Raw genomic sequence first — 72,089 nt, forward strand, 5'->3', positions numbered from 1 at the left:
GTTCACTTGTTTAAGTGCTTCAAATAATTGATTGAAAAAAAACAAATCTTAAACTTTAGAATGATAAAGGGCGAGTTGCTCAAAACACATTTTCCGATAAACCTGGTGATACATTTCCTCTGATTTAACTGAATGCAAATTACACAGATGATACGTATAGATTATAACTGCTAAGGTAATTTGAAACAGAACTGGATTTAAGCCATACGAAATGCACAAATACAAGAACAATATAGTTTTGTATGTCTGCAATTCAACATCAACCGCATAAAAATGTACCGCTAGAAAATTAGAATATAATATTAACAATTAAGCCTATTTCATCGCAGTTGAGTATTTTTCCCCCCCAGCAAATTTCGTTCCATCATCAGCCTAGTCCAATCCGAATAAGGGGAGCTAAAATTGCTAGTCGCCAACCACTCTGTATCTGCTGCGTAGATATCCGCCCAACACAGCGCAGCAGTTATTAAGTAGCGGACCTGGAATATAAGCTGAAATCACAAACTATCATTAGTTACTTTCAGACTCATTGCAAGGAATCTCCCATGAAATGTGAAAACCACTGTCTGAACGGAGAATATTAAATCCTAAATCACTTTTGCAATTCTTGCGAACTGACATTGCCCCCAGAGGTCTCCACTTCATTGCATTAAAAAAAAACGCTGACGCCTATTCAGGTAAAGTTGTGGCGGTCCTGCTTGGAATTCCGCCATGGCGGCTGGTGGAATTTGGATTGAAAAGAGATGGGTGTAGTCCTAAATGAATATTGCTTATCGGTATTTACTATGGAGAAAGGCATGGATGTTCAGAAACTTGGTGAAATAAATGGCGATGCCACAAGGGTGTAAAAATACGAGAGAACGATGAGCTGGAATCGTTAAAGTTCACCGATATAGATAAATTCCCGATACCAGAAGAAGTGCATTCCAGGACGTCCTGAGAGGATTGGGACGGGATCTGAATCATGGACAGCCACGGATGAGGTGCCTGAAGATTGTAGGGTGCAAATGTTATTCCTTTGATTGAAAAGCAGCACAGGCAAAAACCTGAAAACTAAAAAAAGGCGAGCCTCACATCTATACTGGATAAGTTGATAGAAAGTATTCTGAGTAACAGGATCTATAGACAGTTAGAGAGGCAAGGCCCATTAAAGACAGCCAGCAAGGCTTTGTCAGTGGAATATCATGTGCCACAAACTTGACTGAGTTTGCTTTTGTAGGCGTAACCAAAAAGGTAAATGAGGACACTGCAATTGATTTTGTCTACATGAACATTAACAAGGCATTTGACAAGATACCACATGGCAGATTATTACATGAGGTTAACTCTCATGGGATGCAGTTTGAGGTAGGAACATGGATACAAAGTTGGCTTGATGACAGAAGACGTACAGTGGTTGTACAGGGTTGTTTTTCAACCTGGAGGCCTGAGACCAGCAGTGTGCTTTATAGAATATTGTTGTATCCACTGTTATTTGTCAAATATATTAATGATTTGGATTCAAATATACGAGGCGTGCTTCGTAAATTTGTAGATGACAGAAAGGTTGGTCGCATAGTTGCCAGTGACGAAGGTTATCTAGGATTGCAAAGGCATATTGATCGATTGCACCCGTGGGGTGACGAATGGCAAATGAAGCTCAATGCAGATAAATGCAAGGTGATGCATTTTGGTCCAACGAATCGGGGAAGGACTTACTCAGGGACCGAAAGAGAATTACTGGAAAATGTCAGCACATCCGGCAGGATATGGTAGGAGAGAAACGTGCTGACGCTTCGAGTCCAGATGATGCTTTATCAAAGCTTTGACAAAGGGTCATCTAGACTCGAAACTTCAGATATTTTCTCCTCCTGAGATGTTCAAGTATTTTCACATTTTGTTTCGAATTCAAACTCCGCTTCAATTTGTTTTTACTGAGGATTTACTCAGTTATTTGTGGGCGTTGGCGAGAGTTGTGGAGCAAAGAAATCTCGGAGTGCCGGTCCAAAGCTCCTTGAATGTGCCGACACATGTGGACAGATAAATGTGGAAGGCGTTCGTCATATTTGTTTTCATTGGTCAGAATGTTGAATACAGGAGTTGAGACGTCTTGCTCAAGTTGCACACGACAATGCTAAGGCCATACTTAGAATATTGCGCGCTGCTCTGGTCACACAAATATAGAAAGGATAGCATTATACTGGAAAGAGTGCAAAACAGATTTACAAAGTTGCTAAAGGGACTTGAGGGCTTGATTTATAAGGGGAGGGCGGATAGATTGGGACGTATTTCCACTGGCGCATATGAGGTTTCGGGGTGATCTTATAGAGGTCGATTAAATAATGAGGTACATAGATCAGCCAGATCGTCATTATCCTTTTCGCAAACGTAGGAAAATCTAGAACTGGAGGGTATAAGTCTAAGGTGAGAGACAAGGAATACAATAGGGTCCAGAGGGGCATTGATTTCACACAGAGGGTGGCGAGTGTCTGGATCAAGCTGCCAGATGTAGTAGTAGAACCATTTATAATTTTGTATTTTTTCTTAAAAGCTGTTTGAACTTTACATGGGTAAGATGGGAAACGACCCACTTACGTCACTGTAAATCCTTGTAAATGGCAGAATCATCGCCCAGGCATTGTCCTTTGAGCCATTATCGGCGACATTATGTGAAATATAGATCGTAAAAGCAGAGTAGCAGGTTTGCTCACAAATTACGACGTTAGCACTTAATATATATATTGTTTTTCCTTCTGAAATGGTGATCATGTTCTTGATTCTGTTTCACTTTTTGTGTGATTAAGACATCATTGTATTTGAACGCTATAAAACGCTTTCATTTTTTTGTGCAGTTTTCCTACTCATTACAAATCAAAGATTAACACCGTCAACTATTAGGAGGCAAGTAAATCAACTCGAAACATTTCATTGATTCCGAAATGTCACGTGACCTATTATTTTTCGGATGAAATAATATCTGTTATCAAGCTTATTTAGTGTGCATCAACAAAGCAAGCATTTTGACTTTAAAATTTGCGCCACATTTTCGCTATTTTCTAAATGTGTATGCCTAAATATCTAACTTTTATTACTCGCTATGCAGACCTCCGGAAATCCCACCATCAAATTTTGCATCATTAGTGAATTTTTCTACATTTCCTACAAGGATGAAAATGTTGATGGTGAGACACTTTTTACCGACAACGTCTTTATTATGTTGGCTTTCAGGCGAAATACGTAATAACATGAAGGCGACGAAAATGCCGACAAGTTGCATGAAACGCTATTGTTTATATGTGTTTTTCTACCGAGAAAGACACTTCCACCTGCATAACAGTTGAATTGCTCAACTTAACAGCTTTTAAATCCGCTTCCTTTTTTATGTAAAAGCGAAAACAATTACATTGACGTTGATATTTGACGACAATGCTTAATGTCCTGAATGACATTCTAGAAAGCAGATCCAGTTATTTACTATTTTTGTGCCAGAGGGAAGACAGGCCAAACAAAAATTCACTGTTTGTTTCAATAATACGTCACCAAAGTCAATCATATTAACAGTGACACTAATATAATGTGCGAAATTTAAATATCTAGAACCCAAAAGTACACAAAATAAGTTCATATTGTAAAGCCGGTATCGGTAAACACTGCCAATGATATGGTTCATTTGTTTTCTCCCAGATGGCATCCTGAGTCTGTGTTCTGATTTTTTTTTTGATATGAAACATGTCTAGTTTCTCACCTTTTTTTTCAAAGCTTTTTTGCATTCTGAGAACTCTTAAATCAGTGAACGGACACTTCAAACCCATTGAATTTAAAGAAGGGCAAAAGATGTTTACCTGGCAAATTTATATTTCAAAAAAAACAAGAAAAAGGATGAGACATACACAGTCAACGTATCACTAAAGTTGTGAGTCAACATTGTGAAAACTATCAACAAACCAATCAGTATGACTTATAGTTAAAATGTTGCCTCAGGATATTCATGTTAAGGAGCCTCGGCGTGTAGTTAAGAATGTGAGCGAAGGAGAGTACTTTCTAACTGCAATTCACCTATTTGGACCTACACGACTTATAAAAAGATTCTGATGGGAGTTACGTGCACACCCCCTCGCAGTGGTCAAGATGTGGGGCAGAAAATTAAACAGGAGATGAAAGAATAATATATAAAGTCAATATTGCAATAATCATGTGGAACTTCAATATGCAGATGGACTGGAAAAATTGGGTAGGTAGCAATTGCCAAGAAAAGTAATGTTTGGAATGTCTAAGAAATGTATTATTTTTGGTGCAGCTTGTGACAGAGCCCACTAGGGAACGGACAAGTCTGGATTTGGTGGTGTGTGATGAGGCAGATTTGATGAGGAAACTTAAGCTGAGGGAACCCTAAGGGGCTGTAACAACATTATGATATAATTTACTCTGTAGCTTGAAAGGTAGATGCTGAAATAAGATGTCACGGTATTACAGTGCAATAAAGAGAAATTCAAAAAAAAAGGAGGAGCTGACCAGAGTTGTTTGGAAAGGGAGCCCAACAGGAAATACATTGAAACCGCAATGGCAGGATTTTTCGGGTGTTTTTAGGGAGACACAACAAATAATGATCCCAATCATGAGGAAATTTCCTAAGGGAAGTATGAGGCATCAATGACAGACGAGGGAAGTCTGGAAGAGAATAAAATCAAAAGAAAAAACACGGAAAATGGCGAGGATTACGGGGAAACAAGGTATTGGAAGACTTTAAATATGGGCAGAGGACAGCTAACAAAATAAATTGGGGGGGGGGGGCGTGAATCATGAGTGTAAGCTAGCTCGTAACAAAGAAGATGAAGAGTTTTTTTTTCAATATATAAAAGGTAAGAGAGAGGAAACAATTGACATTGAGCCGTTGGACAATGAGGTTGGAAAAACAAATAATAGAGAACAAAGAAGTGCGAAAATCAGTGATTTGTTCTTTGCATCAGTCTTCACGGTGGAAGATACAAGTGGGATGCCAGAGCATAACGAGATTCTGGGGAAACTGGAACGTCTGGAAGTGGATATATCACCTGGACCGGATGTACTACAGCCATAATTCTAAAAGAGATAGTTGAAGAAATCGTGGCGGCATTGTGTGTGATCTTTAAGGAATTACTGGAGGCAGGGAGGGTCTCAGATAACTGGGAAGTAGCTAGTGCAACACTGCTGATTAAAAAAACGGAAGGCAGGCAACAAATGGGACGCTTCCAGCTGGTTTGTCTGGCTTCAGTCATTTGCAAAATTTTAGAGTCCATTACTAAAGGTGAGTTCACGGAGGACATGGGAGTGCATGATAAAATACAATTGAGTCAGCATGGCGTCGTCAACAAGAGGTCACATCTGACAAATCAGTTAGAGTTAATTGAGAAGGTAACAAGGGTGTTAGATACAGGAGAACCAATGGACATGATTTATTTAGATTTCCAAAAAGACATTTGACAAGGTGCCACATAGGAGTCTGTGAAATAAGTTAAGAGCCTATGGTGTCCGAGGGAAGATCCTGGCATGAATAGAGAATTGACTAACTGGCAGAAGACAGAGAGTGGGGATGAAGGGATCTTTTTCAGGATGGCAGCCATTGACTAGTGGTGTGACTCAAGTGTCCGCTGTGGGATCACAACGTTTCACGACATATAATAACACACTGGACGACGGAACTGAAGACACTGTTGATACGCTTACAGACCATACAATAACATATAGAGTGACCGGTGGTATTGAGGGAACAGGGGAACTGCAAAATGATTTAGACAACTGATGAGGCGGGGCAAAGAATTGACAGAGCGATTATAATGTGGAAAATTGTGAGCTCATGCACTTTGCAAGGAACAATGGAGGCATAGATTATTTTCCAAACGGAGAAATGCTTAGGAAATCAGAAACACAAATAGCATAAGAACATAAGAAATAGGAGCAGGAGTAGGCCATCTAGCCCTTCGAGCCTGCCCCGTCATTCAATAAGGTCATGGCTGATCTGAAGTAGATCAGTTCCACTACCCTGCTTTCTCTCCATAACCTTTAATTCCCCTGCCTATCAAAAACGTATCTACCCGTGACTTAAATTCATCTGGCGCAGCAGCCTCCACCGCTTCAATGGGCAGATAATTCCAGAGATTCCCCACCCTTTGAGGGAAGAAGGTCCTTCTCAACTCCGATCTAAACTGCCCCCAAGGTTAACACGAATGTTTAGTTGGCAGTAAGGAAGGCAGACACAACGTTATCGTTCCTGTCGAAAGTCTGAGAACATAAGAACAGATATTAATCGTGAGGCTATATATGGCTCTCGTAAGACACCATTTGGAGAATTGTGAGCAATTTTGAGTCCGGTATCTAAGGAAGGATGTGCTGGCCTTGGAAAAAGTTCCAGAGAGGGTTCACAAGAATGATTCCTGGAATGAGGAGTTTATTGTACGAGGAACGTTTGAAAACTCTGGGCTTGTACCCGTTAGAGTTCAGAAGGATGGCATGGATTTTATTGAAACTTACAGGATGTTGCAGGGCTTGAATAGAGTGGAGTTGGAGATGTTTCCACTAGTAGGAAAACATAGAAATACAAGGCACAATTTCAGATTAAAAGAACAACACTTTAAAACAGACATGAGGAGATTTTTTTTGTCTCTTCAGCCAGAGAATGATCAATCAGTGGAACTCATTGGCATAGAAGGCTGTGGAGGCCAGGCCATTCAGTGACTTTAAGACAAAGATAGTTAGGTTCTTGATTAATAAGGGGATCAGGTGTTACACGGAAACAAATTAGGAGAACGGGGATGAGGAAAATAACAGCCATGATTGACTGGCGAAACAACTCGATGAGTCTAATCCTGCTCCTATGTGGATGGCCTTAACTCAAATGACCAGAATTCTATGAATTATTAGGAATTATTTTGTACTTTGACATGAAGACATGAGCCTAATGGTTGGCGGAAATTACAATTCTGGTTATGCCGTAATTAGTTTATATGTCTGACATTCCCAAATTCGGTCCACAAAATTTGCAACTCATATTCATAAATGCCGAGTGCAAAACAACACAATTATATTCTGGATGTTCTCGTTTCCGGAGTGCATACAAATAACAGTGTGTTACCGAAAAGAAACAGATCATGTGTTGGGTATTACAAAGATTCAGGAAATCTCAGAAGTTTGGAGATTTTAGTGCCAGAGCAGAATGCAGTATGAGGGGACAGTGCATTCCCCAAATCTATTTTTAACCGCGCCGTTAACGACAAACCACACATTTGGTAAATCGGCCTAACAACAAGGGTGACCTCAGTGCATTTGATCCATGGAAAGTAAAATTGCTCATTCGTCACTCACAAATCATGCATCAGTATCATGATGTCCTCTATTAACAAAGCGGCCAATCTCCTGTGAAAATCAAGTAAAAGAACTAGGCTCGATTGCCCAATGTCGTAAAGCACTCATAATCACTTACTCTCTTCCTTCAACATGATCTTTTCTTCTGTAAAAGAGCATGAAAATATTTGAACGTCACCCACTACCAGAAAAAGCGTTTCGAGATCGATTAAGCTTTTCATGTCCATCAATTAAATATTTGCAATCTGTCCCGCAAATATTGTCCCATTATGTTTTCCTTAGATTCAACGAGCTGCACCGTTTCATTTTTCCAACTTTCTTTCCAGAATAATGGTTTGACTTTATATGTTCCCCAATCCTAATCTTTTTCTTCTGTGCCCTGGCAGGTTTTAAAAATTAGGACTTGAGACCAGCCATTCTGTCATCTTGTGGAGATGTTGGCGCTGGACTGGGGTAATCACGGTAAGAAGCCCCACAACACCAGGTTAAAGGTTTATTTGGTAGCAAAATCCAGTAGCTTTCGGAGCGCTGCCCTTTCGTCAGATGAGTGTGGGATTTCTATTTACAAACTGCGCATATAAAGATGCAAACTCAATTTACGAAAAAATGATTGGAATGCGAGTCTTTAAAGGCAACCGACTCTGAAATGTACAGACAATGTGATTGGAGAGAACGCTAAACACATGTTAAAGCGACGTGTATTGTCGCCAGACAGGGCAATTAGTGAGATTTTGCAAGCCCTGGCCAATCGTGCGGATGAAAGGTAGTATGACACTGCTGTTATATTGGAGTCCGACACTTTAGGTACTTTCAAGCGGATATTGAAAAGGCACATGGATCACACCAGAATGAATGAGAGTGGGATTGCTTGATCTTGGTTTCGGACATACCTCGGTACAACATGGAGGGCCAAAGGGTCTGTACTGTGTTGTATTCTACTGTTCTATGTTCTATACCCACATTATCGTCTCCCATACCACACACTGACATAACATGCTCATTTATAAATCACCTTTCTCTTTCAGCTCCAAATGCATATTGCCACAGTGACCTTTAATGTATTGTGTCCTTGTCTGGTAAGCCTTTTTTGCCAATAAAATTTTTAAAACCATTGGTGTCTTCCTGTATTTGGCCAGGGAGGGTTTTCACTTTCTCTTCATGATCTTCGATTTTTATCATTTTCCGGTCAGGGCTGCTCTTAATATACTCCCGTTGGGCATGCACAATTTTGACTTCCCTATCTATCCAAAGAAAATTTCCCAGTGTCAATCCATGCGTATCCCTTTACGTCTAAACCTCGTCGGACTATTTGATACGAACACTTATTTTTTTTACACGGAAATGTTCGCCTTGTACTGTCTTATTGTCCTTTTGGTTAGATAGGTTTCCGTATCTTTATTCATATATTTTCCAGTTTATATCATGCGATGTTTATGTCGGATTTTTGTCTTTGTTAATGGGGATGACGTTTTTTTTTGCCAGAAGCTTGATGCTGATCAACATTATGAATTCCTCTTTAGATATATATCCGAAAACCTCACCAGCACTGGCGAAAAATTATGAGTCGCTTCATCGTCAACCAGTTGAAAACTTAGTAGGTTCCCTTCGTGTGAACAGTTGCGTGTCAGGTGCCCTCGTTGTCCAACGTGGATCTACTAATGCACGAAACAACTGAAAGTCATGAACTGCGAGCTTCCTTTTGAAACAATTATTTTGAGACTTAAGTTCCTGCCTCCAAACCCTAATTTCTACAGCACATATGTAAACGGTGGGATGTGTGTTACTTGCCAGCAGACATTCTTGTGGGTAATAGGATTTTTAATATCTTTTCACTATTTTGCTCATTAATGTGTTCATCTGCTGAAGCATCATATGAAGGCAACAATGTTTGATGTATACTAACATGCGATTTCAGTATTGTTGTCTGTCGCAAGAAGCAATAGCAGGTCAGCGACCTCAAGCGAGATTCCAATTTCCAACTTTGCCCCTTACTTCGAGCAATTTCAGCCAGGAACTTGCTGCAAACTTATGCATACAACCCCCTGCATTTTTGCTTAATTATGTTAATATTTGTTCAGGATTGCTGTGGTGCATACTCTAATCATTGTTCATTGGACCATCTATCAATGATGACAAATACGTTACGTAAACGACCATGTTTGGTTCATAATTGCATCATTCCTATGAATTTCACTTGGATCATCATGACAACATAAATAAGATTTCGTCAACTGAACGCATGAACACAAAGCAGCAGTTCTTCTCTTGCTTTTGAGAACAATGTCAATCTTCACCGTTTACAAAATGTGCAATTCTTAGCCAAAAAAAAAAGCATTGTCAATTAACGCTATTTTCTGCTCTAGCTTACACTATATCTTAAATATGTTGTGGTCCGTCATTTCAAACATTATACTTTTAGAAGTGACCGTCATTGTCATCTATACTATTAACGCCACAGACATACCTCCAGCAGTTAAGTGCCACGACTATTGGATGAACGTTTCATTTTGCCACGTTTCTGCGTCATTGATGAAATAAACTACTATTCCTGATACTTTCAGAAATTAATGATTTTTTTTTCAAAAAGAAAACACCGGTTGGCTTTGAATTCATCTCTTTTTCTATAAAACATAAATTAAATAATTGAGACGCTCCAACAAAAAATTCTGGAAGACAGCAATTTTCACATCTCAGCTGACATTTTCACAGCTAGGCAAATATAGGTCAAGCCAGCATTTACTTGCATCGACAAATAAACGGGTGCTATTGCATGGTCTGCTTGTGCTTACATGTGAAAAAAAACATAGCTGATTGTCTGCCGTGGTGCAACATGCTCAGCCAAGATCATCGTACTTTCTACTGGATTATCCCCAATCTGAAAACATTGACTGATTGACTGGAAATCAAATAGGCATTTCTCCATTTTCTCCATTGTCTTCATTCAGCGATTACGCAGCCCGTGTAATTCCACGCCCTCCACGGCCGCGCTTCCCCCACCCCCCACCCCCCAACGGGATCACTGAATATAATCAACACCGAGAAATATTGATTTTTGATCGACATGTAGACAACGATCAAAGTCGAGGTTAATTGATTTAATGGAATTGATGCAACAATCATTACATGAGCGATAATATTGAACGCCGCAAGACCGTAGGAGCCGAATGGTATGACAATATTCAGAATTTCTCGTATACGCAAATGAAAAGTACTCACCTAAATCTTTGAAGTCCTTTTCGCATTCGATGCGCTCTGGAGTGCGAAGAAGTACATCTCCGTATATCCCCTTGAAACATGATTTTCTCAGAGTTCCCATGCAGGAGATGCATTCAAGCATATCGTAATTTGACATTCAATCTCACTGTAAGTGATACCCAGATAAGGCAGAAAGATTTACAAATAATTAAAACAAATGCAGTGACAAAACTAGCAGCATCCAGTTATGTGTCTTTGAGAACCGTTTTGTGAGCTAACAAGAACGTTTGGATGCACTGTTGTTTTTAATGAATATTGATGCTTTGTCCGAAATCAATTTATTGGTAGGCATCACAGCAAAATGCATTTGGATGAAGATACTTTGAAAAAAAAATTGGGAGAGGAGAGATTTATCAACTGCACGTTCTGTTGGAAAGAATGTTTGGAAGAACTACTCACATTTAACTGATCTGGTTTATTATGGACGAGATGAACTTGTGCCCACACGTATTGTCACGAGTCAGTTTGTTTGGACAGTGACATTTAAGTGAAACCATGAGCACGTATATTTGAACTCTGCGGCATTTTAGACTGCAAGGCAGGGCGGCCAAGGCAGGATTAAACTTCCTGATTTCACGATTTGATAAAGTGCCGTTATTATGGGAGTTGGATTCGACTGGCCAAATTATTTGACAGGTATTATTGCTGATTTAAGTATCCTGAAGATGGTTGATTTAAAGTTACATCACGGCGGGAATATTGATAAAATACGGAACTATAAATGGTTTATTTCCGTATATGTTGGATTCATCCGCGTGGTTTTCCTGCACGATAACTATAAACCTTTGATGAATATCTGGCGGCTGCTGGTTCAAATAAAGGAACGGTTTCAATAAAGAGACACTGGCTGACTGAGTCTTCTGTTGTCAGTAGTTCAAGAAGTACTGGTCACTTCAGGACTCGAGCAAAACTACGGTGCAATGTTTAGGCAACAATTTGAAAGGCAGACACAATCGAACGAAAATGTTTATTTGGGCAAAACTTCGGCAAGTAAATAAATAGAGTAAAGACCAACATTATCACAACGCCAAAAAAATTGATTTATTTCAGGGAGAACGATCAATGTTTGAGTTGTAAATATGCATATGCTGAAGCTTTGAAGTCGTGAATATCGGCAACACAAATCTCGTAATGCAGGCAAGACATGGCATGTACTAATCTTCGCATCAGTTAAAAAAAAATGAAGGCGTGTAGGATAGAGGAGTTCAAAATAATGATCCGACAAAGAACGCGTGACTTTTATTGCAACGTTTCAGTGCGTCGTAACAGTTGTGCAAATACGCTGCAATAACATATTGTCCATTAATTGCATTACACAAAACAATAAAACAGTTCACCCGTTTAGTTTTGTGCGCATAATCTGATTCTAAATTCTCGTTTGTGCAATTCAAGGCAAAATAAATAGTTGTTTTCTAATGAATTATGATAAATGAAACGATTTGCTGAACAAGGAATTGCTATCTAATTCCTGAATGCATCCTGAATGTCTGAGGAAATTATGCTTTCAATTCAGCTCACAATTGTTGTGGCAACCATTCGATATCAAGGAGATCATACTGCGATGCAGGAATAAATCAAACATTTTGAATGTCAGGACAATGCACACACCAGCTTCAGTGCCGCCTAATATTACGTCAATGTGAATACAATCAGCTGACATTTTGACATCGATTGCTGCTCAAAACAAACAGAATTCTGATTGGTTACCTTCTTCCTTTGATTTCAATTTCTCTTCTGTCAAATCACATTCAATAATTTAATGCATAAGTCCGTCATTGTGGAGAAATTATCACTTTAATATTGTATTCTATTGTAATACTCTACTTGTTAATTCACCCATAAGCTCTATTCCATGTTCATGTGCATTGTTTGTCCATATTACCATTCTGCAATTTGCACACTATGAAGTGTATCGTCGTCTTGAAAGAACATGGTGCAGAATTGATACTGATGCAGCACGGATAATTTGGACATAATTGTCAAGGATGTGCTTGAACCAACTCAGTATGCAGTGTGAACTGTTGTTCCGAATTAATTCTTCACGAGAGTTGAAATATTTGATCGACGAGGTAGCATAAAATGATTTTTACTGAGATGTAAAGACAAAAAAAGTAAATTTAGGGTCATGTGGCTGTATCAAATGGTTAAGCCAACATTAGTGCATTCAAGACATATTGTGTAGTTTAACAACTCTATGCAAGACACAATGCAGTATATTGGAGTACAGACAACTTCGTTAAAGTGAAAAAAAAACTTTTTTTTTTGGAAAACGCATCGTCCGACGTCATAAACTTGGGTGATGTAACTGAGTACAGATTTTGCACGATTTTTCTGAGACTTGGAGAGTTTGACAATCTTGAACTTGGAAAGTAATGTTATTTTGTCTCTACATGAAATATGAATGCATCATATACGACACGTTGCCCATTTCTTTTTATTTGTTGTCTCATATTTTTAGCTGCAATAACTTAACTCCTGTTCAGTGGTGCAAAAGTAGAACTCACCCAAGTCTTTCAATGTTTTTTTGCAAGCGATGAGCTCTGAAATGGGGGAATGGAATCTATTAACGTTTTAATATTAAGCAGAATTAACTATGGAATTATGACTTTATTCAAGAGTAATGTAAGAAAACACTGAAACTTCGCTTGGCTTTTTTTTGGAAGAAGTACAGATTTGAAACATTGATGCTGATCACGTGCCATTTGTTTCCTGTGAATTTGGCTAAATGCGCAAGCAGACTATTTGTATGTGTTCGTTGTATTGGTGCTCATTTCCATAATTTAAAATATACATATATAAATAAATCCCGGCAATTATGTATGATAATTGAGGCTATAATGACGAGTACCAAATGGGTACCCTATTTATGGCTTATTCCCAGAATACCTTGGTAAAAGTTTTTTTTTCCCAATTCACCTAGCCGTTATCCTGACAGTCATTCAACATTCCAAATTTTGCGGTACGTACGTGTCGCCGTTTCAGATTGAGACTGCTCAATTACAAACCTGCGTATACCAATACCATTCAGCCTAAAATAAGCAAGTACATTCAGATGTCAGCATACCAGTGGACTATTCCATGACAGGCAATTGTGTATTCAATTCCAGGCCCTGAATATTGACAACAGTAATTTGTTCTTATTGGCTGAGTAAAAAAAAACACACTCTGATAGTAATCGCCGACGAAAAGGACAAGTACGTTATGCAGATTTCCATTTCAATTTTATTCAGTAAGAAGATAGTCATTGTATGTTATATGCGTGTCACTTTCCATTCATTTGTGTTTCTGCGTCCATCAGTATTTTTCATATTTTTCTGTAAGGAATCCCCATATTTCTGTATTTTGAGTGCCTAGATTCCAGCAGCTCGAATTTTCATTGATCTGACTTCCGACCGCGTGCATCACTGCCTCCGACGCCTTGTCTCACAGGTGGGACCTCGAAACCCCTCTACTTGATAGACATGCAAAGCTTCAGAACCCCTGCCACATTATATCCCCTTGGCCCCCGCCCCCTCCCACATTGTTCTTTTCTCCGGCCGTCCAAACCCTCATCAAGGTAAATGGAATAATACTTCGGTTTGCTACGAAAAGGATAGCTTGCAGTGTCAGACGAGAAGACACCAGTGTTACAGTAAAACAGTCTTCATGTAGGGAGCCGAAGTACAGACAGGGGTAGACATGATTAGTTACATTCTGTACTGTAGACATTGCATTGTTTATTCATTCCTTGACATGGTCCTCGCTGGCTGGCCAGCTTTCATTCCCCATCTCTAGTCGCCCATGAGAAGGTGGTGGTGATGTGGCTTCTTGAATCACTGCAGTCCATGTGTTGTGGGCTGACCTCACAATACCGTCAGGGAGGGCATTCAGTTTCCTTGCGCGAGATGCATTCAATTAATCAATGGGAATTGTGTTTGCATATCGTCTTCCCCTGCACAAGAATATGCGACCTCGCTTAACAGCCTGATAATTCAAATTGTTTTTTTTTTGTCTATGTTTCTATATTGGTGTTCATAGGGTTTTTTTTAGGCAATGTTTTGCTAAACTTAAGCTAAATACAGAGACTTGTGAATCTCAGTGTACTGATTTTAAGGTCTGCCTTTTTTCAGCAAACGATGTACTGTAGAATAATGCATTGCAACCCAACACTCCAGATGTTGAATGTGGGCAGCACAATATCACAGTGAAATACAATATACCGCGAGTTCACTTTTACATCTCATAATCATATTATATCCTCCCTTTCCGATTGGCAGAATCTACTAAATACCTTCCTTCTGTTGCACAACAACACAGGGCGCCGAACAGTGAATTCAGGAATGCTTCCCACCGACTAGGCCCCACGTGACACTCCTCCGTCCGTGAGAAAATACGTATGTCGGCCTTGCACTTGTGTTATTAACTTGAACCTGTAAAATTCCATTAATTACATGGCCATTGAGAGCCATTGTGTTCCTATCGACTGCTGTTAAATAGGTCACATTAAGTCACACTGTAGTCCCACGGAATGCAAGACTAGTCTGCAGACTCACCCTATGAAACCGTGCTCTATCTTCAGCCGCTGCCTGAATTTTCGCATGATGAATTCTCGGAGAAAAGTGGGTCTATTTCATCAGTTCAAAATACTAGTGCTAATGGACAATACTTGTTACTAAACAACGACGTTTCTTACTGCGACAGTCCTTGTCAGCTCCCCCCATAGTATAAGGTAATTCACTCTTAATTCAGCATTGCTCGTGTTCTTAAACGCATAATCATGGGTTTTGCTGGCCTAAGTTAGACCCCGCCCTTCTCCCGTACGTGAATTGGACGGCATTTCTAAATGTCTGCTCAAAAGATGGGCAGAACGTTAATTAAGTGAATGCCCAAATGATTGATTACCTCAACTGATTTTGTATCAATGGAATTATACATAATCGGATGAAGCTAGGTGATTCCTGTTCGAACTTAAAGTCGAATAGATCATTTTTCTGCTTTGAGCAAGGGGCTTTTACAACTGATTTTAATAATATTACATGAAATTGACATGTTCTATTTCCAGAGTGTATTTTGATGACATTTCTCTACGTTTTGATGCTGGTCATGCCATGAGTCGTTGGTGTAGCATCATCTTTTTTTCAATCAAATAGATTCTGTTGCATGGACAGAATGAAAGCTGACAATTAGTGGCACGTAAATTAGTTCCAAAATGTATACGTTCGCAGCTTTCACGCGAAGACAAATGTTTTCAGTTACACTTCTTCAGTTGTCTTGCAGCTAAAATCTGTAATTCCTCGCTGATGTTCAGATAAGTTGTGTGCAACTTTTGGCTCACGCCATTCGTTTTTGTAATTAAATTAAAAAGTCGGCTTCACTAAGCTCACCTCATTTCATAACTTGTTATCAATTTTGCAGTGCTTTACTTAAACAAACTGTCCAGGGGTATGTGAGAACAAGTACTATCCATTGTTTACTAACGCGGCTCCGCGGTGATTTTATTGGCATCCTCCAGATCTGGGAGGAGGTAGAACAAAATACTCTAGCTGTCAATGTGTTCCTGACTGCAAATTCACGAGCAGGGCACTCTTGGACATTAGGAAAATCGCGACCAATGATGTACAAGGTCACCAAAGTTATTGTTCAATTTATCTCTCAGTGCTTCATAAATTCCCACTTTGTGCCTGATGCAACACTATGCTTCCTTCATTCAGTTCAAATTCAGTCAATTTTTTGCTAGTTAGGCATTTGCACGATAGCCTTCTTTCTCCTCAAGACAAACTAGAAGGTGAAATAGAAAATTCAAAACAGCTATCCAACACAATCAATACAACTTTTGTTTTCGAATTCCTGAAGATTCATGAAATTCTTCGCCTTTCACAATGGTCAGTATTCACAACAGTTTTATTAATCCTATCATCCACTTACAAATAATTAATAACTCTACATAGAACCTAGCATGTGTAGAGTTGGACTTAAATTTCTATTGTGCTGTGTGTTTAGTTTCAGTTTCATTGCACGATTGCAAATAGTAAATGAAGATAAATCAGATTGCGGAATGAAATTTTATTGTTTTTAAATTATTTGCTGGCCTGGACTTGAACGGTCGTGAACTCGTTCATTAGAAAACGTCATACCCTTTTGCGTTGCCTTCAACTTTTCTTCTGTAAGGCACAACATGCAGATTTGAGATTCAAAATTAAAGTTTCTCTGTAAGATCACCTTTTGGAAAACAGTAATTCTCTGATCATAAGACCATAAGCTATCGAAGCAGGATGTGGGCATTTGGTGCATTTACTGGTTGGCATACTATCGTGGCTAATAAGGTTTTCAATCCCATTCTCCCTCTTTTCCTTGCCATCTTTGACCCCATTACCAAACAGAAACTATTCTATCTTTGCCTTAAATATGCTTGGATATCTGAACATATACTCTTCTGGGTTAATGAATTCAATAGACCCACCACACTGCAGACATTATTATTCATATCCGTTACACAATGTTGTCCTTGAATCTGAGGGTCTGCCTGGTACGTCCTACTGATGGAAGGAATTTCCCCACATCAACACTGTTCAGGTCTTTTAATATTCGGTAAGTTGCAATGCGATCCTATCATTGTTGTAAGATCATCTAGTACAGATCCAGAGTCCTCAAACACTCATCATACATCGAACTTTAGATGCCTGGAATCATTGTCGTGAACTTCATTCTTATCATTTCCAAGGCCATCGCATTCGTTCTTAGGTACGGGGCCCAAAATTGTCCTTAATACTTCAAGTGTGGTCTGCCCAGAGCCTTATAAATCCTTAGCAGTACATTCAAGTGTGTTTTTTTTCTATTCCTTTCGAAATGAATGCCATGATTGAATTTGCCTTCTGAACTAGCAGCTCAGCCTGAAAGTTAATGATAAGAAAATACTGATAAATGATTCACAAATCACTTTGCCCTGTTGGCGTTTGAATGCTTTCCCGATTTAGTAACCAGTCTACGCCTTCATTCTTCATAACGAAGTCTGTAACCTCACAATTTGCCACGTTGTATTTATTCTGCAACTTCTTTGCTCACGCAGCTTACCTGTCCAAATTCGTTTGCGCTTTCTTTACTTTGACAATTCTGCAACTCCCTCCCCCTATTTTGATATCATCTGCAAACCTATTCAAACTGCCAATAAAGTGTAAATCTGTGTCGCCGAAACTAACACGTGCTGGCATCCATTAGACTTCGGCAGCCATTCTGAAAAAAATGCATTTTGTTGGAGATGGCACAGCAAACATGCGCTGTGAATCATTATTCGAGATTCTGCTCTCATTTCGCACCACGGCATAACAAACCCCAACGTAAGTCCTCCAGATCCGCAGTGCATTAGCGCTTCACCCCATCTCCAAGTAATTATTTCCGAAGGTGCCTCCAACGCAGCAGGAAATGCAAAGTTTCCCCTTTAGTACCAGAGTACGCGTCGAAGGGAAACCAGTTGGGATTGAAATCAAATGGGCCATCTCAAAATGGTATTCAGAATTATTGACCGTAATTCTCAAGTCACTCACGCTAGTACCTTTCTCCGGTCCTGCCAGCAGCGCACCTCCACTCGCGAATTTCCCACCGGCTCCTTCACTTCAGTGGGAAATCCAATTAAAAATGTGGGACCAGTGAATCCCGCCAAGAGCAGAAAATTTCAAGATCCATTCCTTAAAGAATTTTGGATAAGGTGAATTGTCGGACTTGCTGCGGTCACAGCACAGTCAAGGAAGCCGAGGGGCAGAGTACCAACGAGATAATTGGTGGATGACGACACAACTGCAGACAGCCGCTACAGTTAACAGTGAATTGCTTACTCGGAAAATAGGCCTCAAAAATGTTGTTCTCATAAAATCTGCTTCGAGAATTGTCAGGGTATATTTCACTATGTACCCAGAAGTTAATTGCATATGTCCCTTTAAGGTTCTTTGCATCTCTTGAGTTCTGCTTCAACGGAAACTATGCCGTTAGCCCACTTAACTAAGGCGAGATCAATACTATACACCTCCATCTTCACATAGTTGAAATAAATTCAATTGCGAAGAAATTGCATCGAAAATCCTACTTTCAATTTCAGACAAGTTTTATCCTGCCATTCCAACGTTGCACTGCGGCGAAATATTTACGACAAATCACGTTTCTTTTTTTCTGAATGGCTCCAGAAGCAGAGAATGATAGGGCCCACTACAAAAAGTGGACTTAATTACATCTTGCCTGCGTTATTCTTTCATCGCTATCCCTGTACATTCAAATCTTAGCAGATTATTTGATCCTAACTGTTTTTTTTTTCACATGGAAATTTCGCCTTGTACTGCACTACCGTATTTTCGGAACGACAGGTTTCTGGATCTATGTTCCGATCTTTTCGGTTATGCCAGAAGTTTAATGCTGGTGAACCTTAGGTGTTTCACACTTGATGTAAATAATTAAAGGCTTCACCGGCACAGGAGATTTTTTTTAAAAAAACTGGTTTCATCGACAATGAGTTCAAAAATAATTAGGTACACATTATGTCAACAGTTGCTATCGCGCGCCCCCGTTGTTCAACGTGAATATACCAATATTCAATTTAACTGAAAGCCATTTAGCTACATTCTTTCATTCGAATAAATGCGTTTTCAGCGTCCTTAACTGTTGGAAAAAGAAATAACAGATGATCTATCTACAGTTGAGATTCCAAATTTCTAATTTTACTTCATCCTTCAAACAGCTTCGGCCACAAACCTAATGGTTTAAAGCACGAAACCCCAAGCATCCCTGTTCAATTCTGTTGATATTTACTCCGAATTTCTTTGGTTTTCGCGAGACTCTTCCATCCTTCATGCAAAAGCAAACACCAACCATTTTCAAAATCAAACTTATTTATTTGTCCTACAAATGTAGGCTGGCTAACCTTTACTATTTAACCTCCACTCAGTTCTAGAAGTCAGTTAGTAAAAAGCACACGAATCAACAAGGCTGACCCCTGTTATACAATTTACAATCCATCAGGTAGATGTGATTTCAAATAAGACTTAAACACACATCATCTGATTCAATCAAAAACAAGTAGTTACAAGAAGTGTTGTATCAGAAAGAACGTCTTATTTAAATACACATTTATTACTTAAAACCCCCACCCATCAGAACAAAAGCAGAATGTCTTTAGGATACGTCATTTGTTAGCGCAAATAAAAACAGTATCACATGCTGAACTAGAGTCGCACCCCAGCGGAGCTCAGCAAGCTGGATCCTGTGGTTAACCTGTTTTGTCAGTTTGCTCCCATGACCTGTTTTTCTGCCGTTCATTCAAACCCAATAGTTCACTTTACCATCGACAGTGCGCATTAACTCTTTAATATCTCATCCCATCATTTTATCTTTCCATGATAATTAACTCATTAATTGTTTAAGAAAAATAAGAACATTAAAAAAACATAAGAAATAGGAGCAGGAGTAGGTCATCTATCCACTCTAGCCTGCACCGCCATTCACTAAGATCATGGCTGATCTGACATGGATGAGTTCCACTTACCCGCCTGCTCCCTTAACCGTTAATTGCCTTATCGATCAGAAATCTATCTACCCGTGACTTAAACGTTCACAGGGGGCCGTTGGAAGAACGGACAAATAATTACACAGACATTTGAGATGCAATAAAATGATCAGCACAACCAAGACAATGATTCCTAGGTGCACTAGCATTCCTCCCCAGTCTCCAAATAAGTTACCAGAAAGCCACAAACAAGGGGGGTGTAAATATTGAATTTCTGTTTTTTTTTCTGATCTTATCTGCTGTCTCTCTAATGTGATTGGCTAGGCTTGTTATATTTTCAGAGGAATCGTGGATACAGTTACAACACTCTATACCCACCAGAATGCATGCACCTCCCGATTCAGACTGTAAATAGTCCAAAGCCACCGGTTTTGAAGGGGTACCATTCAGATGACACTCACCTCTGCTGATACCTCACATATAGCCATGCCCATACTTTCCAGGCCGTCCGCTTTGCTATTGGATATTTTCTCAAGACCTGAGGCCATATCGGTCAGTTCTCAGGGATCATTGGCTTACAGTGGAGGGAAAGGCTACCGTCCAAAATTGAAGGGTTTCTGTGATAGACGGTTTTGGTCTCAAAAGGTGTATCTTGGGGTGAGGTGTAGGGAGTCAGAATGTCTGTTATAGGGAATTGCATCCGCTAGATAGCAAGATCTGACCAATCTCAAGGGAGCCATGGATAGGCGTTGTTTCCACAGATAAAATAGGTACCGTTATATGCAATCATGTCCCTCAGTAGTTCGGCATCCATCCTTAGTTGGGCAATACCGTTAGAAAATATAATTTTTAGCCTATCCCTTTGGTGGCCCTCAGTGACATTGAAATTCAGGGCCCAACTACTGTGGCCTATCTGCTTAGTTTAATTTCTAAGGAACCTACTCATCCATTCTGCTAATTCATGACAGCAAAGTAGAGTGAGGCGTCTGATCTATTATATTTGGGTTTTGTTTTAGAAACATCGGCAAGTCAGATAAGTCAGGAGGCACCTCAAGTTCCTTTTCTTTCTTTGTTTGGTCTGTTTTTCTAATTTTTTTTTCATATCTCTATATTCCTTTTCTAAACTCTCTTGGTCAACTGAATTTCTTGCCTGTTTCTTGTAATTTTTCACATTCCCATTTCAAAATTTCCCAGGATTTGGGATTGCCCTCATTATTACATTCACTTATCCCACTTCGATGTGCATTGCCCTCCCAACTGGCCAGTTTTGACTTCGCAGTTAATCAGCTTTCTTTCTCCAAAGGGACATTAATACTTTCCTTTTACTTCCCGCATTTCGTTTCCAAATAGTCTCTTCGGATTTAATACAGCTCCCCATATCCCAGGTTCCCCTTAACAGCCAATTTCCGTTTCTTTTTTTTATTCAGGCAATCCACCAGTCATTTTAACGTTTTCTCATCAACCGGGTGCTGAAGACAGAAGGTGTTTCAAGGACTTCCGTTCCCTGATTTATCATACTTCGAGTTAGTTTAAATGAAAGGTTACTTCAGAGAACTGAAACCTCAATTGTTACCGACCTACGGACTCAACCCTAAGGTTAACGGGGGACTTGAACATCTGTTATCTTAACAAATAAACCTGGGGTCTCGAATCACCGAGTCACACGGACGACTCGAAATGCCCACTGTGTTAACAAACAAACCTGAAGACACGAACCACCGGCTCACTCAGGGGACTCGAACCCGGTTAAAGACTAGTCAGTGTTCAAGGATGTAAGTCATCCGCAGGTTCTGTCCATACCGGACCTTGGGTGATGAGAGATCGACTGAGTGTTAGTTCAGTGAGAGAGACCAAGATTAAACTTATCCTGTAGGCTGGACGTCTGACGTTACTGACACGCAGACGATTGCTTATTTACTCCATCCTGGAGTACATCTGTATATATTGGAACCCTGCTCGCAGCACCAAGTTTTAATTTTGCTTTTTCGTGAGAATCTTCCGTCTTTGATACAGAGACAAACACCAAACGTTGTCAGAATTAAAGTTCTTTATTTGTCCTATATATGCAGGCAAGCTAACCTTTACGACTTAACCTCCATTGAATGCTGAAAATCAGTCAGTAAAACAACCACGAAGCAACAAATCTGACCCATTTTATACACTTTACAATCCTATCATGTAGGTGTGATTTCAAACAAGACTTGAACGCACGTCATCTGATTCAATCAAACATGTCTAGACTCACACATCAGCCGATTCAATCAAAAACGAGTAGTTAGAGCAATTGCTGCATCCGAAAGCGCATCCTATTAAAATACAAACTTCCAACTTACAAGCCCCACCCATCAGAACATAGCTATAATGTCTTTAGGATACGCCATTTGTTAGCGCAAAAGACAACATTACCACGTACTCAGCGAGACTCACACCCCAGCCGTGCTCAGCAAGCTGGAACCTCTGGTTAACCTGTTTTGTCAGTTTGCTCCTGTGAGCTATTTCTCTGCCGTTCTTGCTAGCCCAATAGTTCACCTTGCCCTCTAAAGCGGACATTAACGCTTTTATATCTCAAATGCCCTCATCATTGCTCGTCGGAGCATAAATCAGTGATGATAAGCAAGTCAAAGAAGCTAACATGTTTCGTTCTTAATTGCATAGTTGCTATAATTTACTCTTCGATTATCACGGCAAAATAGATGTGATATGGCAGACTGAAAACATGTACACAAATCGATAGTTTTTTTGCCCCTTGCCATTGACATCAATTCCACGCGTTGCAGTTCACAAGATGCACAATTCTTAGCCTTAAATTCTATATCAACAATTAACAGTATCTCCTGCTCAGGCTGACGCTATGTCTCAAAGATATTGTCGTAATTTATTTCAAAAAACAATACTTTTGAAGTGACCGTCATTGCCAACTACAACGCTATGACCACAGGTATACCTTCAGCAGTTAAGTGCCGCGACAATTGGGTGAACATTTCTTTTTACCACGTTTATGCGTCTCTGACGAAATCAAATGCAATTCCTGATACATTAGAGAATTAACGGAAGGTTTTGCTTTCAAAATGTAATATCGGTTGGTTTTGACATGAGATCTTGTTCTATAAATCAAAAAAAAGAGACGCTACAATAAACATATCTCGAAGAGCGCAATTTTCAACATTTTTTTTGTAAATAGCCGCCACTTTCTCAGATGGACGAATATAGGTCAATCGAGCGTTTACTTGCATCGTAAAATAATCGCCTTTAAAACTTGTTTACCCTTAAAGGGGTACGATCACATGTTCTGCTTGTGCCGCAGACATCTTGGGGGAAAGATGGCTACGTATTGATTGCAGTGCATCACGTGTAGCCACAATCTTCGTGCATTTTATTAGATAATTCCCAATATGAAAGCATCAGTTAGTAATCAGACATATATTTCTCCTTTGTGTCCCCTCAGTGATTGTGTCATCTGTGACATTCTATTCCCCGGTGAAAGTGGAAGCTGGGTCACTGAATATAATCAACACAGATATATTTACACTTTTGATCGACATATTGGGCAAGAAACAAAATAGGTCTCTAAGGGATTTTATGGAATTGAGACATAATTTCTTGACCGAAAATATTGAACGTTAGAAGATGCTGTAGGAGCCGAATGGTGTATCACTATTCAGGATTATCGTGCAGGGCTATTCAAATAAAAGATTCTCACCTAAATCTTTCAAATTGTTTTTGCATTCGATGTGCTCTGGAGAGTGAAAAAGTACACCTCTGATGTGTACACTTGAAACATAATTTTCTTAACGTTTCCATGCAGGAGATGTATTCAAGTAAATTGCAATTGGACTTTCAATCTTACTGTCAGTGCAACTCAAGTCAAGTGGTACGATTTTAAAACGACTAAGCATAAAGTCGTAGAGAGAACTAACAACATAATGTTTAACCTCTTCAGACAAATGTTCATGAGCCAATAAGTAGCAATTTAAACATTTGAGATGGGGTAATTGATTTAAACGAGTGATTATGATTGTAAAGCAGGTATAGTGATATTTTGAATGGACTGTTCATTTTAATCAAATTATTTGCGTTGTCCGAAAGCAATTTACTGTTAGACATCACAATTAAAAATGCATTAGGATGAAGACATTTTTCGAGAGGGGTTTTCAAATGTTGGAAAGAGGCAAGGTTTCTCAATTTTAGGTTCTCTTGGAAAGAATGTTTAGAATACCTCATCACATTTAACTAATCTGGTTTATTCACTTTATGGACGAGATGGACTAAAGCCCAGACGTGTTGTCACGAGTCAGTTTGGTTAAACAGTTGCTTAAAGAGAACCCATGAGAACGTTTATTTGAATTATGCGTCTTTTTGTATTGGCCAGGCAACCAGGTGTGTGGTCAGCTAAGGCAGGAGTTAAGTTCATGTTTCACGATCTGATAGAGTACCATTATCCTGGGGGTGCAATGAGACTGGCCAAAAAAATTGACAAGTGTTATTGCTGATTTGTAATTCCTGGCGATGGTTGATTTAAAGTTCCTGGACGGCGGGAGCGATTGGTAAGAAACACAGCTCTCAAGTGTTATTGCACTGTTTGTATACGTTCGATTCATCAGCGCGGGTTTGCTGCACTGCGTAACCCTTAACGAACTACTTAACCCTTTGATGAGCACCTAGCGGCTGCTGGTTTAAATAAAGGAATGCGTTCAATAAAGAGACACTGGCTACGTGATTATTCTATTGTCAATTGTTTAGACAGTAGTGGTCACCTCAGTATAATACCAAAACTACCTTGCAATGTATCGGCAACAAATTGAAAGATGGATACAATTGAGAAAAAAAAATGCTCTTATGGCCAAGATCACCAGCAAATACGTAAGTATCGACGAGGGGCTAATATTAGCATAAGCGGAAAATCAAAACGGATTTGTTTCAGGGCGAACGATCGGCGGCTGAGTTGTAAGCATTCACATGTTGAAGCTTACAAGTCCTAAATATTAGCAGTACAAGTCCATAATGAAGTCAAGTCACTGCATGTATTAATGTTCCAATCAATTAAATAAAAAAAACAAAGAGACCCGGTTAGGGTAGTTGCGTTTGACACAATGGTTCGATACAGAATGTGTGGCTGTTGTTTTCAGTGCTTCCTAACAGTTGAGATAATAAGTTCCAATACTATATTGTCCATTAATTGCATTACATAAAACAACAAACCTCTGTACCCGCCTTGTTGTGCGGTCATGATCTGATTCCATGTTTCTTGTTTGTGCAATCCAAGGCAAGTAAAGAGTTGTTCGCTATGAATTATGAGAAATCAAATGATTATGCTGAACAAGGAATCAGTATCTAATTCCAGAATGCATCCTCAATGTCTGAGGAAATTATAGTTTCAATTCAGATCATAGTTGTTGTGGCAACCATTGAGAATCAAGCAGATCATACTGCGATGCAGAAACAAATCAGATTTTTTTTTTAATTTCAGTACAGTGCCCATATCAATATCAGTGGAGTCTAGTATTAAGTTAGTAAGCATGCTGGCAGTCCACATATTGGCATTTATTGTCGCTGAAAACGAAAAGTATCACAATAAATTACCTTCTTCCTTCGATTTCAATTTCTCTTCTGTGTAAACGCATCCATTAATTCAATGCACACTTCCATTATTGGAGAGCAATTATAACTTCAACGCTAATTTTGGTGTGATTCTCTGCTTGCCAATTCATCCATAAGTTATATTCCAATTCCATGTGCGTTGTTTTTCCATGTTAACATTTTGCATATTTCACGTGATTCAGTGCGTAGCCGGCTTGGAGAGACATAGTGCAGAATTGCTACTAATGCAGCAAGGGCATTTTTGAACATAGTAGCCGAGAATTCGCTTGAATCCAAATCAGTATGCAGTGTGAATTTTGATCCTAATTAATTCTTCATGAAAATTGAAATATGTGATCCGCCAGGTAGCATTAAATGATTTTCACTGCGATGCAAATATATAAAAAAAATAGACGTATTTGTCTGTTTCGAATAGTTAGGCTAACATAAGTACATTCAATACACACTGTATAGTTCAGCATTTGTAAGCAATATGCATTACACAGTATGGAGAACAGACAACATCGATAAACTGATTTCTTTCGGAAAACCCGTCGTCTGACGTCATATTGATGAGTGATGTAACTGAGTACAGATTTTCCACCTTCTACCTCAGACTTGGAGAGTTTAGAGTTGTTGAACATGAACGTTAATGATACGTTGTATTAGAAATGCATCATGTGCAGCACGTTGCTATTTTCTTTTCATTATTATCGCACATTTTCAGTTATAATAACTTCCATTTCAATCGAGCAATGTAGGCCTTACCCAAATCTTTCAACTGTTGTTTGCATGAGTTTTGCTCTGGAATGAGATAATGGGAACTATTACTGCTTTAATATTAAGCGAACCAACTTTGGAAATATGAATTATTTCAAGAGTAACTTCACACTACGCTTGGAATAGCTGTTCAATGTTTGTTTATAAGTAACACAGATTTGAAACATTGATGCTGATCACGTGCCTTTATTTCCCCTGTCGATTCGGCTAAAAGCGCAAACGGATTACTTGTATATGTTGGTTGAATTGTTGGCAATTTTCATAATTAAAAGAAAAGTAACACATCCCTGTCATTGTTTATGGTAATTGAGGCTATAATGATGAGAACCAATTCGATACCCTAAATATGCCCTATTCCCAGAGTTTGTTGTTAAAACTCTTTCCAATTCATCCCACCGATCGCCTGGTCGTCATTCAACATCCCAAATTGTGCGGTAGGATCGTGTCCACTTTCAGATCTATAGTGTTGAATAAAAAGCCTACAAATACAAATGCTAGTCCAGGAGAGACATTTATATACACAATTTCCCACCATGAATATTGACAACAGTGACTTGTTGTTATTCGCATGAGAAAATTGTAACATTCCGACATTTCTTGCCAACGAAGAGGCAAAGTGGATCAGACAGAACTTTATTTCATTTTTATTTCGCAAGCAGATAATCATTGTGTCAAATATGCGTTTCAATTTCGACTAATTTGTGTTTCTGCCGACATCAACTTGTTCTATAAGTAGTCCCCATATTTTTGCACCTTGAGTGCCCACATTGCAGTTCCTCAAATTTCCTCTGATTTGACTTCCGATCCGTGCAGCCCTACCTACGACACCGAACCTCACAAGTTTGACCCCGAAACCCCTTCACTTGATAGGCATGCTAAACGACACACCGGTACAAAAACTCCACCTCCAACCTCACCCCCCTCCACCACCCCACCCCCCCGCCGCCCGACACACGCACACACACACACACACACACACACACACACACACACACACACACACACTTTCATCATCCGTTTTCCGACAATCCAACCCCTCACCAATGTAAACGGAATGATTCTTCGTTTTGCTCCGAAAAGGAAAACATGTGCAGTGTCAAAGGGAAGGCAGGAATCTTGCATTGAAGCAGTCTTTAGACAAGCATTCAAGGTAGAGACAGGTGCAGAAATGATTTGCCCCATTCTGCACTATGAGCATCACGTTGTTTATTCATTTATGGGGCATGGTCTTCGATGGCTGTCCAGCATTTGTTCCCCACTGCTAGTTGCCTTTGAGTGGGTGGCGACGAAATGGCTTCTTGACTCGCTGCAGTCCATCTGTTGCGTGTTGACCCAAATACCTCCCGGGAGTGAATTCCCGGATTGTGACCAACTTTTATTTTATTCTTTTACATTTTTTTTTGTTGTACTAGCTATATTTACGACATCAACAGGAATTCTGCTTGCATGTGATTTTCCTTGCCACAAGAAGAAACAACCTCGCTTAACAGCCACAGAATTCGAATTGCCCTTTATCCATGTTTCTATGTTGGTGCTCATAGGGATTTTTTGAGTCTATATTTTGACAAACTTAACCTAAATACAGAAGCTCATCAAACTCTGTGCACTAATTTTAAGGCGTTTTTTTAGTAAGCAAACGATGCAATTGGAGAATAAACGTTCAAGTCCAGACCAGCAAAAAAAATTAAAAAAAACAAATTAATTCAACACCAACAACTTTGCACTGCTTTACTAAGACAAACTACCCATGGAGTATGTGAAAATCATTGTTTACAATCCAGGATCCGCAGTGGACTTCTTGGCATCGTCCAGCTCCGACAGGAGGTAGAACACAATACTACAGTTGTCAATATTATATTGATTGCAAATTCGCTAGCAGGACACTCTTGTGCATTAGCGCAAGTGCCTCAGTGGCCCATGTGAAATTGCGGCCGATATGGTACACGCTCACCAACGCTATTGCTATATTTATATCTCAGCACTTCATTAATCGCTGTTTGTTTTTTTTCTGCTAGCCACAGCACTATGTTTCCTTCATTCAACCATGAATTCTGTTCAAATGAATTCAACTAGTTGCTAAATAAACATTTGCCCAATCGCCCTCTTTCCTATGAAGACAAATTAGAAGATTAATTGATCAATTGAGAACAGCTTTCTAACACAATCAAAATAACTTTTGTTTTCGAAATACTGAAAATTCATAATTCCCTTCGCCTTTCACAATCGTCATTTTGACAACAGTTTTATTAATCCTGTAATCCACTTAGAATAATTTAATCACTCGATCGCGAACTTGGTACTTGTGGAGTCGGCTTTTTTTTATTGTACTATGTGTTTAGTTTTAACTTGATTGCACTACTGTAAGTGACATGTGAACATGAAGAAATCAGGTGGAAGGATTTTTTTTTTGCTGGCCTGGACTTGAACGTTTGCTTAATCGTTCATTATAAAACGTCATACCCTTTCGCGTTGCCGACAACGTTTCTTCTGTAAAGCATAAAATACGGATTTGTGAATCACAACCAAACTTTCTCGCTAAGACCTTCGTTGACGAAAACAACTATTCCCTGACCATAAAGTATCGAGCAGAATTTGGGAATCTGGTGCATTCACTGGTGGACCACACTATCATGGTTGATAAGCCTCTCAAACCCATTCTCCCACCATTCCCCGTCACCTTTGATCGCATTACCACGCGGGAACTTCGTTATCTTTGTCTTAACAATGCTTAAATACCTGAACTCCATCGCCTTCTGGGGTAATGAATTCCATAGATTCACCACCCTGCAGACATTCCTCTTCATATCGGTTCGAAAGGGCCGTCCCTGAAACTGAGGAAATGCTCTCGGATCCTAGTATGTCCTATTGATTGAATGAATTTCCCCACATCAGCAGTACCCGGCTGTTTAATATTCAGTAAGTTGCAATGCAATTTCATCTTCCTTGTAATCTCATCGAATACAGATTCATGGTCCTCAAACATTCCCCATACGTCAAGCTTTATATGCCTGGGATAATTCTCGTGAACTTCATTCGCACAATCACCAAGTACAGCACATCCGTGCTTAGTCGCAGGGCCCAAATCGTTTCTTGCTATTCCAAGATTGATCTTCTCGTGCTTTTCATAAGATGTATATGACTAAAAAGCTTCACCAGCACAGAACAAAACAAAAACGAGCTGTTTCATCGAAAAAGAACGATATAATCAGGAGGTGCCCTAAGTGTCAACAATTGTCTGTCATGTGCCTCAGTTGTGCAACGTGAATCTACCAACGTTCAATTTAACTGAAAGTCATTGCATTACATTCTTCCTTTTGAGTCAATTCTTTTTAGCCTTAATTACCTCGGAAGATAAACAATAGCACATCAGCTACCTCAACTCGAGATTCCAAATTGTCATTTTTGTCACTTCCTTCAAACGAGCCAGAAAGCTGCCGCATGCAAAATCACAAAGTCCGCCTGCATTCTTGTTCAATTGTGCTAATAGTTATTCAGAATTTGTACGGTGCATTTCCTGATAATTGTTCTTTCGTGCATCTATCAATGATGATAAAAAGTCAAGTGAACTAACATGTTTGGTTCGTAGTTGCATGGTTGCTATAATTTCCATTTCGATTTTCGTGACAAAATTAATGTGATTTAGTCAACAGAAAATATACGCACAAAGCTTTTGCCTTTGACATTAATGCCAGCCTGTGCATTTCAGAAGGTGTGCACCTTTTCGCAATAAATCTATATCAACGTTTAACAATATATTCTGCTCTGTTTTACGCTGTGTCTCAAAGAAGTTGCAGTCATTTATTTCAAAAGTTATACTTTTAGAATGGCCTTCATTATCAGCAACACCATTATTACCACAGATATACTGTCAGCAGTTAAGTGCCACGAAAATTAGATGAACGTTTTGTTTTGCCAAATTTCTGAGCCACTGACTGTACAAAATGTTACAGAATTAACAGAATGCAATACCAGTTGGCTTTGATAAAAGCTCTTGTTCTATAAAACAAAAAAAAATCATTGAGAAGCTAGAACAAAAAATATCTCGAACTGCGCAATTTTCAAAACTGGTTGAAATAGCATTCACTTTCTCAGCTGGAAATATAGAACAACGCAGAGGTTACTTGCATCGTAAAATATTCCCCTTTACAAAATGATAACACTTAAATGGGTGCTAACATATGGTCTGCATGTGCCGCATATATGTTGTTGTTTAATTACATGGAAAAATAAATATATAACTAATGGTCGTCCATGGTGGAACATGCATAGCCGTTATCACCGTACCTTTTTTTATTAGATTATTCCTAACCGAGAAGCATCAGGCAGTCATTTCGCCATTGTCTTCCCTCAACGATTGCGAAGTCGGTGGAACTCTCCTCACCATTGAAAATGGACGTTCTGTCACTGAATCTAATCAACCACCGAGTTCTATTGCTTTTGATTGACATTTCAGTCAAACATCAAAGTACGGCTCAAACTGATTTAATGTAAACGAGAGAACAATCATTTTCATGACCGGAAATATTGAACGCCCGAAGTGCTGTACGAGCCGAATGGTATACCACTATTCGGGGTTTTCGTGCAGGTTTCCGCGCATAAAGAAAAAAACTCACCTAAATCTTTCAAATCCTTTTTGCATTCGATGAGCTCTGGAGTGTGAAAAAGTATACCTCTGAGATATTCACTTAAACATAAAACAATATTTTCTTGAGATTCCCATGATGGAGATGCATTAAAACATGTTGCAATTCGACATTCAATCTCACTGTCATTGCAACCCAAACGTGATGGTTAGATTTTGAAATTACTAAACATATTGGCACTCACAGAAATAGCAGCATCAAGTTAACAACCTTAAGAATATAAGGTTCGTGAGCTAACAAGAAGCAATTTAAACATTGCAATGTGGTAATTGAGTTAAATAATTGAGTTAAATAGTTATGATTGTAAAATACGCACACTAATATTTTGAAACACTGTTGATTTTAATCAATATTGTTTGCTTTGTCTGAAAGGAATTCACTGCCAAAGATCACAATAAAAATATACTAGGATGAAGACATGCTTTGAGAGAAAAAGGCAAGAGGAAAGAGGCAAGATTTATTAATTGTGGGTTCTGTCGGAAAGAACGTTTAGAATACGTCATTACATTTAACGAAACTAGTTTATTCACCGTGCAGACAAGATTGACTTGGGCCCAAACATGTTGTTGAGAGTCAGTTTGGTTAGACAGTGACCTTAAAGTGACATCAGAACGGTTATTTGAACATTCCTGAATTTTAGGCATCAAGGCATCCGGGCGTGTGGTCAGCCAAGACAGGAGTTAGGTTCCGTGTTTCACGATCTGATAAAATACCGTTATCCTGGGAATGGGCTGCGACTGGCCAAAGAACTTTACAGTATAATTGCTAATGTGAGTATCCAGGAAATGGTTGATTTAATGTTACTCAACGGCGGGAACGACTGATCAGAAACAAAGTTTTTTTTTCACTTTTTTTGTATATGTTACATTCAACACAGAAATTTTGCTGCACCATATCGGAGCTGCTTGACCCTTTGATGACTACCTGGTTGCTGTTGTTTCAAACAAAGGAATGTGTTTATTCAAAAGACACTAGCTAAGGGAGTTTTCTATTGTCAGTGGTTTAGACACTAGTGGTCACCTCAGTATTCCGCCAAACTTGCATTGCAATGTTCAGGCAACAAATTGAATGATACAATCGAGAAGAAATTGGTTATGTGACCCAAATCATCAGTAACCAATGAAGTATTGACGAGAGGCTAACATTAGTATAAAACCAAAAACAAAACGGATTTTTTTCAGGGCACACGATCAGTGGTTGAGTTGCAAGCATTTAGATGTTGAACCTTTCAAGTCCTGAATATTGCAGCACAAGTCTCCCATAATGAAGGCAAAACACCGCACGTATTAATGTTCCCACCAGTTAAAACAAAGACAAGGGACGTGGGTTAGATGCAAGAGTTTGAAACAGTGATCTGATAAAGAATGTCTGGCTTTTGTTACAATGTTTCAGGGCTTCCTAACAGATTTGGTAATACGTTGCAACACCATATTGTCCATTGATTGCATTGCGCAAAACAATAAACTGGTATAACCGTTTTTTTTGGAGGGGGGGGGGGGGGATATGATCCGATACCATGTTTCTTGTTTGTGCAATTCAATGCAAAGTATACAGTTGGTTTGCTATGAATTATGACAAATGAAATGATTATGCTGAATAGAGTATCGATATCTAATTCCTGAATGTGTGAGGAAATTATTTTTTCAATTCAGATCATAGTTGTTGTGACAAACATTTAGCATCAAGGGCATCAAGCTACGATTAAAGAAAAGAAAATCAAACTATTCGAATCTCAGTACAACGCCTGCCGTCTAATATTATGTTAATAAGCATGCTGGCAGTCGACATTTCGACATTTTGTGTCGTTCAAAACGAAGAGTATCGTGATAAATTACCTTCTTCTTTCGATTTCAATTTATCTTCTGTGAAAACACATCCGATAATTCAATGCATACTTCCATCATTGTGGAACAATTATCACTTAAATGTTTTCGGTTGCGCTTCTCTGTTTGCCAATTTATCCATAAGTTCTATTCCAATTCCATGTGAGTTGCTTGTCCACATTCTGCAGATTGCGTAAGACTACATCGGCTTGCAGGGATAGAATGCAGAGTTGATACTGATCCAGCGAAGATTTTTTTTTGAACATAATTGTCAAGAATGTGCATGAATCCAATTTAGTGTGTAGTCTAAGTTTTGATCCGAATTATGTCTTCATGAGTGTTGAAGTATATGATCGACCAGGTAGCTTTTTTTTAAGTGAGAGTTGAAGATTTAAAGATACAATTTTGCATTTAACATTTTGTAGCTGTTTCGAATAGTTAGGCCAATATATGTGCATTCAATACACTATCGTTTAGCAACTCTAAGCACTTGCAGTGCATTGGAGTACAGACAACATCGCCAAACTCAAAATATTTTTTTCTTTCGAAAACCCATCATGTGACGTCGTAAAGGTGGATGATGAAACTGAGTACAGATTTTCCACTACCGATATGAAACTTGGAATGTTTACATTTCGTTAACTAGAAAGGTAATGATATTTTGTGTCAGCATAGAATATAAGCTCAACATACGCCACACATTGCATTTTCTTTTATTTGTTGTCACATACTTGCAGCTATAAGAAATTGTTTCCTGTTCAATTGTGCAATGTGGAACTCACCCAAATCTTTCAAATCTTTTTTACATGCCATGAACTCTGGAATGGGATAATGAGAACTATTAATATGTTACTATTAGGCGAGTTAACTTTGGAATTGTGAATTCATTCAAGCATTATAGAATAGCGTAATCAAACTTCGTCTGGAATACCCGCTTAATGGTTGTTTCCATGCAGCACACGTTTGAAACATTGATGCTGACACGTGCCTTTTTTTATCCTGTCGATTCAGCTAAAAGGGCAGACAAAATACTTGCTTGCGTTCGTTGCATTTTTCGTCATTTCCGCAATGTAAAATGGGAAACAAATCCCGTTATTATTTACGGCGAGGCTATAACAATGAGCACCAAATCAATACCCTATTTACGCAGTATTATTTTGGTAATGCCCTTTCCAACTAAGTTCACTGTTAGCTTAATCGTTATTCAGCAGTCCAAATTGTGCAGGAGTAACGTGTCGGCGTTTATGATCTACGCTGCTGAATTACACGCCTGCAAACAGCAAGCCAATGGAACCTAAAATTCGCAAGCAATTCGAATGTCAGCACACGAGTTGGCTGTTTCGTGAGAGACAATTATATATCCAGTTTCCCGACATGCATATCGACAACAGTCATATGCTCTTATTCGCATGGGTAAAATAACATTCTGGCAGTTATTGCCAACGAAAAAGGCAAAATAGATTAGGCAGATCTTCATTCCATTTTTATTTAATAAGCAGGTAATCGTTGTATGGAATATGCGTTTCAATTTCGATTCATTTGTGTTTCTGCCAACATCAAGTTCTTCTGTAAGCAGTCCTCATATTTTTCCATCTTCGATTCCTCGATTTTTCTTTGATATGACTTCCCACCGCGACGCCCTGCAGCATTGCCTCCAACACCATGCCTCATAGGTGGGACACCGAAACTCCTCCCCTTGATTGATATGCGAAACTACACACCCGCACACATACTCCATGTGACGCCCGCTCTCGCCCTCTTCATCAGCTTGTTCTCCAATCATCGACTTCCTCAGCAATGTAATTGGAATGATACTTCATTTTGCTATGCAAAGGAAAACAGGCGCAGTGTCAAAAAGAAAGCATCAATCTTGTCGTACGAAATAGCCTTCATACAGGGAACCAAGACATAGACAGGTATCGACAATATTCGCCACATTCTGTACTGTAAACATTGCGTTGTGTATTAATTTGTGGGACATATTCCTCACAGACTGGCCGGCATTTGTTCTCCAGCTCTCGCCACCACCACCCCCCCCACCCCCCAGAAGGTGCTAATGAAACGGCTACTTGAATCGCTGCAGTCCATGTATTGTGGGATGACGCACAATACTGCGAGGAAGGGAATTCCGGATTTTGCACAAGATGATCCAAGCTCGCTTTATAACCGGATAATTCAAATTGCTTTTTGGCCATGTTTCTATGTTGATAGTCATAGGTTAAGTGTAATGTTTTGCTAAACCTGAGCTAAATGCAGAGGCACATAAAACTAAGTGTGCTGGTTTTATGGCGTGCTTCACGAAGGATACGATCCAATTGGAGAATAATAAATGCAACCCAACACCCCAGGTACTGAATGCGGGCAAGCCAATATCACACTGAAAGACAATATTATTGCGAGGACATTTATGTATCTTATAATCATATATACTCTACGTTTCTGGTGGGCAGAATCTACTGAACATGAATACCTTTCTTCTGTTGCCAAGCAACACTGGATGCTGAACAGTGAGGTCTGAAATATTTCGACCGACTGGAACCCGTGTGACACTCCTCAGTCCGTGAGGAAAACCTTATGTAGGCCTTTCAACTGTGTTATTAGCTTGAAGGTGTGAATTTATATCCATCAAACTGCCATTTTTAGCCATCTTCAACGCAACGACATGCTGATAAATTGGTCCCATTAAGTCAAACTATGGTCCCACGGAACGCAAGTCCGGCCTGATACCTCACCCGATCAAACCCTGCTCTATCTTCAGTCGTTGTTTGCATTCTCGCAGGGTGTGTTCGAGAATAAAACTCGGTCTATTTCATCAGTTCGAAGTAGTTCAGACGTATTTGAAAGAGCGATGTTTTGTGTAGCAACCGCCGTGTTAGCTCTCTACATAGTATAATTTCATTCACAGCAAAATCAATATTATATTAGTGTTCTGAAACCCATGATGTTGCATTTTATTAGCCTAATTGACTTCCCCCGCCCCCGTCATCTGGCTGGCAACTCCACTGTATGCTCAAAAAACGGACAGAACATTGATTTAGTGATTGCTCAAGCGAATGATTATCCCAATTGTTTTCTTCCTCAATGGAATGCATTTATAATCGGATAAGGCTAGGTGATAACATTTCGGAATTTTTATCAATTCATTCTGTTCCCTGCTTTGAACGAATGGTTGCAAAAACTGATTTTCATAAGGTTACATGAAAATTGGCATGTTCCATTTAAGTTGTGCATTTTGATGATGTTTCTGTATGTTTTGATGCCAGTCATGCCAGGCGCTTGCAGATGTGGCACCGTCATTTTTTTTCAGTCGGATAGATTCTGTTGCGTTAGCAGAGTCAAAAGCTAAAACAAAACCGTGACACACACATTAGTTGCAAAATGTACATGGTCATAGCTTTCATTCAAATCCTTGGGTGTTCAGTTACACCTTGTCAGCTAAACTGCAAATAAAGTATTTAAATCTGCGGCAGGTTTCAGGGGAATGGTGTAGAAGCTGCGGGTTCCTTCATTGAACGAATTGCTTTTCTTTATATAATTAAAGTTCGAAATCTGGTTCCCTGATCTCAAGTCATTTCATAACTTATGGTCAATCATGCACTGTTATAGTTAGATAAACTGTCCATGTAGTATTTGGAAATCAATACTATCTATTATTTACTAAACTGGATCTGCAATGATTTTTTTTGGCATCGTCCAGCCCTGGAAGGCGGTAGAACAGAATGCTATAGCTGCCATTGTGTTATTGACAGCATATTGGCGAGTACGACACACTTGCGTATCAGGACAAGCACGTCATTAGCCCATGTGAAATTGCGATCAATAAGGTACACCAAAGTTATTGATGAATTTACGTCTCAACACATCATTAATACCTCTATGTATTTTTGCTCGCTAAGAGTTACACATTTCCCACATTTAACCACAAATTCTGTTGAAATACAGTCAATGTGTTGATCATTAAGCATTTGCATGATTCCCCTGTTTCCCTTCAAGACAAATTAGACGATATGGGGATCAATTAAAAACAGCTATCTCTCACAAAGAAAATCATTTTTATTTTCGAATTCCTGAAAGTTTCACGAAACCCTTTGCCTTTCACAACCGTTATTATTCACAGCACGTTTTCTATTGTAAATGCTGTAATTCACGTAGAACTATTCAAGTACGTTTTCTAAAACGCCCTACTTGTTATGGGTGCTTAGCTTTAACTTCACTGGAACAATGCAAGAAATTTGTGAACCAGAAAAATTCAAACGGCGGAATGAGTTTTTTTTTGCTGGACCTGGACTTAACCGTTTGCTAAGACGTGAATGAAGAAACATTATTCCCTTCAGCGTTACCTTCAACTTTTCTGCTGTAAAGCACAAGATACTAGCTTGGGATTCAAAACGAATGTTTCTCTCCAAGGTCTTCGTGCAGAAAAGTAACTGTTCTCTGACTGTAAGATCATAAGGTGTTGATCTTACAGTCAGACGTTACAGGTTCTGCTCCAATACCTTGTTGCATTTGGTGCATTTACTGTTTGGCCATACTATCATGGCTAATAACATTCTCAACCCCTCTCTCCTTTCTTTTCCCCGTAATCTTTAGCCCCATTACCAAGCAGCAAACAGTCTACAATTGCATAAATGTGCGGGAATACCCGACATCCATTTTCTTCCGAGTTAATGAATTCCATAGTTTAACCACCCAGAAGACATTCCTCCTCATATCGGTTCTAAAGTTTTGTCCTTTATACTGAGGCTCTGTCCTCGATTCTCGAATTTCCTACAAATGGAAGGAATTTCCGCACATCAAATCTATCCAGGAGTTTTAATATTCGTTAAGTTGCAATGCTATCCCGCCATCCTTGTAACTCTAGAGTGCTCAAACACTCCTCATACATCAAGGTTACATCAGCACATACGGGACCCAAAATTGTTCTGAATCCACCAAGTGTCGTTTTCCCAAAGCCTTATATGTCCTTCGCAGTGCATCGAGTCAGATTTTTATGTTACATTCCTCTCAAAATGAATGTCAGCACTGAACTTGCTTTCTAAACTAGGACGTTGCTCAATCTGCAAGTCACCGTTAAGAAAATACTGGAAATTAATTTCCAAGTCACTTTGACTTTCTGATTTCTGAATTTTGTCCAGATTTGGAAGTTTTCATCTTTTCTTCTGTCAAGCAGAATAATTGGCTTTGAGAAAACAGACGTTGTCATTGTCACGAGTGCTCATCTCGGAATGTTTTTCTTACATCGTATATCATATGGATTGGGGACAACACATGTGGAAGTAGATGAAGTCAATGAAACGTCTGCAGGCTAAGTCAAGTGGCCTTAAAAATGTCACGTAAGTTTATATGTTAAGCGCTTGGGAGAGCATTCTTCCATTTCATACACCCGCTTAGATAGAACAGAACATAAATACAACGGGATCATATTTCAAAACGGCAGGGGTAAATAATGTCTTAAGTGTGATTGTCGCTCTCGATGTTCAGAAGGATACATTGATCTTGGAAGAATTGCAGTGCTGAGTCAAAGTTACATTATGATTTTAGTTTTCACCACGAGATTTAAAATCACTTGAGGATGTAACTTTAATAGGATAAGCAATGCAAGTTTTCAATTTAAAATATATGCCAGCTAGTTTTGTTCGAATAAAATAATTCACACTGATATGCCAAACTAAAGCACCACCAATGAATAGAAAGGCGTTTTAACAAAAATGACGACGATTTACGTGAATACTTTAACGGCTCCTTACGTGCATTCTGTTCAGCATTTCAGCAAATAAACTGTTTCGTTCAATATCTTCACACTTTTAGTCACACTGTATTGGGAACAGTGATACGACAGAACAACACATCTTCCCTTTCTGTGTTACTGACCTGCCGCGAGGTAATTTGAATTTTAACAAGGAAAATGAAAAGTAACATGTTGAATAAATAACAATCAACTGTATTCTTTCTATTGGGGTTGTTGCTTGAATTAGATTTTTTCCTCCACTCATGAAACTTTCCTCGTTCTCACCGACATAATGCCATGGAATCAATTCCGTAACGTAAGTGATTGGATTAACAGGAAGACATATCAGTATTATGTTCCGTCATGTGCCAATTTCACATATGGACTCTACATCTCACGCGGATTTCATCTTGGTAGATATTTACACTTGCATATTTTTAATAAATTTTACAATCAGGTACATCACACTTAAATTTGACATTTGGTGCGGACCATTCATGAAGACACATTTACCCAACTCTTCCCTTTCTCCGCACTGTTAACATTTACATTTATAGAAATGCAATGATTGCCAAAAGTGAATCTCAGTTACTAGCCTATTGAATCTGTTTGTATATGAAGTACTTGTTTGTCACAAATCAGGTTAAATTTCAAAACTAGGTTAAAATCAGGTTAAATTTCAAACTAGCACTAAACTAGCACTAAATATAAAAAAGGACAGTGAGAGTTTTATAAATATGTAAAAAGGAGGAGGCTGGCTAGAGTGAATGTTGGACCCTTAGAGGACGAGAGGGGGGATTTAGTGATGGGGGATGAGGGAATGGCTGAGGCCTTAATTTTTTTTTGCCTCGGTCTTCACGGAGGAGGACACAAATAGTTTGCCGGGTTCTAAAGATAGAAGGATGGTAGGGTTTGAGGGCCTGAATGCGATACTGTCACTGGAGAGGTAGTGCTTGATCGACTAGCGGGACTGATGGTGGACAAGTCCCCAGGACTGGATGGAATGCATCCCAGCGTTCTGAAGGAAAAGGCAGAGGTGATAGTAGATGCCTTAGTGATTACGTACCAAACTTCGCTGGATTCTGGGGAAGTGCCGGAAGATTGGAAAACGGCTAATGTTACGCCATTGTTTAAAGAAAGGCAGCAGGAAAAAAGGCAGGGAGTTATGGGCCGGTTAGCTTAACGACTGTTGTTGGAAAAATGCTTACATCCGTCATCAAAGAAGAAATAGCGAGGCACCTTGAGAAGAATTGTTTGATCGAGCAGACGCAGCACGGATTTGTTAAGGGGAAGTCGTATGTGACAAATTTATTGGAATTCTATGAGGATGTGACTAGTGCGGTAGACAGAGGCGAACCGGTGGATGTGGTGTTTCTCGATTTTCAGAAGCTGTTTGATAAGGTGCCGCACAAAAGGTTGCTTCAGAAGGTTAGGGGGCATGGAGTTGGGCGTAATGCGTTATCGTGGATAAAGGATTGGTTGTCTAATAGGAGGCAGAGAGTTGGTGTCAATGGGTGCTATTCTGCTTGGCGGTTAGTGACTGGTGGAGTGCCCCAGGGATCGGTGCTGTGGCCTCAAATATTTACCTACTATATCGATGATCTGGAGTAGGGGGCTGATTGTAGGATGTCGAAATTTGCTGATGACACGAAGATAGGTGGAAAAGCAAATTGTGCGGAGGGTATGTAAAGTCTGCAGAGGGATCTAGATAGGCTGAGCGAGTGGGCGAGGATCTGGCAGATGGAGTACAATGTTAGCAAGTGTGAGGTTATCCACTTTGGCAGGAAGAATATTCGGAGGGATTACTATTTAAAGGGCGAAAAGCTGCAGCATGCTACGGTGCAGAGTGACCTGGGGATCCTTGTGCATGCGTCGCAAAAACCCAGTCTGCAGTTGCAGCAGGTGATCAAGAGGGCGAAGGGGATGCCGGCCTTTATAGCGAGGGGGATAGAATATAAAAACAGGGAGGTCTTGCTGCGACTGTACAGGGCACTGGTGAGGCTGCAGCTGGAGTACTGTGTGCAGTTTTGGTCGCCGCACATGGCAAGGATATTTTGGCCTTGGAGGGAGTGAAGAGGAGGTTCACCAGGCTGATACCGGAGATGAGGGGGTTGGACTATGAAGAGAGGCTGAATAGACTGGGTCTGTTCTTGTTGGTGTTTAGAAGGTTGAGGGGGGATCTTATAGAGACGTATAAGATAATGAAGGTAATGGATAGGGTAGACGAAGAGCGATTCTTCCCGCTCAGAAAGGACAGCAGGACTCGAGGGCACAGCCTCAAGATAAGGGGGGGGGGGGGGCAGTTTAGAACGGAATTGAGGAGGAACTTCTTCACTCAAAGGGTGGTGAATCTTTGGAATTCTCTGCCCGTTGAAGTGATGGAGTGTACCTCGCTAAATATATTTAAGACACAGGTAGATAGGTTTTTGGTAGGCAAGGGAATTAAGGGTTATGGGGAGAAAGCGGGAAAGTGGAACTGAGCAACTTCAGATCAGCCATGATCTTACTGAATGGCGGGGCAGGCTCGAAGGGCTAGATGGCCTACTCCTGCTCCTACTTCTTATGTTCTTATGTTCAAAAGAAGTCCAAGTAATGTGTTTTTCTGAAGAACTTGAAGGAAAACAAGTTTCTTAAACACATGGCATAAATCCTTCTCCATTGAAAAAAATCTCTGCAAATTCTGCGGTATAACACTCCTGAAATATAATCAGTTACATTAGCAACATTCACTTTCCAGCGCATGCTTTGTGCTTACCTTGCTCATTCGAAGCTTTCACGACACTGTCAAGTTCTGTAAGCAATTAGGACACAGCAGTTTGCAGTTATAGATTCATAGATCTTCATAGCATGGAACAAGGCCCTTTGGCCCAAAATGTCCAAGTTGCACCTTTATTTTCCACTAATAAGCTTATCCCATTGCCCAGGTTTGGCCCAGAGCCTCGATAGCCATCTTAGCCATGTAACTGTCTAAACTTTTTCTTTAAAAATAAAATTGTACACAAGTCAACTACTACCTGTGGTAGTTGGTTCCGGATGCTCACCAGCCTCTGTGCGAAAAAGAACGAATGTCCCTCCGGACCCATTTCTCTCTCTCGCCTCTCAATTTAAGCCTATGTCTTCGAGTTTTAGACTCCCCCACCTAATAGAATATATCTTGAGAATCTAGCTGACGTATGTCCCTCATTTGTTTTAGACAGCTATAGCATAACCTCTAAAATCCCTGTGCTACAGAGAAAACAAAAGTTGAACTCGATCCAGTCTCTTCATAGAACTCAAATCATCAATTTCTGGAAACATCCACTTGACTATGTACATATACTGCAACATTTGTATTTTAATAAGATCCTTTCTATATTAAAAAAGGCCCAAACTGTACACAATATCCGAAGTGTGGCCTTATTAAAATATTGCAAAACGTCAACAAGACGTCCCAACTCCTACATTCAATAATCTCACCGATTAAACCAAGCACCCCACATGCCTTTTTCACCACTCAGTCCATCTTAGAATCCAGTTTCAAGGAGCAAGGAACCTGTACCTCTGGATGTCTTTGTTCTGTAGCTCTCCTCAACAATCTATTATAAACGGTGTAAGCCGTGCGCTGATTTAATCGACAAAAATGCATCATCTCGCATTTAACTAAAATAAGCTTCATCTGTTCTTCTTCAGCCTGTGGCCCATTGGATCAATGTCAGGTTGAAATCCTATATACACACCTTCCCCGTCCACGATGCCACAAATCTGGTTTTATTTGCAAATTTACTAACCACGCCTCCTAAATTCTCATCCAAATCATTAATATGAATGTCAAATAAGATTGTACCTCGCACCGAACTCTGAGGCACGCTGTGAGTCACACTGTTAGAATTTGAAGAACAATCCCTTACAGCCGCCAACTGACTTCTGTTATCAAACCATTTTTTTTTCCAGTTGACGACTTCACCTTGGATCCCGTGAGATTTCACCTCATGCAGCAATCTGCCATGCGATACCTTCTCAATGGCCTTGCTAAGGCTCACGTAGACAGCAACAAGTGCACCCCCTTATTCGACCTTCTTGGGTTCCCCTTCAAGTAATTCAATCCGTTTTTTGTGAGACATGATTGTCCACTCGCAAAGCCATGTTAAATGTCCCTAACCAGGCCTTTCCTCTCCAAATAAGTATAGATACTGTCTCTCACGATACCGTCCTCAAACGTAGCCACTACAGATGTAAGGCTCACCGGCCTTTCGTTCCCAGACTTTTAGCTGCAGCTCTTTTAAAGCAAAGGCGTAAAGACAGCATATAGTATCCACCAATATTCAGGCACCTCACCTGCTGTTGTCGACGATTCCAACATCGCTGCTCGGGTATCCGCAATTTCCCCCGAGCCTCGCACTACGTCCCTGGATTGACTTCATCAAGTACCAAACATTTTGCCACATTGTTGTGCTTCAAGACTCCCAGCTCTTCGTTCTCTGTGTATGCTCCTCACGATGCCATTGTTTATTTCCCGAAGTTTCCAAACATCCATGGCTTTCTCAACAGTAATTACTAATGATAATTATTCAGTTAGGACCTCAGCCATCTCTTGATGATTCGGATATACGTGAGCTTGCCGATCCTTAAGAGGCCCAATTCTCTCCCTAGATACATTATTGCCCTTTTATGAATTTGAAGAATATCTTTTGTTTCTCATTTGCCTTATCTGGGAAAACAAAATTCTGCCTCCTTTTCCCACCTTATTTCTCTTTAAAACGACTCCTACACCAACTCTTCAAGAGATCCAACTGATTCCCAGTTGCCTATGTTTGTCATGTGCCTCCTTCATCTTCTTGACCTGGACCTTAATATCCTGAGTCACCCAGCGTTCCCTTCTTCTACCAGCCTTGCCTTTAACTCTGAGATGAATGTGCTTACCCTGAACGCTGGTTAACAAGCTTTGAGAGCCATCAAATTTCCAGGCGTTTCTGTGCCCGCCAACAGACTCCCACAAGTAACTTTTGAAAGTTTATGTCTGATACCATCAAAATTGGCCTTACCCCAATGTAGTATTTTAAAATTTGGGTCTGACCTATCGTTCTCCACAGCTATCGTAAAGCTAATGCAATTATGGCTACTGGTTCCAAAGGAATGCCTCACTAACACTTTGTCACTTGCCCTTTCTTATTTTCCAAATGAGGTCAAGTTTTGCCCCCTCCCTGGTGGGGCCAAGCACATACTGGGTGACAGATTCCTCGTCAATACATTCAACAGTGGTTTCTCCATCCAATCCTCTAATACTATAGCTTTCCCACGCAATGTTATAGAAGGTAACATCCACTTCTACTACTATGCCATTTCCCTTGGGGCTATGAGTAATCTGCTTACATATTTTCTCCTCTGTCCCACACTGACGATTTCGGAGGTAATTGTTACAACCCAGAAAGTTAATTTCCCACTCCTTATTTCTCAGTTTTATCCAAATGGACTCAGTTGGAGAGCCTACGTATATAGCCCCTCTCAGTACCGGCGTGAAGTTTTCCCCAAACAAAAGTGCAAATCCCCCAACTCTGTTACGTTTTATTTTAGCTTTCTTGTGACATCTCTACCCTGAACATTGAGCTGCCTGTTACGTCCCTCCTTGAGCCATGTTGCTGTAATAGTCAGAACGCCCCTGAAATGTCGAAAACATGAGTTTGCTAATTTGCATCGGAAGTGCAAGCTGCACAGAAGTGCATGCATATTCCTGGCATGCCCCCGTAATGTTGAATGAAACGAAAAATTTCAGAAAATGGTATTTTTCTATCGAAATCTCATAACAACGAGTGTATTCGATTTCAACTAATGTTTGTTCATTCATTTTGGTTCTCTCCATTCAATTAACAATATGATACGAGTTGATTCACTCGCAAGCAAATATTTCTTTCAAGATTTCTCTTGGTGCATTATGGCACATGAAACGATAGGTGTGTCAGCTGTAAACAGCGACATCAAGAAACCTAATCTGCATTGCTTGTCCCCGGAAAATAACATTACACTTCTACAATGTTGCGATCAGCGTGCATTTCACCCGAAATTTAATAGCTACCTACAAAAAAAAACACAATTTTCTAACCCCTTGCTGTTCAATTCTCATTTTTGCCATTGTTACGATCATCACGGTCATTGTTACCAATATACTTATTTCATAACATGCTGCTTTCCCAATAAAGACCAACATTTATTTCCAAATGCATATGGTCGTTAGGAATGTATTATTGAACGATATTTTTGATCTTCTGCAGTGCCTGCTGAAGAGACACCCGCACTATAGTTCCAGGAAGTTCACACATAACAGAAAACAAAAAAAAGTCTTGTGAGTTGAGAGGAAACATGTAGTTATTTCTGCGTCTACGTTTCTGCTGTGCCGCGCAATGGCAGGTTGTGCAGTTCTTGGTTAAACATGTGCTTTCATAGGATTCACGTTAGGATACAGTCGCTGAGTCAGTAAATGGTTCAAATTAATTAAGTTTTGCATCTACCTTGAACGGAACGTTTGCGGAACGTGCAGAGTTACAAAGTTGCAGAGTTCCTACTGTGCAGGAGGCCATTCATCCCATCGAACCTGCCCCTACAACATCTTCCTCAGGCCCTATCCCGGTAACTCCAAAAATTTCCTTTGTTGCACTCCTGCAGCTAAGGGACAATTTATTATGGCCATTCAAACGTAGCCATCACCTACAAGAGACACTCTAACCACCTTCGCTTGACATTCAATGGTATTACCATCAGTGGCTTCCCCAGCGGCAACATTCTTGATGCAATCATTGACCAGAAACTGAAATGCACTCACCACGTAAACAGTGGCGACAAGAAGAGATCAGAGGCAAAAAATACTGCGGCGAGTTACTCACTTCATGACTCCACAAATCCTACCCACCATCTACAAGACACACGTCAGAAAAACGATGGAATACTCCCCATTTTCCGGGATGAGCACAACTCCAAACCTCTGGTGCTTATTACACCATCCATAACAAAACAGACCGCTTCATTGGCACTACATCTACAAACATCCAGTCACTCCACCACCCACTCTCATTCGCAGCAGTTTCTCCTTTCTCCAAGACACACTGCAGCAAATATCCTTAGGCAGGACTTTCCAACCTCATCGCCATTTCCACCTCAATGAATAAGGAGAGTAGACACAGGGGAGCACCACCACCTGCAGTTTCTCCTGCAAGCCACATCGTGTCTTGGAAAAATATTGCGGTTCTTTCACAGGCGATGGTTCAAAACCCTGGAAATCCCTCCTTAACGGTATTGTGGGTCAACACACAGAACATGGATCGCAGATTCAAGAAAGCCGCTCACTGTCACCTTGCCAATGCCGACTAGGGATGGGCAACAAACGCTGGATTTTTCAGCGACCCCCATGCCCCACGAATCAACAAAATACCAATATGCATTAACAACAGCAAGTTATGTCTGGAAAAACATAATGAAGTGAATTGTATTAGGATTTCCCATTCACATATGCCAGCCTCAGAATTCCCATCTTCAAGTGAACTTTGTTACGTGCAGAACGACATTTTTTTTTAGCCATTCAAATAATATAATTACTACTGCAATATGATCAAGTGTGCTTGTTGCGATGAATGGCGGAACAATTAAAGTAGAGTTCATTTGCTGATTAAGGACATTTGTATCAATGTCTTTAGGCTGTTGAATTTCAACAATATGTACCATTCTGCCTTTCCTTCAACATTTCTTCTGCAAAACATAATGTATTAACTGTGAGCGACGAACAACAAAGTTTGATAAAAAAAAATTCCACTCAGATCGCATCAAAGATTGTTACTCATCCTTATCTCACATGGAGTTCATGCCACCAGCTTGGCCCGTAGCAAACTAAATGGAATTAAATATGGTCCAATATGTAACTATCAACCACACTGTCTAACCTCATTGTATTAATTGCATCTTTTGTGGAAATACAGCGCAGATATTAACATCAGTGTACATGAAGACAATGCAATGGTACGTGTGGTGAATCAATATGATCTGTATGGTTATCTCCTCATCTTAAATGATAGAATTGTCATGTTGGCGTTGACTTCTCACTATAAAATACATTTTCTCACCTAAATCTTTCAAAGTTTCTTTGCATGCCTTAAGTTCTGTAATACATTTGTTTGTGACAATGTAAACTTGCCCATTCTATGTCGGATTCCACAACAAATATGTTTATTTAAATTGACGGAACCGTTGAGGCAAATGTACACACCACGTTAAGCACAAACGACAACCAAATATTGACAAGAAAATTAAAAAAAAGACGGAGGATTAGCGACTGTTTATAATTCAGCAGAGGAGAACCAAGTCATTGATTAAGAAGGGGAAGTTAGATTATGAAGTAAGCTAGGGGGATCATAAATTACTAACTGTGAAATTTTCTGGAGATGAGAATTTTTTTTATTATCAAAAACATTTGTTGGCCCCTTCAGTCAGAAAAGGAAGAATCCATAGCGGAGAATGAAGAAATGGTTGAGGAATTCAATCTGTACATTGCCTCAGTATTCACAAAGTAAAACAAATAATGTGCCAGAAATGTTGAGAGTAACATACTTTAGTGAGGAGTTGAAGGAAGTCAGTAGAGAAATGACTTTGGCGAAATTGATAGGATTAGTTGTGGGGCAAATCTTCGGGTCCTAATAATCGTCGTCCAGAATGGCTTTGGAGAAAGTGATGGGATTTGAGGTAGACAAGTCTCCGGATCCTGATAATCATCATCCTAGAGTTCTTCAGGAATTGGCCTGGAAATAATAGATCCGTTGTAATTATTTTCCAAAATACTGTCAGCGTGGCAATATTTCACACAATTTGGATGTCCGCTAATATAAGCATGCTATTTTAAAAACGGAGGTAGACATAAAACAATGCATTATAGACGAGCGAGCCTAACTTCGCTACTGAGGAAACTGCAAGAGCTTCGAATCAAGCATTTCATAACACCCATTTGGAAGGCAGTAAAACAAAACACAAATTCTTCATGGACTTACACCGGGGAAATCATGTTTGACGAATCGACTGCATTTTTTTCAGGATGATACGAGTTGAATTGACGGAGCAGATCCAGAAGATGTGGTTAATTTAAACTTTCAGAAGTCTGTAGACGAGGTCTCACACCACAGACGACTAAAACACAGCTGATTGTAGCTAATGTCTTGAGGTGGACAGAAAGCTGTTTAGCAGTTGGGAAACTATGAGATGGTACAAATGGTTATCTGTGTAGTTAGCTGGGGCTAATGGGTTCCGCAAGGATCTGTGCTATGACCCCGAATGTTCCCATTATATATTACTGATTTTGGAAGAAGAAACTTCAATATCTTCAAATGTCCAGGTAACACAAAATTACGTTGCAGAATAAGCTATGAGGAGGATGCAGATAAGTTGCAGTGTGATTTGGATAGGCTACGTGTGTGGTCATCTGCCTGGCAGATGCAGTGTCATGTGGATAAATGTGAGGTTATCCACATTGGTAGCAATAATAGGAAGACAGATTATTATCTGAACGTGTCCAAACTGAGGAAGTTGAATGTATAACGATCCTTGGATTCCTCGTGCATCAGTGGCTGAAAGCAACGTAGCAGGAAGTAAATAAAACAAGCGATGTGTTTCCTTCCATAACGAGAGGATTTGAGTATGATTTTGCTGCAATTGTGTAGAGCGTTGGTGAGGCCACACCTACAGTATTCCGTGCAGTGTTGATATCCTTCTCTTAGGAAGGATGGCATTGGTAAGTAGGAAGTAGGGCGACAGTTTACCAGCCTGATTCCTGGGGTGGCAATTTTGTCATATGAGAAGACATTAAGTCGATTACAATTATTTCACTGGCGTTCAGGAGAGTAAGAATGTTACAAAATTCTAATCGGTGTCGGCACAGCGAATTTAGGAAGAATGTTACTAATTGTGGGGTATTCTAGAACGTGAGGTCATAGTTTGAGATCAGGGCAAATCATTTGGGGTAAAAGTGAGTACAACTTTATTCAGCCACAGAACCGTGAATGTGTTCAATTCACTCCCAAAAAAATGTAGTCGACGCTAAAACGTCGTCTAATTTGACTTTTTTTTAAATGATATGACTCCTTTGGAAACAGGATATTGGAGTAGAATGATCAACCATAATTAAGATGAATGGCTGCATAGGAATGGCCCATTCCTGCTTTTAGTTTCTACGTTTATATGTTTCTAAGATCGGAGTATTGAAGTCAGAATTTCTCCGTACAGAGTACAACTACATAATGAAAAATAGATGACGTGGACTTCGTGGAGCTTCTCTACATTGTGTGCTTCCAGCGAACAATTGTAATGGGGATAGGCCTCTTTCTAATAACTTGCAGTAGCAAAGCACTAAGAAGTAGGGAATCGTATCAAAAACCTTCAGGCTATCTGACTCACAATGACTATTTAATGGAAACATTATATGGCTTACGTTTGTATTGAAACAATCTCAGAAGTCAGTGTTATTGATGCAAACAACATTGGTGCTATTCGAAATGTGTACTTTTTTTTTCCTTTAGTTGTATTAAAACACTTCAGTTTGAAACAGTTAATATAGCAAGTCAGAACATTAATGCACTTTCTGGCATGATCATCCTGAAATCATTATAATGTTCTTGTAGATACCTTTGTGAATACATTAAACTTTTCAAAACAATATATGTTGGCATAGCTGTTCAGAAACTCCAACTACCAGAAACGAAGTGGCTGAATATACCGTGAATAGTTTGCAAGTTCCCGTCATCAATTTACACCAACATTCAGAACGAGAACGGCGCAAACATCATATAGAAAAAACTATTCTATCGAAATTGAAGGACAGTGGAGGCCAAGAACATCTTGGCTCTTTTAACAGTTTGCTTAAAAGCCGATTTAAGTTTTAATAATTTCCAACAACATTGTAAATAATATGCATTCGCCCGTGGAACGAGTAAGATGAGTAAAACTCAAATTTAAGAAGTTCGATCAAAATATTTGTTTTATGCAAACAGCTGTTGTTTCGCTTACAAACGGCAGATTATCCCTTGCAGCTAATGATAGTTAATATACTCGTGCCAAATTCAGAATGCTGACATGCCTCCGTTTTTTTTTGTTCAAAGTCCCCCTACCAATTTGGAGCAAAAACATCGAGGCTGCAATTTCGGTCAAAAACAACAAAACACCCCAGCATAAACGGATCACTCATTTATGGTGACTGTCTTAAAATGTGCAAATGTCGTCACTGCAATTCGAATTCAAAGCGAAACGTTTGGTCTGGATACAAGCCCACAATCATCTGATTACAAATTCATAAGTACAGTGGTCGAATTATCACACAGCACTTTTCAGATCACAACGTTGGGTAAGGAAGGATAATATATCTCCCGCGGCAATTGTCAAAACATAAGAATAATTCAATCAATTACCGTCCGCTGTTGATTGTTGCGTGTCTTCTATTAACGTTTTAATATTAGTTAGATGCAATATTCCACAACTCGATACGCTTTTTGAAGAAGTTTCGAGGATTTTTCCATTTGGACCTTTTTAACGCACAGATCGTTCGTGAGTTAACAATCAGATTTGAGAAAAAAGAATAGACCCATGCCTTTCGTTCGGGGCACTTGAACGGGTTAACGACAGGGTAATTGAAAGATATGCGACAGAGATCGATTGCAACAGCACTGAGCCTTCAAGTAGAAGACAAATTAATGTAGGTTCCATCAGAAGTTGGAATACAATTCAGTATAACACATAAAGTGCTGATTTTGTCGCAAACATTAAGGCGTCCTGGCAAAACCACATGCTCACACTCGATTCAGGGGAAACCGACAACAGACATTAACTGCCGATAACTAGTATCCGTTCAGGATTTAAAAATAAAATTGTGTTTTGATTGCATATTTGGCATCGTGAAAATGAGCAGGGTTGGCAGATAAAGCTAAACGTCGATCATGCTTTAAATTATCTACATGCAGCTCAGTTTGCCAAAATCCATTGTAATCTCATGCCCATGTGTCTATGGTGTGGTGAAAAAAAAGACAATTGTCATAGATATGTGGGATTGTTGAGATGCTGTTCAAACGGAATCAATTGCTGACTTTCAGAAAGATAGAAACTTGAATGTAGACTCGCCTATTCCTGCTCTGTATCGCCTGTTTCTTTTTAATTCTATGCGAATATAGCATCACTTGGCTGAACCCTTGGTTATTCATTCAAGGGATGTGTGTTTCACTGGCTGGGACAACATTAATTATTCTCGTCCGATTGCCTTGAGAATGTCGTGGTCAACTCCCTTGTTGAAGGTGAGAGGTCGAATGCTCCTGAACCCTGAAGTGTTCCCCAACAGGACTCCAATACCACCACAGATGTTCAGCTCCTTTCCCGTGTTTGTAAAATGTCTGTAACGAAGTCATTAGCTGAGCAGCTCTAATGCAAGAAAAACATGGCTCCGTTTAGTGAGTTAGTGATCCAGAAGTAGTGTTTCATTCACCTTTTTATTATGTTTTCCATCACGTTACCAACGAACCAGATCAAACAGATGGAACCATAAGTTGGCTGATATCATTAGACGTATGCTGCGTGATAGAATGTTGTTGATTATTTAAACAAATTGTATCACGCATGCCGATTAATCCGACAGGCATCCTCCTCCTCTTCCCGAATTCTATTAGAAACTCTCCTCCAAACACTGGAGATAATCCGTAACGGCAGCCAATTAAGGTCAGCTGTATAAAAATGAACTCGCAAAAAACGACCCACACTGTATTGCTCAGTGACACTGTAATAACTCTGAGGCCGTAACCAGCGCAATTGGGCAGGGGACCTTAAAAAAGAAACAATGCAATGTCAACAGGCCAAAATCTTAAATCAGGCTGGAACAAAGGTAAATCACTTTCTCAACTTTCATCCACTAATTTACGGGCCAGCAACTATGAACAATATGATGTGTAATGCGGTGCAAAATAATAATTTCACATCTCATTACCCTCCTCGTTTATTTTTATTTCCTCAGTTGTTGATGTGCATCGTAGAACAAGAGGGCAAAAATTAAACATCTTTCAATTTGAAAAATGTTTTGAGATTATATCAGCCAAATTAATAATGTTCCGATTTGATGAGATTTTTGAGTCACATAAATTTTCTGAGCATAATGCAAAGTAAGGCGATACTGAATGGACGCAGATGCGAAACGTCACACTGCAGATGCACGGCGATTATTTTAACGTCTTGCAGGTAAGAAGTATCAATTACGAATTCCCGAAGACGTGTAATTCAATGTAATGTGCTGAAGATTTTTTTGACGAAAGTATTCATGACAAATGTTGTTGTTCTCATCTTAGATGGTGTAAACCCTTTCAATTGAAGTTTCAACAGATAACATGCTGCATGAAAATGTTTACGGAGAGAGCCAGGATGTGATGCTATCCAAACGGCATGACAATGGGCATAGACAGCGTTGAAATGTGGAACACAAAGCCATACATTTTGGACTGTCGTGATGACTGCAATGTACCAAAACTCTGACTGATTAAGTAGTAATGTTATAATTTGGAATAGGTATAGCTGAGTACAGTCCTTCAATAATATGAGTGTTTGGTGTTTTGTTGCCTTATATCCGTATGGTTATTTATTTTGTTTTAGTCAAGAGGGGAAAATTAATTGTGTAATCAATAGGGGTGAAAAATGTGTTAATTTGCTCACAGAATATGGCAAACTCCCATTTCCCTTCTTTTAAGGAACATGTGATAAACCTAAAATATCAAAAGAATTCAATGCAAAATATATAATTAAAACTTTACTTAATTCCTACAGAGAAGCGTTAATGTGAAATGTGAAGTCCCATCCATTATCCTTGCTGCATGCTAACATTCAACCTTTCTTTTAGTATTTGCTAAGTGAATAAGTGTTATATTTTGAAACAATTATTTATCTACATATGTAAAGATCAGTTGCATATCTTGCCTTCTGATTTCGAGAAACGAAAATTTAATTTTTGTTCGAGATGGAACTAGAACTTGCATGTCTTGCCTTCTGAGTTCGAGAAACGAAAATTTAATTTTTGTTCGAGATGGAACTAGAACTTGTTTTCAACATGCCTATGTTTAATATTATGAAATCACTCTTTTAGGATTGAGTTACATTTCAGAATCATACAAAGTCTGTTTATCTATCGAAATCCGAGACAAAAGAATATCCAAATACGTTGTAAACATTCTTAATTATTTTTCTTAATGTTTTGTTGCTTTGTTTTCTATGAGGGGGGGGGGGGACAAAGCCCGGATTTGGTGCCCAAAAGACAGTCCGAAACATGAATTAAACAATCGACCAGCATTAAAGTTCTTCACACTAAGTTTCGCTGAGTGAAAATCTTATCTTGTCTCTTCCCGCCAGAATATCCCACACCGACCAAATTCCGGGACGGTCGAAGGTCAGAGGAACTGTGTTGGCTTCAGGCGGGATCGTACGGAAAACTGGCGGAAATACCGGTTAAATTAGGCCCACATATATTCTTCCGCGTAAATGTTCACATTTGATCAGTTCCCTCATTATGGATGTTGGAATACAATGGAGAATTTGATTTTCTTTTATAGAAATATAGAACAGGGCAGCACAGTACAGGCCCTTCGGCCTTCTGCCGAGCTTCGTCCGAAACCAACACACCAATCATTTTCTGCTAAACTGCGTCATTGTTAGCCTTTCTGGCATTGCGTAGTTGTTGAAGCAAGTATCTGCACTGTTACGAAAAATAACTAGCCATTATACGTCCATTTTAATTTTAAAAACAATCTTCATTAATTATTTTTGATGTACTTAAACTTTTACATCACAGGTTGGGCTGAATCAAACATGAAAACATAGCAGGAAACTCATAATCGTTAAGGAAGGCAGAAGTTACTTCATTTTCGCATCTGCTAAGTAGTGCCCTCAGATAGAAGTGTTCAATTGGTAACTGAGGATGCGTAGGGGAGGAAACCAACTAATTAGACACTAAATGGCTGAAGGCAACCACAGAAGCAGTTAAATGGATTGGCACGTCTGATTCACAGGTGGGAGGATTTGATGGATTGCAAATACCTGGGAGCGTCATGTTTTGCGTATTTGTTTTCAGTAAACGATGGTTCAGAGAGGGTTGAAGTATCTGAAGTATCTGACATGCTTATCGGGTAGGGGAAATAAAATAGTCTTGCGGCATTATTCACCGATTCTGAGCATGTATGTTAACGTTCTTTCATATATGCAACTATGAGCTTCAGAAAAGAGAAAACTCAGTATGGGCCATTTCTTTGTATGACCATTTCCTTGATGCGAATTCGTGCAATTCATTGCAAACTGGACAGTCAATGGTTTATAGTGGATCATCCTATTCACCAAGTTCTTTGGAAACCGTATGAAGAATTTTGCGGACATGTTGCAAAACTAATCATTCAACATGAATTTTAACTAAATGCCCAGTTTGAAACTCATGACCGATCAGAAATAGCACATAATCTCACGTCGCTGCAGTTGAAACTTACAACTGAAAAACTTCCTTAGATGTAGGGCCGAAAGATTCGAAATGGTGGTGAGCTGCCGGAGGAGGGAGCGGGAGAAGGCGGGGGTGGGGGGGTGGTGCTGAGGGTAAGGGGGCGCTGGTGGGTGGGTGTGAGGGAGCAGTTGGCGGAACTGTTGTTGATACTTTGTCAGAATGGGCCGAAGGCCTCATCTGCGCTGCCTGGATTGGATGGTTTTAGGGAGCACTTACCTTCTTCCCTGGATTTCAGTTTTATTGCTGTTAAGGTACATCAATAAAATTAGAAATTAGAATACACAATAAATAAAAAAAGCATGACTTTGAAAGTATATGTATTATTGCTCCGACCAAGCGATAAGTTGGTGAAACATGGATTGGCAACATATCTACTCCAAAATCACTATGAGGGTGGCAACTGATTATGTGTCCAGTATTCCTCAACCAGTCGAAGTATATATTTGTTGGGAGGTGTGAGGACCCTATAAAGAATAATTATTTCCAACCTTGGCTTGAATTCACTTGAGAAAGTAATATTAAACAATGTCCAAACGTACATGCTCAAGCTGAAGGTGATAGGAAGCACTTAGAATCGAAGTAACTATTCCCACTGATTGGACATTCACAGATAATTATCTTCAGCAGATCAAGAACTAAAGCTCGTGACAATACAATATTTCAAAACTGAAAATCTAAAAGCACCACTTTCTCCTCGTAGAAATTACGTGCTTCGTGATTAACGGCAGCTCAGCGCTCACCAACCATGTTCTAAGCAAAATGTCAAAATGAGTGTGCCTAAAAGTGGCGGTTATTCCGAACCTCCATAAAATATGTAGATAATTGGCATCGTAAAAAATATTCCTGACAATACATTTAAATGGATGTTACTATGAAGATGTCCTGCTGAAACAAAAAACGGTTATGCGGCAGTACCTTCCCAACCGACGATAGCTAACATCTAGATTAAAAAAAAACACCACCTGCAGCAGAACACACCCATCGGGAGCTTTCAGTCCCTCAAGCACCGACATAGAAAGCTATGTTGGTGCCAAATTCTGGAATGTATTCCTTGGTAGCATTCTGGGTGTATCTAAGGGAGCGTTGAGTTCAAGAAGGCAGCTTAGTGAAGGGGGGCTAAGGACAGGAAATGAAGGCTCGTTTAGTCAGATAACCTGCCTTCCCTCGACAAAATACGAAAATAAAGCATGCGTTCAGTAACACCTCCAGGATTTTCAAACCGTTTCTGTGAATGGAAGAGAATACACTTATAGCGATCAAATTATGATGTGACGCAGATATCACATGTGTTGCTCGCCTGTCACAGATTACGTTTTTTTTTACATATAGCACTGCAGGTATTTTCAGCATATCCGCCTTTTCTCATCATCATCTATTTTAGCTTAGCGATCTCCAGAATGAAGCGAAATAAATTGGCAGGGTATCCTTCCGATACAACGGTGACATCTGGTTATACTTGTGGCCTGCAAGCGCCAAAAACAGAGTAAAAAATATTCAGGAATAATGAATTTCACGATGTATACATTGAACAGGAAATTTCGCAAATATACAGTTCAATTAATTCATTTTACTGCAAATTTCCTCAATAAAGACGAATATTTTACAGATGCAATAGAGCAAAAGCGACAATCAGATTGTGAAACAGAGCTTTTTGAGAGATGGAATAACAACGCGGAGATTCATTGCAACTGGCCCAAACGTTGGGAGGCATTTACTGGCTGCATTCGGAGATACACGTTTTCCCCAAAATTAGAGAATTAGACATGCCTTGCGAAAATGATGGACCCAATATTTCAAATAATTCAAAAAGCAAAGGTAGAATAAAACACAAAACAATACTCGATATGATGATAAGTCAGTTCTTTGTCTTCCTTTCAGGTTTCTCACCTTTTTTGGCGAAATGTTTTTAGCAGTTTTTACTGCAAAAAAAAGGGCTAGGGAACGTGAACCTCATTTTCGCTTTGGCAAATTAGATTTGAATATCAGAAGTGAGAGTTGCATCAGGACTTCGGTTCCCTTAACATCAAATCCACATTCCTACCCACGCCCATTAAGCTTCTGACAACTTGCTGAACGAACTATACTTCGGATAACCTTCACATATTCAATGATTCTGTTTCCACTCCATCTTGAGGAAAGGAATTCCAGAAATTCATCATAATCTGAGAAAGAAATTGATCTAACCTTTGTCTTCAATGTGACCCGATGTGTCACCATGCTAATCCCGACATCAAGTGTCAATCAACCATGTCCAATCACCTTCATCCTCATATCACTAGATTGTGCGTGGATTGTGGAACACCCGGAGGAAAGACACGCTGACAAGAGGAGAATGTTGAACTTCTACACAGAGATCCAAGCTAGAAGTGAAACCGGCTCTTGGTTGTCTGAGGCAGTTATGCCAATAGCTGTGCCAAAATCGCCCCCTTGCAAGAGTCAATGCAGCAAAACGTGGCGTTATTTTTTCTTTACTTCGGAAGTGTTCGGCCAACCAAACATGTCGACGTTGTTTTGCTGTCATTACTCCAATAGTATAATAAAGAAAAAGTAACTATTTATGTGGAGACATTTTCAGACTAATTCTGCCAAATTCGACGAATAAAAAAATGCTATTTGATAAGGCGGAAAATGTTTTAGAATCCATCATATAGATTCAGAAGATTGGAAAATTTACAACATGTTTTCGTTGGACTTTGCTACAACATTGCAAGGAGCCAACAACAAGAAAACAGGTTAATGCGTTGAATTGAAAAATTATGAGAAATTTGCGATCCTGATTGCGAATGGATGGAAGATGTTCAATAAAGCGTTCATCCAGTCTAACATCCATTTTTCCGATGAGGCGCAGACTGCTTTTGGGAAAAGGGAATGCAAAGACCAGATGAAGGAGGTGCACGTGAAACGTTGCTTAACCTAAAGTGCAGTTTATGACCTGGGACGGGCAGCACGAAGAGGATAAAAATGAGGGTTCCGCATCTTCCACGATTGCATGGGAAGGCAAGGTGGGCAAGGGATCAGGTGTTGGATCAGATGGTGGAGTGGAGTCGGCGAGATCAGTCTCTGTTGACGGTGGTGTGCGTGTGTAAGTTTGCGTGTGTGTGAGTGGAGCAGGGAAGGGATAGGAGAGGCCAATCAGTCATGATTGCTAGCATCCACTGTTGTTTGCTTTTATTCAACTTCCTATCTTACATTATTGCGAGCATATTTTTATTGATTCCTTGCTCTCCAATTCCCACCATTCTTAAGTGATTGACTGAATTCTAATTTAATTAGTTAAGAATATAAAAAAAAACATATGTTCCATTAATACCGAGTGCGCTGCCGTATCAGACAACGAAGTGCAAAGGTGTAACCGCTCAGGACGCGTGCCACACGTTAACATTAAGAAAATAAATATTGGCAACGAAACAGCGATGACCCACCGATTCGCATACAAATGCAATTTTCTCCCTTTTTAAAAAAATAAAAACACTTTCTATTCAACTTCAGTAATTTTGTAGATGAAAGATCTGAAGTTAATTCGAAATTGCCATTCCTTTCGTGGCAGCTATTAGAATCAAGATGCTGGAACCCAACAAATTGCCTTGTAATTAAATTTCCACTGCCTCCTCATTGATACGTGTATGTCAATATTAGCCGGAAATAATTACACATTTTTGTTGAGCTGAATGGTGCAGCGAATGGAACAATAGTTCGCTCGACGGATTTCCTTTGACCACATTTATTATTAATAACTTTGCAATCATTGAATTTCACAACGCAACTCCTTCTTTATTTTCTTTGATCGTTTCTTTTGGAAACCAAAAGAACACGGGGCTTTGAGAGGCAACTGCACATTTTACGTGCTCGGGCATCAGTCCAAAAAATAGTAATAGTTATGCAGCATTTCTGTACCACGTCGATACTGGGCCTTATAGCAGATGATTGGTTTTCTCATTGTGACGACGTAACATCCTACGCTGTCCAAAGAGACTTTGTGCCAAAGAAATGCTTCGCATTTAACACTGATTAAATGTTTGAAAGTATACTTTGAAACTTCCAACAAAATCCAAGAAAATTACATGGTGAACTAAGTGACCATTATTGCCCCTCAGATCTGGCGAATAAAAAGAACAGACATTATCGTTTCAGGCCAGAAAGGTTCATGTTGTGCTCATGATGTTTGTTCATATAATCCCATTCTTCAATTTAGCAGTACGATTTAAATGAACAATTACTGCAATCATTATTCACATACAGTGGCAAATATTAGCACAGTGCATGTGTAACAATTTGCTTTTTCAGAAGGTTGTTGCGTTTTTTCCCCTTAATTTCTTTTCCCATCAGGTACGTCACGTCAGGAATGTTATTTTTGGGAAGCAAGTTAGCAGTACCTTAAGCGATGGATGAGTTACAAACTAGAACGCGTAACCTTAATTTCGACGCTAAAAATGTGCATTTTTACCAAAATCACTGCCTCACATGGTGATGTAAAATAAGAAAAAAAAACTTTTGATGATTAATCATGTAGAATAGATCAAAAGCTATCTTACTGAAACAATTGGAAGTGCTTATATAGATGATTTGATCACTTATGCGTTGCACTTCTAAATATAGCTATATCTCAGGATTGGGCACATTTACATTATTAATTGCTATTTGCAAACCCCGACTGATGAAGGACAAAACAGTTGTCCAAGTGGCTTAGGATTTAAAATCCATTTTTTTTTTCACAAATATTTAAGAATTTCACTTCGAATAAAGGTATCTAGTAGCCATGTAACTTTATGTGGCTGTGAAATATCACCGATCGATCATTTTCAGGCACAATTGAAATATAGCGTCGTTTACATGTACTAAAGATTGCATGTACTAAAGTTTACATTATACTAAAATATAATTTTACAGGCAAGAAAAAGTAAATATACTAGAATTGGAAAACGACTCAGAATTATGCGTGAAAGCTCGATTAATAATGCAGAAAGGCATGGAATCGGTGGGAATCCAAAATTCTCTGAGGAAAATGATTGCATCTTGCTCTAAAAGGCATCGTTAATGAATTATGCGTCATCCATTTTTATAAAACTTTGTTCTTTCAGCTGTGAAATAACTATTTGGTGCCAAATTATCGTGATTAAATTTTGGACAGGCTATTTTGAACTTGAATCAGTAATTGTGCAGAAATTTAGATTCAAAGTGTTATGCAGCACCGGAAAATCCTTTTGGCTCATCATGTCTGTGCTGGACATCAAATAACTGACCGTTCCAATCCAATTTCCCAGATGCCCATTTGTAACCTTTCACACTGCAGTGTATCAAATGTTGATCTACCTGTTTCAAATATGTTTGTGAACTATTTGAGCAGAGTTCATTTTACTTCTACTGAAATGGATAATAACGTCCTGGCAGCGGACATGCTCCATCGGAATTGTACAAGTAAAAGCTTAATTAATTATTCTTAAGAAGTTGCTCAAATGTCTGCTACCTGGTTTGGCTTAAAGGCCAAAGCAAAGATATTCCTTAATGGTCATTTTTACTTTCAACGCCAACAGAATTATGATAGCAACGTCCACTTTTTTGAAAGTGGAACTGTCTTTAAAGAATAAAGTGTCAGGCGCAGCTGACATGAAATAAGGAATGCAATTGAATGAGATTGGGCTGGTTTGAAACGTTGCGACTCTAGGCGAGAGGGCAGTGTACAGCGATCAGGCAACAAATAACGGGGCATGTTAACAGACGCAGTCAGACAGGAAGGGGACAGTGTGTCTTTGGAGCTACCTGACATCATTCCTTCGAGGCACAAACAAACATCTGTGCTATTCTCTGAAATCTCCCCGTGCAATCTTGTTTTTAATCTGATCATTCAGTGTCCATGGAATGATTTTGGAATCAGTATCGGCAGTCTGATATCAATTCAAATTGCAGATTTTCAGCAACTGCAGTTGACCAGTGGTGGCTTATTTTGTTTCAGCACATTCAGTATTTTTATCAGTGGATATATGAAGGTGAGGGTTGCATTGATGGAGAGGGAAAATTGAGTAGTTTTTTTTTTCGCCGAATGCTGTGTAGAGAAGGTTTCCTTTACTAAATAGAAATGGTGATCATTTTCATTGACCATATGATGCTTCCAGAATTGTCTTCTCTATTTTTGTATGCAAAACAAACATGTTGAATCACTTTCTCTATATTGAGTCACGTGACTCTAGATTGAATATTAAATTGGTATTAAGTTTCAGAACAACTTTGTCACTTCGGGGGAGTACGATTCTCTCTAAAGCCTGTTTGCACTTTTGTTTTTCGTAGAGCATATATCATGTTACTCAATGAGGTCAGTATTGCACACGTTAGAGGAAATTCCCAACAAGTATTTCCCAGACAGCAACACAAGTTATGGGACAACCTGAGTATTCGTTGGTGTTTTTGAATTCGTCCAGCTCTGGAAAGTAGAATAGGGAATCACTCCAGTTATGTACAGTCTACATTTCATTTGCCTTTCTGTTCAAACAATTGCTGCCCTGAATTCAATGCCCTTTAACAACCAGAGCAACCACTGACAATCTTTACTTATTTGATGTTATTCATTTTCTTATTGCCTTATTTATTAGTCAACAAGAAAAAAAAATGAGTCTTGCGCGCTGTACTGTCAAAACTTACCAAATATTGAGCAGGAAAGGAGTGCAAATTGCAGTTTTATAGTCGTAGCTGGGGTATAGAGAAAGATGTATCTAATGTGTGGTAGATTCATTTAACAATCTGATGGCAGACATAGCAAACAACATTTCAGAAATATAATCTGGCATATGCGTTGCCTTTCTTTCCCTTTTGCGTATGCAGTATATGATTCATACTAACGCAGGTGACAATGATCCGAAAACAATAAGTTCACATTTCCACTTCTTTATTTTCCTCTAACAGTATTGGAAACTTCCTGCTTCGGCTGTGACAATGTAAGGGGCCGTACTTATCTTGACCTAAATTATTAGATTCTCAGGCAGCGTCTTTCACAAAGAGCACTTTCACACGTTCGCAGCCAGAGTGCTGATATTAAGGATTGCATGAAATATAAATGTATTTCTACATGTCTATTCAAAAATTGACTAATGGTTTATAGAATGTTTTTGCTCATAATCGACATCTCAATCACAAGCACAGTCACCAATAAATGACTCGTGAAGAAGTGCCACGAAGGCATTCGAGTTTTTTTTTGCTTTTCAGGTGCAACACTACTAATACCCATACCTTTGCGAAGTGCACGGTATACATATCAGCATACCTTGTTAACACTGTCTCTAAATACTTTCACTGGTTAGAGTGCAAAATTGTGTACCCTCTTGTTTTGCTTTCAGTTCTTCTCCTGTAAAAAAAATAGTCATTAACATTTGGAATCAAAGCTCAGATGCAGCAGTAATAATTGTCCTCAACAAATCAGTGATGTCTAATGGCTATTTACATGGTGCTGGGAGCACCGCATTATCAATGTGTGTTTGTTACGGAAAGCAGAGAAAATCACATCCAAATGTTTGTTTCTGGAAATAATTTTCGATGGAAATCGCTGAATAAATAATTGCTTGTACGGTTTTCTTGCTATTTAATGTCGTGCAAGTGAACAGAACTTAACCAAATTCGATCGAGGTGAAAATGGGATGTGAACGTCAAAGCACATCCACTAAAGCCCCATACTTGGTTAATTTCCTCTCATGTGAACGCACGCTGGTTTCAAGAACTAAAAAAAAAACTCACTTAATTTGTTCAATAAGTCTTTGTATTTGCTCAGCTCTGGAATGAAGATTTTGCAAATATAAACATATTCATTACTTGTAACGTTTCCTTGCGTTTCCATGTTGAAATATCAATAAATATGTTTCAGAAAAGTTTAGTGAAACGTGCGCCACGATTTCTGCGCAGGAAGTGTGATAAAGCATAACGAAAAAGTTTCAATTAATCAATAAGAAATTATTGCCTGCTTTAAAAAAAAAGTCGCGAAAGATTAGATATTTGATAAACGATGAATTCAAGCGACTGGATAATTGACAGTTGAAGGGGCAGTTTAGTAACCACTATCTGTGAAACACCGGCCAGAATTCGAGGAATGAAACTAACTTCCCGTGTCAACCAAGACGAATTCTAACCAAGTAGGGTGGAGTGATATATCCGCTGCTATAATCGCACATAATTTATCTTCTGGCTTCCTATAAGCATGATATAAATGCGAACATAGCGACACATCTATATTTCCAACAACAAGTAGAGGAGATAGTAAAGCGTCGACATACCAGTTGACAGAATGTAATGCTTTGTTGAAAGAAAACCATGTAATTCAAGGAAAGCTAAGAACGGTACGGTAGTCGAGGCAAAAATGCAGAAAGGGAAACTTAACACTCAAGTTTCGTTTTGGGTTTGATCTCTGATATTGACCTGATTTTGATTGTAAATGGCTGGGTGCAGCGAGTGGTTACAAACTTGGCATATGCACATAGAGAAACTGTATGTACACGAACTAAAATCTGACTTGAGTGCGTTTGAGTTGTGAATGAGTAAAATTCGCAGAGATGTCAAGCATGTACCATCGAATCAAAATTACCCCGACCTCGAATAACTCTACAAATCTCATCCATGAGTGGTCATGAAAGGTACTTCTACGCATGTCTCTTGTAGTCGAAGCGCGAAAACATGGGGGGAAAAGAATCAAATTTACACAGCATATAAAATAATAGTTTCGAAAATAAATTACTGTCCTCATTTGATTCGTTTTTTTTCGTGTATGAGAGCACGTTACACCATGTTAAAAAACAATTATCGCTTTGCAATGTGAACAGCATTTTAATATTTGTTGCGATTTCGCACAAGTAACTTGCAATATCCTGACGCTGGGCTTAGTCTCGTTTCATTATTTCCATTCCACTAGTTAAATATATTGAGCTCGGAATATCGTACTGCAGAGTGGCTACAGGCATTGTCAGGATTTTCCAGTAACATCACGAAGTTTAGTCTCGACGTTACTTAGGTACGACGTTTAAACGTGAGCCAGCCCACATTTTGAAGACGAATTAAACATTAGATAGATGACAGGCAGTTAGGCATTGCTCTTGAGGGTCAAAATTTTTTTAAAAAGGAACAGCATTATACTGTAACGAAAATCTACACGTAGCATTTAAGTGCGGAGTCGACAATCTATGAGCAACGGGAAAATAGAACAGTCATCGAAATTTGCTGTGGAGGCTGTAGTCAATGCACACTCGATAACTTACACCATGAAATGAATTGACTTGTATTAGAAACCCATAAAACAAGGCGTTTAATTAATCCCATTAATAGTCGTTTCGATCAGTCTCATATTTGGAACTCTTATCCCCGTTGGTCCCGAATTCCAATTAATTAATTTTGTACCGGATGTGCTTCATTCAAATCGGAAGTCTTATTTTTAACCTGCACATAATAAATTTTAATGTCTTGATGACCTATCTACAATGGGTGTAAAAAATATTAATATCTTCACAGTGGTAAACTCGATTGTTCTAACTGAGGGGCAACTTTATTTCTGCAGAAAATGGATAGACCAAATCATTGGATTAACTATGTGACACGAACATGTACACTGAAACTCTGCATAGTGTACACTCGTTTGGCGAATCACTCCATGAAGGTTGAATGCCTTTGATTTTTCTCTTCAGCTTATCTATTAATGCGTGTTTGTATTCTTAGGCTTCTGAGGGACGGGCAACTAAACGAGAAATGTTTCAAACCAAGAAAACACGCAACCTCAACCCCACTATTCGCGCACTTGTTAAGGAAAGTAAAAGATGTTTAATGGACGTGATTGTGTTCTAATATCATACATTTTTTTTCCGATGAAGCCCGATTAAATTATCGGCTGAGTAGCCTATACTCTGACATGCCGAAACATATAACTGCCAACATTTTGAAAGCGAGTGAATGTTTGTACCGTACTTTGGTAAACTGAAACTGAAAACATGCGGGCATGTTTTCACTGTTTCATAGAACAAACTGTTGAGTCTGGATGTTTATGTAGTTTGCAGTACACGCAAACGATCCGCACTGTGATAGGTTCTGACATTTTTTTTTCAGTAATTCTCAGCAAATGGACGAGAAATTAACTTAAAATATATTAAAAAACACACTTAAAGTTTTGGGATCACATGTATTGATGGACGTTGTCATTATTTAATTAAAATAACGTGTTATTTGTGCATTGTCTCTCCCAGGTGAATTTCTTGCATTAGTTTGGGATTGTTGTTTGGGATTGAAAGAAAACATATTAGACTTCTCTTGGTTTAGATAGGAAATTATCCCAACAGGTGTAAGTGTAAGAAGCAGAATGATAACTCGATTAAACGTGAATGCAGATAGAGGCATAATGGATTAAGAGCCAAAGGGATGGGAGAGTTATTTCGCCGGCTTATATCTGAGAAATAATTATAAAGGAATACCTTTTGCAATTCGATGAATAGTTGTTTCGCAACACACATTTAGATTCGACATGAACCTGAACGCAGGAGCACTGAGGCGTTAGGTATTTCTCCGTTGACGCTTGTTGTAATGGTTGTCGTACTCCAGCAACAGATACGCTTGGACGTAATAAACAATTGGTTTAAATGTTTGAAACAAAGTTATATTGATGTTGACATTAAATTAGATTACGTTTAAGATGACAAAGGACCGAAAATCGTATTAAGAAGTTATATAACCGACCTGATTTTACTGATAACATTAAAACAATTCGAGCGGTCCAGTTACTCTGGATCAGAGATCATAGAAATAATTTCGGCAATTGATCACGGGTATTCAATTAAGTTTTTTTTTACGTTTATGGTGTGATATTTGTTTCCTGAGTATATTGAAAAACAAGTCGGATTCCGACGCTTACAGATATGACTCCCCCAGTTCCCTAAAATTATTGAAACTTCATGCAATTCCAGGACATTCTGTGGGAGACGGGCGTTTGATGTCCAAACGTAATAACTTACGAAATAGGCATCATAACATGGTCTGGTCACGACGCCTTGTATTCCTCTTGTTAAACTTGATACAGACAATTTCAGCATCTAGCTGCATGTTCAAATGATTCTCGCTCTTTTTGCGAAATTTATTTAAAAAACACTTGATTGAAATGTGGGAGGATAGAATTTGGATTTTGTAAAGTGGTAAAATGTTAAGAAGAGGAAGCAATACAATGGTCTGTTTAAATGTGTTTTCTGCGCGCTTAAAGGTTTGAAGATCAGGTATATGGAGTTCACAAAATTGAAACAACTGTATCCAAAGACCAAACAGCAATGTTACCAAGGCAGCAGGCTTGCACGCATTTCGATCTATTGACTTGCACCGATAAATTTGAATTAAACACTTAGATGTCATGAAACTATTAAACTAAAATCCATAGTTTTGCAGCCAAGGGGAAATACCATTGCGGAAATATTTGTATGATACCACGGATATAAAATAAGAGACAAAGTCGCAGTTAACATCCATCTGCCATAACTCTTAAGCTCTTAACTCAAACACTAAGGTAGATACAGGGGAAAAGATGAAAGAAGAAGGAGGAAAAAACAAACAAATCAAATCTGAACGCAGAATATTCCAGAAGACACAAAACTTCGTTGCAATTTACAGATTGGCTTTCATTCTAGTTGATTTTTCATGAATGAGAATTGTATTTATTGGAACAACATTCTATTGCAATTGTGTTTTAGTTCGTTTGATAATAGTTCAGTCAAGTCTCCCATTCTTGGTTACATTAAAATAAATCTGGATCATTTCAGAGAGCGTGTCAGAGAGTTATTTTAATTTGGTCTGTTTGAGAACAGATTGTACAAATTCACATTCACTTTTCGCAGATTGTAGAATGGTGTATGGGCCGAGTAAGTTCTCAGCGTTGGAGGAGACGGGCGGTGGGAAGGAGGGGGGGGGGGGGTGGTGGTGTGGGGCGGAGGGATGTGACCGGCCCAAGATCTAAATCTACTCCTAAATAAACGATCATTGAGACGTGGAAAATCTATGAAATGTTGGCGCCTTGTTGTCGGTTGAATCAAAAGAGGGGGAATGGGTTTAAACGTTGCTCATGTGTTATTGGAGTTCGAAAGTGCTTCCCAACTTTGTCACGAAAGTTTAGAAATACAAATAAATGACACTTGTAGTTGTGGCAAAAATGCAACATTGGATTCAAGCGGGGATAAAAGGAATGATGAAAGTATAATGGAGTTAGCCAAGTATTTATGTGTGTCAGGGCAACAGTAATGTGCAGTGGAGTTAGAAGAGATAAAACTGCAAATAAGACAATTGGAGTTGGAAAGTTAACCTAAAAGGCTGGAGATAGAAAAAAAATGAAGAAGGGGAAAGATTATTCGAGTTGGAAAGGATGATGTTGGAATGGCAAACAGAAAACAAAACATCCAGTGACAGACGTAAAAGTTCAAGTTAGAAGTGAAAATGGACAAAATTATCGTAGCCATCCGTCTGGTAGCCATACATTGAAATATGACCACATATTATCAAAACCTGATAAAGAAAGAAGCAAGATTTTTGTTGTTGTTGTTTTCATTCCATTGAGAAATTGGCTACGCATGTAAACTGGCTAGATGAGGTGTGGGTAATGTAAATTCAGGCCAAATTGATGAGCAGGGCTACTGAAATATTAGCAGCGCTGTCAGACTAAGTGTCAGGAAAATTTGGAGAAGGAAAGCATGATATTTTGAGTTCTTACAAATGTCTATCGATAATACATTAAGTTTAAATCTGGCGGCGTTTACAAACTAGGTCTAATCTTCTTGTGGGGAAAAAAATGATACGTAACCACAGGCATACAAGAAGGGGGCAGTGGAGCAACGGAAAAATAACTTTTGCCAGCCACATCTCTATGCTCAAAGCTCGAATTCTCATCGAGATAATAAAGTTATTAAAGAGGAACGAAGAAAGAAAGAAGAGGAAAGAATCAACAGAGAAGAGCGAATTTATTCTGGAAGACATAAAGCTGATTTTAATTTGGAGTGGCTGACATCCATTTTTTTTCATGTGTGGGAATTTCATTAGTTGGACCTGCATTCTATTGGAATCGTATTTTACTCGATGTGACAATAGTTCAGTTTTATTTAGATAAATAAATTGTTATTTCTGGATTTTAGAGATGGTACTGGAGATTTTTTTTTAACAACTTAAAGTTGTTGCAGAGCAGATCGTACCAATGTCCACGTACATTGTTATTACAGATTATGGTAGGTGCTCCACTTTAAGTAGTTCGGTGTTAGTTCTCAGCGGAAGGATCAACTTCTGACTTAAAAACATTCTATTTATACGATTGCTGCTATGACTTATCTTATATTGCTCGGAAGGTAAGTAGCCGATGTATAGATTAATATGTGAAATGAATCGAGAACACCCCCACAGATTTCAGAGCTCACGCGTCAAGGAAGCGCAGTTATGTTGTCACTTCTGTTGCAAATCTGAACTTCTGCTCAGAAGCGTCCGACATGGCATGTAATGAAGTGGTAGTCCCCCAAAAGCTCTTGGTAGCAAATAAACATGTTGGACTTTAACCTGACGTTGTGAGGCTTCTTGCTATATTATGACACGTAAGGAGATGGTTATATGTAGCTGTGTATTAAATATTTCCGCCTCCAAATGTCAGAAATATGCAAGGGCACAAGATCAGTCGTCGTTCCATCGAAGTGGTTTTTATTATCTAACCCAACGTGGCACTTTGCGAGCGGTGGGCTTACCGAGTACCAGGCGGCAATATAATGTGTGTCAACATCCCTGGCATCGTTGAGAATAAAGCCTCATACACCACCTGCTGAATTTAGAAGTGTAATGACTACTGAGGCACACAGTGGTCCAGGTCGTCATGATATTGCCATGTTCCAAACATCTATTACTTTAGTAGCTGATACGTGGCAAATAGTCAATGAATTTCACATGTAACCATAGCCATGGCCACCCTGCTAATTTGCACCTCCTAGTCTTCACGAATGCTAACGAATCCTACGTGAAGACAATCGCAGATCATGTCCGTCAACCCGTCCAGCGAATTGGCCGATGATTGATATGATTTCCCAATAGGATATGTATGCATTTTATCGATGACGCACATTGTGATTCTTTCAGCTGAATAACCTAAATGGCAGAAATCCACTGATTTAGTTCCCCAGCAATGCCTTGGATAACCGTGGTCAATCTGTCTGCTTTATACTTCAAACAATGTTGTCAGTAAGTTCCTTTTGGGAATGCTTCCATTAAAAAAAAGTTTTCCAATTAATCACCATTTTCTCCATCATTATAAAATACTGTTTTCATCTCATAACGATATGCATGTGAGGTTTCATGATGAGTAAAAGATGAAATACACCAGCTCTCTAATCAGCAAAATCGGAGTTCTACGCTGCCAATAAAACATGAGTTGATTTCGGAATTAATAATGGCAACGTCCCAAGTTCTTATTTGCACTGTACATCTGTTCCTGCCAGATGATTGTTGCTCTGACAACCTACGGCACTATACTGTCGGTTAAATGAAACTGAATTTATCCTATTTCGAGAAGGAACCAAAAATACTCTCAGTTATGAACGACGATAATTCAACTCTCACACCGCATAACCTGGAAGTGTTGCATAGCAATTCCCGAAACCAGGCATTTGTATGCTAATCTATCCGTTTCCAATCCTCGCGTTTTGTTGACTCATTTGAGATCTGGAGCTAACGAGTACATCAAGAATTATTAGCAAGAAATAGTTTATAGAATGTTTTCCTCTGACACTTCATGAAAAACTATCCAATATTCGGTGGCAGGCATTCATCCTCATTTAGATCACTGTGTCTCACGATATGACTCCAAAAGTGCACGTCATATTTAATTCCTTCTGCATAAGGAGCATTTTCAACCCACCACTCTTTGCCGTCCAACAGAGGGTCCTCGGGGTCCTTGTGCATGAGTCGCAAAAACCCAGCCTGCAGGTGCAGCAGGTGGTCAGGAAGGCTAATGGGATGCTGGCCTTCATAGAGAGGGGGATTGAATATAAAAGTAGGGAGGTCTTGCAGCAGCTGTATAGGGCATTGGTGAGGCCGCAGCTGGAGTACTGTGTGCAGTTTTGGTCGCCGCACTTATGCAAAGATATTTTGGCCTTGGAGGGAGTGCAGAGGAGGTTTACTAGGCTGATACCGGAGTTGAGGGGGTTGGGCTATGAGGAGAGGCTGAATAAACTCGGCTTGTACTCGTTAGAGTTCAGAAGAATGAGGGGGATCTCATTGAGACATATAAGATGATGAATGGGATGGATATGATCGAGGTGGAGAGACTCTTCCCGCTCAGAAAGGACAGTAGGACTAGGGGGCACAGCCTCAAGATAAAGGGAGGGGGGGGGGGCGACGGTTTAGAACGGAGTTGAAGGGGGACTTCTTCACTTAAAGGGTGGTGAATCTCTGGAATTCTCTGCCCGTTGAAGTGGTGGAGGCTGCCTCGCTAAATATTTTTAAGACGCGGATTGATGGGTTTTTGATAAGCGAGGGGATTGAGGGTTATGGGGAGAGGGCGGGAATGTGGAACTGAGCAACGACAGATCAGCCATGATCTTATTGAATGGCGGGGCAGGCTCGAAGGGCTAGGTGGCCTACTCCTGCTCCTACTTCTTATGTTCTTATGTTCTTTTTGGCAGCGTCCAGTTCTGGATGCGAAAGGAGATAAGTCTTCAAAACGGCATGATTTGGAACTGGCTATTTCATATGTTTGCAATTTCTGTAAAAAAAAAGTGGACAAATGCCCGAAATGACTATGTGTTGAGCAATCTACATGCGATGAAAAAGAAAACGATTTAAACAAAAAAAAAGTTGAATCCAGTTTTCCTTCACTAGTGCGGAAATGTCTGTAAACACATTCAGTTTTGAATTCTTCATGAAGTGAAACACATCGACAGAATAAACTATCCAATATTTTCAATAAACTCCCTTTTCTTCATAAGGCTCTTTGGAAACATAATGGGTACGCCAGATAATGGCAATATCATTAACAGAAATAACGTTGGCGACATCTAGAAATGAATGCTAAACATATCGAATCAGCTGACGGGCATGACTGTTTGAACGAGCATCTCTTATTCTACCTTGTAATGTCATTGTTATATGATGTTTCAATACTAAAAATGATTACCGTCTTGCTTTGCAATCAGTTTTTCTTCTGTAGAAGAATGTGAATTAACGGTAAGTGTCAACACCATCGATTATTTCGAAGATATCAGGACAATATTGCATTTTTCGATATCTCTGTGACAAGGGAATTATCGCAGCTGAACATTAATCTGAACAGAACGTTGCTCAAATGTAATATAAAAAAAACACTCTATGGACCGCCTAAATGCATTGATCTTGCTGTTGTACAGTTTGACATTTAATTCCATGGAAGTAAATAGATCTGATAACGCAACTTGGATAAAACGATCCGTCAAAGCAATGATCCCCATGGGGCCAATCTGTCTCACTTCAATTTATAGTCCGGTCATCGAACGTGTATTTCGTTCTTCCGATTTGTTTACTCACCTGAGTCTTTCAATGCTTTTTTGCACGTTGTGAGCTCTGGAACAAGTTAAACGAATTCATGGAAAATATAGTTTACGTGATTAATTTGAATGCTGTGCCGACCTTCATCATAATTTCAAACTGTTTGTTAGCATACTTCCCATCGCCTAGCGCATTTTCTTTGCGCAAGGGAAGTGGGAAAATTAATAGAAGAAATATTGAGATATCTGACGAAAATACTTGCCAAAGACTCAGCGATGTGTATGCAGTAATATATCATAACGACAATAAATAGCGAAGCTGAGCTGTACATAAGATAACCCCGAGCATTAAGATAATTCTACTTTGAAGAGCGCCTTGGCAGTTGTAAGGCGTCGGCAACAGCTATCACACAAGTTGTCATTTTTGGAGAACAGCAAATAAGTGGCAGTGTTATTTGTTGTGGTGAGTTTCAGGAAGGGATGAGTCACAGCATTCATGTGTCAGCCTCCACCCACACAACCACCCCGCCCACTCATCTCTCATTAAACACCCTCTCCCCTACCCCTTTCCCCTCCCCTTCCCTCATCCCCTTCTCAGGCAGTAACCGATTATGGAAAGTTATAACTTATTCGACAGTTTTGATTTGATTTGATGTGATTTATTTTTGTCACATTGAGCAGCTTCATCAGGGGCTTTCGCTCCATCATAAGGCGAGAAGTCAGGATGTTCGCTGATGATTGCACAATGTTCAGCACTGAAGTAGGGAAAGGGTTAATGGTTTTGTAATTAGAATATGTTGCAAACATAATCTTTCATTGTGATTGATCTTCTCAAGCTTATACTGCTCCTGGCAGTAATATAAGTTATTTGTGCATGTATTACATACTTTAACTTTCATTTTTATAAAGACAGATAGTTTAATGTGGCTGTTAATGTGTGCACTTTGCAAATCTTACCTGCTTGTGTTGGTTGGATATCATTATACAGATGGTTCTTTACAATAACGGCTTTTGACAGCTCCTGATGGCAGATTGTGATACCGGCTTTAAACAGGAAGAGCCCTGCTGGGACAGCCACGATCGCGCAAGTAACTTCAAAGACAGGGATGCCGGTACTGCTGCAGAAAGGCTTTGAACCGTAACCGTGCGCCATGACTGCAGCTACCAGTTGGGCTGTGAATTGTGATTAAACCTGGGGCTGTATCACGACCTAGGAAGGAAGGCCCGGAGTTCTGGCCGGAATGAGAAACTTGGAATCGTGATTGACACGAAGACTCATGATGTATACATGACCACTTGGGTTTGCCTTCTATGAGAAGTCTGTTAGTCCTACTACTCCCAAAATTCTAGAATAAAGCTCAGAGTTTTCAAAGAAAAATCACTGTATTTTGACTCACTAACAGCCTGAGGTATTATTTTACCGACACAATTTGCTGTCGAATGTCGGGATCTGGTTGCTGGCTCAGATTGGATGGCCACAATCTGGGTACTGGAATAGATCATTGAACTTAATAGGG

The sequence above is a fragment of the Carcharhinus amblyrhynchos genome, chromosome 16 (genome assembly GCF_965287045.1).
Source record: "Carcharhinus amblyrhynchos chromosome 16, sCarAmb.v2.hapA, whole genome shotgun sequence".
Taxonomy (NCBI): Eukaryota; Metazoa; Chordata; class Chondrichthyes; order Carcharhiniformes; family Carcharhinidae; genus Carcharhinus; species Carcharhinus amblyrhynchos.